Source organism: Dreissena polymorpha, chromosome 7, assembly GCF_020536995.1.
Source record: "Dreissena polymorpha isolate Duluth1 chromosome 7, UMN_Dpol_1.0, whole genome shotgun sequence".
Lineage (NCBI taxonomy): Eukaryota > Metazoa > Mollusca > Bivalvia > Myida > Dreissenidae > Dreissena > Dreissena polymorpha.
In genome coordinates, this window is record NC_068361.1 from 14,095,400 (window position 1) to 14,167,488 (window position 72,089).

A 72,089-nucleotide genomic window follows, 5' to 3' on the forward strand; every position below is an offset into this window, starting at 1 on the left:
CCACAATCCATACCACGTCAAGTCAAACTTAATGATTTAATGATATTTTCAATCGTGGCTTCATAAAATTTCACATATGGAAATTGCTGATTTAACCCAATATTAAACAGGGTTAAACATAAACATTCAAACAAAAGTGTCTGCTACGGCCCGTACTTTGAAATTCTACATGATCTGACCTAAAATTTACATCCCTAAGCATGAGATGCCCTATTTATTGCAAAATATTTAAAACATATAACATCAAACTTGTTTCTATTGAACTATCAAAACTATTATCTATAATTAAACAATTCAGTCTGACTCAAGGTTCTCTTAAGTGAACAGTGTACTTCAAGGTCTCTGTCTGCAAGGACACCAAAGATTGAGCATATTCAGGCCCGAAAGAGGTTACCATTCAGTAGTTTGGCAAGTTACCATCACATATGATTTAAATATCTTTATTATAACACACGCTCTAGCAGCTTGTCCAAGTGTTATATATTTCACACAACGGTGTTGCATTGACCACGGTCACTTATTGATGGCAATCAATTATTTTGCCTTCACAAAAAACAACAGATAAATGCATTTGTGTTTTATGAGTGACCTAACACAAATAATATTTGTAATTACATAACTAATACAGTGTCTATTTAAAATACAATGTATATTTTATTCATATTTCATAACAAGAACTTAACTTAAACATAGTCTTATGGTCTATACAAATGAAATTACATATGTTTTAGTCCATAGTTTAATAGTCTTCACAAAAAGTTTGAAATGGGACATTGAGCTTAAGATGCCTGTTTTACTGTTTATTCTAAATTTTGCCATTTTTCATCTTTATAGTGGCTTTTATAAAGCTAATCAGAGATGGAACACTTTTTACAAACAAATATATACAAATTTAACATTAAAGATTGTTTAATTACTTCAAAAGAAGACACATTAACACATACTTTAACTCAATATCTGAAACAGTTTTGACTTTGTATTATATTGCAAAACGTGTAATTTTCTACTTTTATATTTTAGGAAAATACTGAAAAACTCTAGCTTGAATAAAAATCTGTTAGCAGATTATACCTATTCAAGAAATGACACACACCATGTATAGAACTTTTATTTCGACAAATACATATACATATTTACACAGTTGAAATAGGCCGTTATGGTCCTTGATCAACATATATCATATCATTCATATATTCATAATACATGGTGTTGCATAAAAAACGTTATGGTTGAATAAACGATAATGTTCTGATACAGATACTAAATATCGCATCCACTCGAGATTCAAAATCAATTTTCTTAAGAGACATACAGTATTTACACAGCATATATTAATTTGAAATTTCGATATTTCTATTTGAAAAACATGGTATACAAAAAGTGTTAATAAAAAAAACAGTTTCAAAATCAATATATTTTTTTAACAAACTGTATGTTCTTCACATATAATAATGTAATATTCACATAACATGATGTAATATTCATATCATATTACGAAAACATAAGTACAATAATTCTAATGTGACGAGACTTGAATATTTATATCATATTACGAAAACATAAGTACAATAATTCTAATGTGACGAGACTTGCATAGACATATATTAATGTAATATTCACATAATATGATGTAATATTCATATTATATTACGAAAACATAAGTACAGTAATTCTAAGGTGATGAGACTTGAATAAACTATTTCATCAATGACCCCGTTATCATCTAAATATGGGGATTATTAGAAAAACGAGTGCAGAAAGGAAAGCTAACTCTTCCAATCATTCTCACAAGGAACAGAAAAGTTTTCTCCCTTTACCAAATGATATATTCAGTATATCTAAAACTGCTAGTCTTAGTTTATATGGTTTAAGATTCGAGATTCAAAATCAAATATTGAAAATCTTAATCACCGATTGTATCCTTTTGTTGCAATATACAATATACAATATACTTTACTAAAATAATTGATCTTGTTTCATGACTACATCCAATAAAAACGATTCTTATTTTATAAATCCATGTGTGCATAGTTTAAAATTTATATGTAGTCATGCAATACACGTATGACGCTTAGTACTTTGGCTTTATGATGTCTGATAAGTATTTCTGCATATATTTGCATTGCAGAGACCCCAGTTCCACCCACGACGATTGCAATTTTGATATATGGGCAAGTGATTCAGGACACTGATGGTGAATTATAGTTTATATTATACAATAAACGATATAAATATTACTGCATTGTATTATGTGCTTTTCTCAGTTCGAAGGCTTTGCTTACATATACAGCTAGGTTTCGTAATATTTCACACTTATTATTTGTAATCAGCTCGACAGTTTTAAACATATTTGGTCTATGACAATAATAATGCTTAAGATATTTTGCTCGTAAACAATAATATAACTTACACTCAAAAAGAAAATGAAATTCGTCCTCTAATTCATTACATTTGTTACATAGCCTTTGTTCCCTTGGCGTTCTATTCCATCTACCTGTTTCAATATTTAATCTATGTGATGACATTCGTAACTTTGTAAGAGCATTTCTATAGCATTTAACATTTACATGTTTAATATATGGTTGAAATTGGAAATTACAGAAAGTGTTATAGAATATCGCTCGAGATGAATTTTCCAATCTACTATGCCAGTCCTGTACAAATATGTCCTCAACACGTTGTTTAAAAGCACTAATAAACTGGTTATTATTTCCAACACTCTGTTGCAGCCATACATGATAGCAACCTAAGCTACACAATGTATCTTTAACAAGTGAAGCCCAGTTTTGCTTACGTGGATTATAATCAATATCATTTAACATAGTATTGCAAATACATGACACATATTTTCTATCACTACAGCCAGTGATCTTAAACCAATATTTAATAATACAAACAAGCCTCTGGGAATGTAAATCCATTCGGCCAAGATTACCATAAATAAAATCGTTTTGAGTGTTACATTTAACACCCAATACAGACTTGCAAAATTTTGTATGCACTCTTTCAATCGGCGTTGCTCGAGCAAATCCCCAAACCTCAGCACTATAAAACAGTATTGGTTTAACTATCTTTTCAAAGAGATCTAACATATGTTCGACAGTGATATTAACGTAACTGTACAAATATTTTCTGAGTTTAAATATCGCTTTAAGAGCCTGACCAGACAATGTCCCATGTGATTCCGTGAATGAACCTCCTGATGTAAATATTATACCGAGATAAGAATACTTATTCACAATTTCTATGTGGTTTACATCACAATAAAAGTTTAGATTATTTGGAAGTCTACCACCTTTTCTAAATATAAGTACTTTGGTTTTATCTCTATTAACAGTTAATTTCCATCTGTTACAATATGTCGATAAATAATCTAATTGTTTTTGCAGTTCTTCTGCTGAATTTGCGAAAATCACAATGTCGTCTGCATACATTAACAGAAAAATCTTAAGGGTACCAATATCAACACCTTCAGCACCTTTTAAGAAAAGTTCATCTTCTAGATCATTTAAATACATAGCAACAATAAAAGGACTTAAACAATCGCCTTGACGTACTCCTAAAATGCTTTCAAACATCTCTAAAGTTTCACAATTTAGTTTAACACATGAGCGTACTTGCTTATACATAGACTTGATAACATTAAAAAGCTTGCCTCTAATACCTAATTTGCATAATTTGTACCAAATGTTTGGTCTAACCAGATAATCGAACGTTTTAGAAAATTCAATGAAAACACAAAATAATTGTTTGTTTTGATTAATTATATGGGTTATTAAACCATGTAATACAAAGATATTGTCCCTAGTTCCCATATCAGCCCTAAAACCAGCTTGTGCTTCTACATAAATATAGTTTTCCTCTGCCCAATGTGTGAGTCTAGTGTTTATAAGTCTTGTAAATAATTTTCCAACAACACTTAGTAATGTTATTCCTCTAAAATTCGTAACATTTGACACACAGCCTTTCTTATGGATAGGTACAATGTAGCCTTCACTCCAACATGAAGGGAAATAATTACATTCTAAAATTTTATTGAACAGTTTCACAATGCTATCAACTAATACATTTTTTCCATACACTAAAAAATCATTAAAAATACAATCGGGCCATGCACTTCGCCCCAACTTTAGTTCTGAAATACCTTTCAATACGTCTGATTTTGTAAATGGCACGTCCAACTCATTAAACATAAGTTTTAATTCATCTTCGGCAATTCTATTTGTGAAATCAATTACATCTTCGTCTGCTTGAAAAAATATACTATCAGGGTTGTGTATAGCTCTAAAATATTCAGAAAAGGTGTCTAAAGATATACCTTTCGGACCATTAGGTACATTACATTATTTTAACATTCTCCAATATTCTTTGGCATTACTGAAGCGTGCAGACAATAACTTTTGGGTTTTAATGTTATCTTGTTCATAGTTAAATGATCTAACACTCTTTTTGTACACACTTCTAGCTCTGACCATTTCATTTATATTAACATCGCTATGGTTTTTTCTATAATGGTTTAGTTTTCTATAAAAATCGACTCTGTTAGCCTCACAAACATCATTACATAAATATGACGGTGTTGTAGAAGCTCCACTGACCTTAAGATTTTCGTTATTATTTTGCGATGTATAAGTTTTACCAAATAGTGGTTTACATACATTATCTATACACGATACAAAGCTATCAATACAGTTATCAACATCTTCATTTGAGCTAATTCAATCAATATAGCTATTCAAATCCTGAAACTTACATTTGAAACTATCACTGGATATTGATTCCTGAAAAAGATCTTTTTTATCTGCATTCCATCTATAATAAAAATCTAAATGTGTATGACTATTTGTATTTTTAGTTGTAACATTACAATCAATATCATCATGATTTATTTGATGCATTCACAGATGATATGCTTAAATTATAATTGGCTGTATAAATTAAATACAAAGATGTTGCTTGCTCTACAAATAAAAGAGCTTTTTCACAAACATGCATGTAACCCGCACTACAATGTCAACTATTGTCAAGGGCAATTACATTTAGAACATTTGGATCATAAAGCATGAAGTGTGCACATGTTCACCTCATGGTGATGCCATTTTCAATCAATTAAAGCGCATGAGTAATGCGAACGTAATTTGCTCCACTAACTTATGCTGACAAATTGCCCGACAGAGTAACCTCTGTATACCACCTCTGCTTCCTCATAGGTTATAAAAAAAGCTTACAGTCTAAGAAAACTGCCTTTATTAGCCATTGAAGCTATCATAGCTATCCCTCATCAGTGTGTGATATCTTCCGTAGTAGTAACTCATAGTAAAATCAATCAAATAAATAAAAAGACGATGTCCCAACATTTAACTGTTGTCTCAAATATCTATTCATGTAAAAAATATAACGAAACTACCCAGTGGTGCAAGTTTATATGTTGATAAATTTTTGTTGCGCTAAAAAGCAACCATAACTCCGAAGTTACCTTCAAATGCAGGGGACATGGGTGAAATCTGCCAAGTTGTTAAGGAGGAAATGTTATTTTTAACAAGGTGTTGTATGCAATATGATGATGCACATTAAAGGACACAGTAGAGACACAAAACAAACAAGTTATGTGTTTGTATAACACTATGTCCCCTTTTGAGCGATTTTGAACCATATATTTGACCTTTGACCTTGAAGGATGACCTTGACCTTTCATCACTCAAAATGTGCAGCACCATGAGATACACATGCGTGCCAAATATCAAGTTGCTATCTTCAATATTGCAAAAGTTATGGCAAAATGTTAAAGTTTGTGCAAACCAACAAATGGACAGGGAGGGAAAAAACAATATGTCCCTCAGTATAGACTGGGGGACATAAAAAGCTCAAAATGAGCATGTAATAAATAAGCAACTTAAACAAGAGCTTTGTCACAGACGTGACGAATACCCCCGCATGCGGCATTGACACAGAATATTTTGCATGTTAAAACGCACTAAGTGACCCCGTGACCTAATTTTTGACCTGGGATGACCCAAATTCGAACTCGATATCATGAAGATACTATTTCTGACCACGTTTGGTGAAAATTGGATGAAAACTTCTTGATTTAGAGAGCGGACAACATGCTGAATGCTAAGTGACCCGGTGACCAAGTTTTTGACCCGGCATGACCCATATTCAAACTTGACCTAAACATCATCTAGATACAACTTCTGACCAAGTTTGAGAGAGAGCGGACAACCAATATGAACTGACTGACAGAGAGACAGACCTACCGACAGACAATCTCACTCCTATATACCCCCCTAAACTTCGTTTGTGGGGGTAAAATAATTATAAAATTTGCACCTGTGACTGTCCAGGAAATGTTTTTTTCTGAAATCATTTTGTGCCATCCTTTTGTACTATTTTGGTAATAATTTGTAACGAGTTATTGCGTGCAACACATGATGCACATGAAAAGGCACAGAAGAGACACCCAAAATCCGCAAAACATGAAAATGCTGTCACATGGGTATCATTCTTTTGTTTGCCTTTCAGCAACCGTAGATGTCAATTTCTATTGATGCGCTTCCTTTTCAATGATACCGTTGTGGCAGCACCTTCCCGTTCTGCCGATTTATCAACAGCTGTTTTAAGATGCGAAACATCTTCACAAATTGCCAATGGCTCTGTATAAACTGAAAATGTTGGGTACATTCACAAATGGTATGGATGAACGCTCTAAATATCGACTCCACCATACTATCTGGGCATTTGACAACCTTCCAGAACCCTGCCATTTGTTCATGTCCTTGTTCATGGCCGTTACCTCAGAGGCCAATTTAGGATTGGGCTTGACAGAGTTAAACTCAGAGGGTATTTCTGGAATAACATCTGTTAAGTCCAACTGAGACTCAATTTGATCTTCCCTTGGCCAATTTTTTGTTCGCAAGATGATTTTGTTTGCTATGGAAGATATCACGAACTGATGAGGGCCAGAAATTCCGGTTAAGATGCCCCGGCATTCTTCGAGGGCAGCCTTATAATCATTTATACCAGTCAAATGGAACACTGCAGTTTGTGTATTTAAGGGTTCTTGAAGTCATTTCTGCAAATCTGGCAGTGTCACGGAATCAACTTGGCGCAAATGTGTGGCCACTGACGAAAATACCTGGTCGATATCTTCATGGGAATGACCCACCATCAAAAACCCCATCTTTACCTAAAAAAAAATAAATGTGTTATGTTTCAAACATTGCTTTTTTAACATTATGTAAGGACTTGATATGTAACGACACAATTTCTTGTTTGGCCGTCAACTTTTTTAGAAGCAGAGATAATCTCTTTTTCTTGAAAGACATATAAATAATCCTTTATTACAGTGTGTTTTGTAATAATTGTGAAATTCCGCAAAAAAAATGGCCCTAGACAGCCAATCTCTGTCATATTGTTTAAGAGATCAAAATCTTTAATTTCCCTTGAACTTATTTGTATGCTCTGACAGATTTTTTTTTTGAAAACTTTAATTGGGAATTGTTAGGTCCCAATTGGGAATAATATATACTTTTTTAAATTTGGAATATGACCAAATACCGGCCCCGAATTTAAACGAAAAAAAAAAACTGACAAAGGTATAAAAACTGAGTAATCATAATTTGAAGGAAATCATTGAAAAAGACTACGAAGAGATAGTTAACATTTTTGTTGCAAAAGAAAAAAAGGGTCATGAATTTGTCGAGCAACAGATAAGAATTTGCCAGAATTCAGTATTTCAAATAATTAAGTACCGATAATTGAGTCATGTCAAGTAAAATTGAAACAGCAAATTATTAAGATTATTTAAGACTTTCATTATTATTCCCTAAAAGCAGGCGTTTCGCGCGAATTTTTCCTTACAAAAAAAATGAAAGACCTTTTCCCCAAAATCAGATAACATGACTACAAATTTGATACAGTTGTTATCCTGCATGATCAGGTAATTCTAGAAAATAACTCTAAGACTGAATACTGCTTGAGCGCTGAATATGCAGTTACTAATAACGTTTTTTATTTAATAAAGGCTGTTCAACAATACAGAGCACACATTTCTTACAAGACGGTTTCATTTCAAAAGCAGCGTTTTTGGATCTATTAATGTTTCATGTAAAAACAAATAACAGGTGAACAAATAACGCTTACTATTTAGATCGAACCCTACATTCCTTCCCAATGAGAAGACATCGTAACTGGACCATTCATCGGGAAATTACTGACGAAATCCAATCAAAGTCATTATACAGAACAGGTTGTGCGATACAAAAGTATCGCTGAGGTACTAAGTTCATAACTTACATAGGATTGTTCACGAGATTTGTGTATAGATTCGTTAATTTTGGAAAACGTCATAATATGTATATACTTAAAAAATATTTACTGGGATAATCTGAAATAAGTATGTCTGCAAGAAAAAATAGTTAAATAACAAAATGTATTCACCTATATGTAATGGTCTTTAATAACAACATTCAGTTTATTAAATTTATCGTTGCTTAATACATCTGGTAATGCCTATGTATGTTTTCATACATATTGATTTCAAATTTAGCATCATTTGTTCACTGGGGGCAAGCATGTATGCATATAATGCATATATTCATGTTTTTATTATATCAGTTGTGTTGAAAAACTGTCATTTTGCAAATTGTGGAAAAGGTTCCATAAACCAGTGTCTATGATTTATTTGGTATATTTCATTGTTCAACAGTTTTTTTTCTTTCCAGCACGATGGTTTTGATGTTCGGGTGTTCCAATTCACGTCTTGGCCAGAGCAAGACAATGTGTGTAATACTTTAGACATGCTTAAATTCTTGATCGACGCCCAGGATTCAGCTGGTGATGGTAAAGTCCTTGTTCAATGCAGGTGAATCAAATTTATAATTGCCAAGTAATAAAGATGCTTAAATGTAATACCAATGAGTTAACTTCAACATCGTAGTGCATATTAGTTTTGTGTTTAAACACATATTAATTTGGTATAACTAATTCAATTACATTTAGATTTATCTGTACATTGTTGCTTTGTGGTTGAGTCATCACTTACTAAAATCATTGAATTATACGTTGAATTTTCAAATCTGTTTGTTGTTTTTTTCTCACATTAACTAAATGTATTGATATTTTAGTGACGGTTGCACGCGCAGTGGTCTCTTTGCGGTCATATGGTAATTGTTGAAAGAATTAAAAGCGATGGAGAAGAAGTTGTTGCAGATACGGTTAGACTAACCAAATATCGGTGCCACCGAGTAATTCCAAACGAGGTATGACAATAGCATAAGCTTGTTTTACTATGCATGTATATTACACTTGATAATAACGGTTAATTGTCCAAAACGGTCAACGACCAGTATATTTCAATTCGAAAGTCATGTTTGGACTGAAAACAACGGCTTACTGTCATTGTCGGCACGGGTACTTATTACATGTACCCCAGGTACTCTCAAGTATACTTACATGTACCCCGGGTACGGCAAATATACTCAAACGTATCGGGGAAATTTAATGCTAAATCGGTCGTTGTTAACTTAATAATTTTCACATTAATGTCAATTTTCTGTTAAATTGCCTCTATATTATCGCAACTTATACTCAAAAAGCATGTCGATGCAATTGTTTTAAAAGAGAAGTTTGTTAAAGATTAAAAATATCGTTTTATGGTTACCGGTATCGCGTTTTACAACATCGTATTTGGAGCGGGAATACAACTCGGATACATTCAAATCTCGACCGGGTACGTTTAAGTATATTTACCGTACCCGGGGTACATGCAAGTATACTTAAGAATACCCGGGGTACATGTCAGTAGTACCCGAGCCGACAATGACCAATCGAGCCCAACTGACCAACCATTTAAAATGTGGTGGTCCGAGAATAGCGGTCACTCGTTGACAACGGTCATGTTGGCCATTTCCACTGACTGACCGCTGTACTCAATTTTGACTGTAAATAATACATTTTATGCCGATATGTTTGATGAAAAGTTAACCTTTATTTAACATTTAAATGCTGTAAGTAACTGCGTTCTCAAATTAAACTATTCGCTGATGTTGTTGTTTTTTGTTGCAGAAGCAGTACAATTTTTGTCATGAGTCTGCAAATGAATATGTGAAAGGCTGAATGACATATGCAAATTCATAAATTGACCCTGTCCTATAATAAAGAATAAACCGTTCTGTTAAAAAGGATATGTTTTAAATGTTCGAAACTGCAATTTGAGTGTTTGTGTAAAATATGACATGAAGTAACATTAAATTAACATTTAACGAGCAAAATAACACGTGAAATAAACACATGTGTGTAAAATATTTTGACGTGTTTTAAGCGTGTTAACTGTTGTTTTTGTACATGCTTTTTGTCAAACGTATTCTGTTTACACCTTTTTTATTCTATTAATGTGCGCCTGATCTATAAGAACTTATGTTTTATTTCAAGCTATTGTTCATGCGCTTGTAGGTTTGAATCCATTTGAGTTTTTTTCCGATTTGAAAATTTATATTCTTAATATTTTGACTAATTGATCAGCAGAACTACTTTTAATTCAGAACATAAGTCAACGAAAGCATTTTTAAGGCTAGATATAATTATCATGATAAGGATCATACAAATGTATGAGTGTATGCTTTTGTACAATAAGCATTTACGTTGTTATTGTTTCCGTTTGTTTGATTTTGGTTTTTAACGCTTGTATGCATCTGATCAACAAAGGGATAAGATGTTTTGTTACCGAAAGAAACAAACAAAGCACCTTTTTACAATTGTTTTTTTTTTGTAAGGAGAACGTTAATAATTACGTCCTGTATTTTATTGTAAAAGAAAACTAATAAAAAATAAAAATAATACCGTCTAGAAAAGATGCATTTCAAACTTTCCGCCTCGAAACTTCATTGTTAATTTATTAAAATAAACGTGTACTGTTTTTTCGGGTCGTGTATAATGAAGTACATGTTACATTTGTTTCCTTACTATTTTACAAACAATTTTACATCTGAACACAATCATAAATCATCAAACAAAAAATGCTTGCTATACTTTTTTTTATGACACAGTCGAAACAATTCTTTTAAATATTATTACTGCAGTATAAAATGTTTGTTAAAGTATCTATTGTTATTGTTATATAATACCCTTAGTTATGTTCCTATTGTCTGCATTGTTATATTACACATATAAGTATATTTATTTGAACTTAAACCAGAACAAAAAGTCAGACCATTGATGAACAATATATACTTTAACTTTTGAAAGCCGATTAGGATGGTAATAATAATGACAATAAAAATCATCATTATTATTTTTCACTCGTGTGCAATCAATAGCCGTATCCATATTGTATATGTATTTGCTAGTATGTTTCATAATCAGCTGATTTCTCTTTTCAATTTTTTTTGCGGAGTTTGGTATAAATCAACATTAATTGATGGCATCCAGTTAGCAAAACAAGAGAACTATTGAATGATGATCATACAGATATTAGTTTTATGCTTCATATCGTTTAATTGGAACCTCTAACGTGATAATGTACATATCTATGTATGTTATGGATGTATTTTGCCAAAGTGTCCAAACTTTTTATGGATGTATGCGAGACATGAATCTGGTCGGTGGATCTTTTCTCGCACTAGCAGATTAAATATACAATCCATTATGAGCAGGTAGCTTAGTTTTGACCAGTATGGTATGATTTATCATCTTTCTGCGTTATTTGCTCGGATCATGTCTGTATTTTTCACTTGAAGTTCAACAGAGCATGTGCAAACATGACTTTTAAATACATATAATGGTTTACATAAAAAAGAGGTCTCAATATTGTGCAATATATCGTTCAGAAGAGTGTTGTGTCAAATCAACCCGTGTGTAAAGCAGTGTGTATGGTTAATAATTGTCGGATTTGCTAATGTAGAAACTAATTGGTGCTAGTTACTACGAGAGCGTTACTTGTTACTGAAATCATGCAAATTACTCATATAACATGCTTGCAAGCGTGTATTTATGTTCATATTAATTGTATTCATGCAACTAACAAGTCTCATACCACGCATATGTGTGGCAATACGTCGATACAATAAGATACTTCATATGCGTACTCGTTTATCTAAAAGAGTGGGATAACATTAATACATGATCAGAATTTATGATAATTTATTATTTATGATCGTTATTTTTTGTAACATGATTATTCAAATTAATAAATGGCTTTCAATTGCATGGCGTTGCTGTTTTCATTGACATTTTGTTATTGGCATTACAAATTTGCAACGATTATATTTGATTTATACAACGTGGAAGACAAAACTTTGATTGTAAAGATGTGAACTATGCAAATATGTCGCTTAACATGATTTTATTTTAATTATTATGTTTCTTGTCATATATATCAAGTGGTCAGATTAACATTTTTCCCCAAAGATCGAAATTTACATGTATCGGTTTCAAATGCGAAATAGTGTGCTTAACAGACTCGACATGCATATTTAACGGTAAATCTTGCAAACGCTATATGTTCCTATTTGTTGAAGATGTTAACGCACATGCACGATGTGTTAATTTACAATTAGTTTCACAATTATATGACACGACAGTATTAAGTTTTTGTTTAAGATCAACGACATGAAATAAGGAAAATATTTACTGAAGTTCATTTATTCAAACCAGTTTGATAAGGCGCGCGCTTTTTGCGTCTGGCCCTTGATCAGGTCAAGGCAAAATAAACCTGACGAGTGTGTTCTGAAGCCGAATCCTCAATACTTCTGCAAGCTGTATTGGATGCGCGGCAATCATCCGATATTGGTCGGCCAAGGCTAAATGGATTTTTCGTTGTATATGTAGATCAAACATGAGCAAAGCACGCCGTTCATACATGGTATACCGTTAGATCTTTCTTAGACAAATGTGACTGTCCGCATTTTCTGTTATATTGGCTCTTAAGTAGTATTATAGTTCTTTTAAAAAATACATAATTTGTGTGACTCTTTATCGTTATCGATCTGTTCTCTTAAGCAATTTATAGATGTACAATAGCAATACATTAAATAGCCTCACATATAAGCTAGTCGATTTTATGTAGTTTTATCAGTTCTTAATCATCCGCAAACAAATTTTAATACAATTATTTTCAAAAACTATCGTTGGCTACAAATAGTTTAGATTTAGTTTTTTTAAAGCCCATGCATCTTACTTATATTTAGAAAATAAAACAGATATTATAAAATATCGAATAAGTGAACATGACACAGCAGTTTTTGACATGTCATCAATCATAAAACTTAATGATCTTTTAAGTTTAAAAATAAATAACCTTCTACCAGGAAACTGTCCTTAGATAGAAACTAAAGTTATATCTACTCAGCGCCGCCCCAGCATGGCATGTAGAACGCGGAAGTGATATATTTAGATGTGATATTTGCTAATGAACACAAAAATGCTTGACAAAGTTTTGCAATCTTTTCAAGAAAGATAATAGCTATGTCTGCATTGTTGAATAATCATTATAGCGGTATATTATTAGGATCGCCGCGTGCAATCAAACTTCCTTCGCAAACCCTGCAAACTACGCAAATAAAATGCCTGCAACACTACACCGACAAGTATTAACTGATTGTTATATTTAGCATTTGTCCTTGGCCTATTTCGTTTTTAAGTGCACATGTTCATGGTTTAAACAAACTCTTCAGGATCAGTTTTGAAATATTGTATAAAGTATGTGTTTTGTATAAACAGATTTACATAATATGTAATAAATTGACTTTTGGCACACAATAGATGTATGAAAACAACAATAAGGAAGATAAAATATACAGGAGAAAAATAAAATACAATCTGTCATAAGTTCAAACATAGATATTAATAATCAACAAAACAAATTAAATATCTCTCCGGGCAGGATGTTTACTTACTTATACAGTTTTTTTAATGCAAAATGTGTTATGTCCAAATTTAAGACAAGATTTGAGCAGGTAGTAGTAAAGAAGACACTGCCGTAATACAATCAGCCTTACGGTGATACATTTACTGAAGTAAAATATAACAAATTGCATACCGTCTATAATGTAGTAACCTACATTGCAGAAGACGGAAGTTTCTTTGTTACATAAATGGCTGAATGATAAAAATGGAAAGCTATTTTTTGTATTGTAATAACACAAATGTGAATAGTATTTTATATGTGCCAATGTTTTCAATAACCGTTTGCTCGTTTCGTGCTATCCGGACTACATTGCATTTACACTCTATACTACTTCTTCCTGAGACTTTAATCTAAAATTTGTTCCTTATAAGTCTTGCTAACAAGAAGAGATTGAGATTACCCTTGTACTTATTTATTTAATTTTATCCTTAAAAAAACTTTAATTATGTTGCTTTGGTATATACAAACCATAAAATAATTAAATGGTTATTTAATCAAACTATGTTTCATCTTTTATTGCTTAAATTAGCAAATATCATTTTTTTATTTACATGTGTTTGTGTTAGCGTGTGAAAGACCCCTTCAACCGATGTAACCCCCGATTTGTTTACATCCACAGTTTCAAGTCAGGGACCACAGCTTTAATCGGTTTGTTCTATTTAATGTCGTATTGTACATAATGTCGCGTATCGTGAAGGTAATCGGCCATTCGCCTTACATAACAAATTATCGAACAAGAACTACACACCTGATAATATTTATGGAGCTTCGCTATTTCTATACATTTAAGAAAAAATAAGGGAAGTACTTTTTATCGATTTCAGCAAATTGCAAGCAGTGTGTACTGTTCAAAACGCACTCGTGTTTATATTATCAGCCGAAATGACAAAGTATGATTGAGCTGTCACTTGAGTATCGTCAGCCATTGTGTTTACCTTGTAGGCTATCGGGTTCGCGCGTGCCAACCTTGTGCTAGCATGTCACAAAACAAAGGCAGGTCATTTAGATAAAAAATCATGTGCACAAACACAACTGAAATATGGACTGAATAAGCATAGTAGTGATCACTTGATAATATCTAGGAATACCGCCCTCCTATCTATATTAAATTTAATATTGCTTTGATATATAAGATCACAGAAGTAAGTGATCTATTTAATATAATAAATATAAATTGAGAATTATTTCCTGTTTTAAGTGGTGTTTCTTGTAACCATTAGACACTTCAACAATTTTCTTAAGTATTCGACGACTCGTAGGCCAAACAAAAATTGCTTCGATAGTGATTTAAACATTTGCGGTTCAAACGAACACTAGCGCGTGTTTATGAATCATATGTTGCTGACGGTGGCTTATTCAAGTAGTTTGCAGTACAATTATACATGCACATTCTTAAGTATGTCACGAATATTGTTTGATTTTGCAATATATCAAAGAAAACATGGCCTTTTCGTTCGTATTTCAAATGTTTTATAAATCGACTCGAAATTCTTAAAGAATTAATTGCATTTCCTGTTTTGTTATAAGGAATGCTAGTTTTTAGGTATATAAAACTAAATATGTAATGCTAGCATTGTATTCTGTCACATAACCGATTTTAAATGAATAACCCCCTAAAAAATAACTGAATGATGAACCTGTTATTTGCACAGCGCCGCAACTACTGCTTAATGAATGCTTAGAGCGCTGAAAGCGGAAAAAATATTTAAATCTGTAGCGGCTGTCTTACAAGCTAAATGATTGAAAAGGTTTTCAAAAACAACAATAGCTGCATTATTTCACGTTGTTGAATGCATTCATTGCGGTAGTTGCAAATGAATAGGATCGCCGATTGCAATCAAGGACGTCCTTTACAAACCCTGCTAACTGCGTAATACTTGAAACCCTACACCAAAGTTGTTTGTATACGAACAGCTCATTTTCCGTGTGCTATATCTAGCTTAAATATATTGAAATATTGTCCTTGGCCGAGTGCAAATTATAGTGCTTATGATTATGGTTGTGTTAATCAAAATGTAGATAAGTGCGTTATTTTTTTATTAATCATATTTTATATGCATGTATACCCATATAATACCCATACAATAATACAATAACAATTAATGTGATCTTAAATATACGACATGTGTGTATAATTAATATGATAATTTCTAACTTGTTTGCATGTAAGGGGAAATAACCATATCGTACAGCATTATATTGAAGTATGCATTTTTGTGCTCCTGATCACAATAAGCTGTTACACTTTAAAGGGAGATGTTCATAAATTGACAACATTTCAATGGAGATTTATTAACTTATAAACAAATATTTAGTGAAAAAGCTCAACGTTAAGATATGATGTAATTCATGTACCGTTTTTGATTATATGAAATCATCAATTGAACGTGAATATTAAAAATAGATAAGTTTTTCAAATACAAATCTGGAGTTAAAGGCGTAGCTTTTTGCCCCCAGAATTTTCCGTTAATTTAAATATCATTTTATAAAATTCGAGCTACTTTTTTAACTGTTTTGTTTTTCTTAAGTTAAGGTTTATAACAATATAAAGTATATATGCATAGGTATCAATCAAATCACATTGATGCATTCAAGACACAGGGCGAGAAATAAGGCGAAAACGGGTCTTATGACATATGCACAGAGCGTTCCTTCAGAGCAGCCAGCTCTTTCGCGTAGTCTGGCCATGAGCTTTCATGTTATGTTTGATATCATGTCTTTCTAGCTTTTGTGGTCTCGTAATTTTCTCTCCTCATCCGAGTATACGGATACAAAGGCATTTCTAAAGCAAACCTCTCGGATATGTCATAAGGCTGATTTTCGCATGACGCGGCTTAAATGATACTTACTCGTTAGAGAAAGGACCTTGTTTACATAATACAACTTCCTGCTAGGTCACATATATCCAACATAACACGAGTTACTATTTTGCTAACAGTATCAGTATTATTATTTCTTCTAACTTATTCCGGTCTGTTTTAAATTTATATATATATATATATATATATATATATATATATATATATATATATATATATATATATATATATATATAAGGAGGTCAGAACATAAAAGATCGGTGATTGTTCTCCACATAGAATAATAAATCGGCCATCACATAATATATTGTCAAAAAATAAACAACTCATTCAAAAATAATTCTTTTTAATGTATATATGTTTGACTATTAATATGTTAAATTGCTATGAATTCGTAGAAACAAAAAAAACGACAGAATGTGAGAGCTCGTTAAATGCCATATTGCTCTCATAATTTCTTTATATGCGTAGCATGTTGTTCCTAGTTGTCTCGATATCAAACTGGAAGTACAAGACGGAATCGATTGGGTGATATCACAGATGATTAAATCATTAATAGAGAACATTTTATAGGAATCATGTCTGCGACGGCAGACCGCCCATCAACACAGATACTATACACTGTTTTACAATAGCTCAGCAAAAAAGGGAAACACTGTTATGTCTAGACGGCGTTGAATGGCTAATATCGTGGCGATTGTAACTATAAGTAATTAATTCAATTGCGGAATATTTGGTTGCTTAAATCTCGCAATTTAAGGAGTTATGTCCCGATCTGAAAAAACTTCCCTCTTATGACCTCATATGGCTAAATGTTTTCAATAAAAGCAATGAATTTATTTTGAAGTTTTCATTGAGAAAAAAGACATGCCTATTTTTCGTAAAAAAAACCCAGCTAATTTAAAATGTAGACCCGGCGCATTACAAATTTGGTGGCTTTTTTTTCTTTCAAGTTTTGCACAACAAATGAGAAGTGTTTTTTAAACCCATAAATGTACAGGATGTGTGCATTCAGTTAACAGGATAAAGTTATTCAACCTGATTACATGCTTTGAAAACATACCGTTACCAGGTCATTAGGGCATTCCCCTATGGATGTAGGGTTGGCCAGACGTTATTTCAGCATACAGTTAATTTTGGAGCAAACATTCCGCTGTTGGCATATAATTAATTGCGGTCATTTAAATATTTCTGCAAAGAGTTCAAAGTCATTACCATTGTTTCCTGTTTAATCCATATTTCATGGCACAACCGCACACATTATTTTGGGAGATTTAACCAGGTTTTTTTTATGTAGAGATGTTTTTTTATGAATGTGAATGCATTAAAAGATGATTTGAAATAAAACGTGATATTAATTTGCATTTTAACAATTCTTTGTATCTCTTTAAAAAGACTCTTATATTAGCATTTTATATGTTTACCAGGCGGAATGTTTAAGCTTATTAATAATCAACGGCACTGATCCCTGCGAAAATGTCTTCATGGGTCCTTGAATAGTTCATGGACTCTAAAAATGCTTCATGAACACTAGAAATTGTTTCTGAACTTCTTGTTCCAATTAACAGATTGTTCATAAATGTGTATTTCATGAACTTTATACCACTTTATGACCATGTTCATGAAATCATTAATGAATATATTCATGAACAATAGTGGCCATTTGGTATGCATGCACTTCTCAAAACCTTAGCACAACCTGTAACAGTATTTCAGTGGTATGACTGTGTTCAGTTTACCTACTCACACATCCTGTTATAAGGTCCCCGTGGTATAATGGATATGGTGTCCGCCTAGCGACCGGGAGGTCACTTGTTCGATACCACTGAGGGAGCGTTATTTATATCTAAATATCCAAGGACAACAAGTACTAGTTATAGGGAAACGAACTCACGAGAGCATTTCAATAAGCCTGAGGTTTTCGATGCAATCGAACTTAAAATAAACAGGTTAAACTAGATGGACATGCTAGAAACTGACAAATGATTTTCTGGAATAATAGGAAGCGAAGATATCATATCATGATCAATTCCTGTGATATTTAAACCCTTTACCACTTGGAAACGAATTTTTACGCATTTGTAGTCCCTCAGAAATTTATATTTAATTAAAGACCTTTCTTACTAAATTCAAGTTTTAAAGGCTTCATTTCCAACCCTTAGTTACTGATGAGCAGCAAACAGCATACAACCTGGACAGCTACAAGTTACTGGCAAGAATATGTTCGTCTTTTATTGCATTATCTTTTTTATTAAGAAGCACGATGCAAGCAACATATTTTATTTAAAAAAAAGCAAAATGTCAGACACTTATCATGAACTAATGTTGGATTTTATCTATTGTTGCTGAATCTCTTACTCAGCTCTCATACTTTATATACTATTTGAATTATATATAAGTCTTACTATAATCATCAAATGCAAGATAACGCAGATATTCAATTTAAATCTAAATTTGTTTGTGATAAATTGGATACCACGATCAATGATACGTGTTACTTAGTATTATTTACTGTCTGTCTGGCTGAATGTCAATTTCATCATTGAGTTTGTATCAAGCCATACGTTATGTATATTCTAGAATCTAATCTAAACAGTGCAGTGACTGTAATATGAAGTATGCAATGATAGTATAAAATATTTAATGCAACAAAAGCAACAACAACACATCACAAGTGTCTCCTAGTTCTCAATTGACATGACGCCTTATCAGTGATCGCTCAGCCCACTTAATCACGTGGCTCAGCGGGAAGAAAACCTAGACAAGCTAACACCAAAATGGCTTCTTTGCCTATAGACTGCATATACATTTACGCGATATTCCGGATTATTTTACGGACTTGTTTAACACCATATTACACGTGTAAAGGGGTTGATGCCATTTAGTTATTCTGCAAATGCAAAAAATATACGATTAAAGAGAACATCAGCTATTTATAACGGGTAAATCGATACATTAAACACGCTCTCAAACGCTTGCGCGCTTACCGAAATCGAACCCGTTATTACGTGTAATGGTGGTATTTGCAATAAATTAACACTTCACCGGTATTTACCCGTGTTATTAACAAAATTATAACCGAAACATTCCCCCCTACCCGTGTATTTGACACGAAATAGCGCTTTATAACTGGGAATTCGGTGAAGTTTTACGCGCTTTCTGACGCCGGGTGGGTACCTCAATCCCACATGTTATTGCGTATAAAAGTGATATTAATCATATTAAACATTGCTTATGGGACATTTATCAATCACTATAATTTAAAGCGCAAAAACAACACAGTAAGTTTGGACATTGTCTGATATAAATAAGCGTTGTACGAAATGGAATACGGTCAGCTCCTAGTGTGGATTAAAAGCGTTTATTGGTGACACCACATGACTGCAAATGTGTAGATACCGTTAATAAGAGAATATATCACATGTCACCTTCAAATAACATGTATGATGTCAATTAAGTGCATTACTATCAGAGTAATAAAACACAGCATGAATTAGGCTTCATGCTGGGTTTCAGTTCTCGTAAAGTAATGCAGATGAACATGTCTATGATACGGTTAAGCGATATACCCGATGATTTTGTTGAACATTTTTTGCCGTATAGATGCTCTCTACGTCAACGAATTAAAAGAAGAAAATTTGCTAATGAGTCGTACATTGACTCTGTTCGAATTTTTAGGGGAAATAACGATGAAATCGGCGTCAAATCCCGTATTTTCAGAGGTCAACGAAAGGGAGAGGATCCCCATACCGTGAATTTCTCGATTTCCAAAACTGCAATTACGATCGCACATTGTAGTTGCAAAGCAGGGTAAGCTCTTAAATAGTTTGAAGAAACATATTGATGTTCGTTATGATACTGTTATAACATATATCATCACTTCATATGAACGACACTTCGCGCATGTATCAATATGCATATGCTATGTAATTACACTTCTCAAGATCTTTTTTCGGCTTTGGAAACGAAATAAATTCAATGTCACCAACTAATCTGTCGATATCGATTGTCCGAGTTGCATAATCCCCATTGACACCGTTAACCATTTTAATCGTTTTTTTAAAGAGGAAAACAAAAGAAACTTGTTGGTATAAAAGTGAACCTAAATATGTAGCTTGTCTAGAAAATGGCGGACAGGTCGTTACTAACGAGTGCGCCCGATTAATCGATCGCTGATTGGTGGATCAATTCTAGTGGGCGGAGCGATCATAGATAAGGCGTCATGTCAATTGCCTTCAATCCAAATGACATAAAGTGATAATATATATTTTGATGTATTTAACTGTTTGCTCAGGGATTGAAACATCAATAAGCATATAGGATTGTAATGTTGCTTTATTTTTGTATATTCCCCGAAAATGTTCGGGAAGCATTTAGTTGCCAGATTGTCCTTTCTTCCTTACTTCCTTCCGTCACACTTTTGTTACAGTTTATCATAGCACCTTCAATACTTTACCGATCTCTTTCATATTTGGCATGTAGAAACTGAAAGAAACAATTTCAAGTAACGTACCAATTAATAAATACATTGAAAAGGTATGTTATTTCAAAATTAAATACAATGATATTCACTTCGATAAAACACACATAACTGAGTATGCAAAAATAAAATGTTAGGAACATATTTATTGGAATTTATTGGAATGATGGCATATATATAAACAAGTGGATTAATAGTCCAGAAAAGGTAAACTATGTTTGTGAGGAGTTGACTCCCTTAAGTATGAGTAGTCACGATAGACAGAAGCATGACTTTTTGGTTTGTCATTAGTTACCTTCCTGTAATTGATACTGATTTGAATTGAATTTCCTTACATGTGAAGGATAATTAAGCATCTTTACAATATATATATATATATCAGTATGTTGATCAACACAAATAAAAGCACAGGTATTTGCTTAAGAAACTTGTTTTTTATGGTAAAAACTAAATTACATGCAATGTAGTAGCAGCGTTTTGCCTCAATATAAAGTTTGTATCGTAAAACGGCAACATTCCCATACAAAAGATTTTCCCCAATTTCAAACTTAAAAAAAAATACAAAAATGTGTTTGGTATACAAATTTAATAATGCTCATTTGAGAATGCAACAAACATTTACAGTTTAAGGTAATTATTAAATAATAATTTGTGTAAACGCTTTGCATGTCGACATAAATGGTTTGACAATATTAAGCGTTAAATGCGCTATTTTCATGAGGATTACACCAGGTTGTCATCATCAGTCTCGTAAGTAACTGTGCAGGATTTTGTGTGTGGAGGAGTACACCATATACAGCACTCTGAGTAGTAAAAGGTACTTACCCAATTGAGGAAAAACTACAAAACCATCTGAAAAATTCCAAAAAAGAAGTAAAAGTGTGTATGTTTTTTTTCCAAAAGTGCATGATCTGCAAGTTAACAAATAAAATGTGCACTGAAACTGAACATTTCAAGCAAAAATGCATGTAAGTGAATATTTGAATTGATTTATACAATTTATACAAAGCTAAAAAAAAAAAAAAACATAATTTCCAATCTGAAGGGGGAATAAATTGCTGGTGACACTGGGTTATTAGCACATAACTGATTCACAATCGTTGGCATCTTCAGTGCCGTAAAACCATACTGTAATACTACTCGTTTAATAGTATGAAACATATTTCGGTTTAAAATATTAACAGCCAAACAAATTACCGACACTGATTGTCACTCTTACATTTATACAATTCTAACTTCTAAAATTGGGGATAATGTATAGAATATTTTGTGCAGTGCATAGTTGTCAGATGTTGATTATATAGCAAGGTTTCATGGACGGTCGAGTCCTGGTTTAGACAGTTGGTACTCTCAAGCACGGCTTCAGTTGAAAGAGTGTCAAGTTTAATTAACTGATTTTTAGTGTTAATACAAAACAGTTTTTAGTAGGAAATCACTCACCTCTTTTAGTTGTACAGGTTTTATAAAGTTTTCAGCATATCAATAAATTTCCCAATGAAGATGAAAACGCCGCTAATTTTCCCTCCAAAATGGTGAGAAAAAAAAGCTGAGTAGTAGGCAATTTCACACCTGCTTAAACTTGAAAGGAAAGTTTTAAAAAATGTTGATGTTTTTAAAGAATTCCTCCAATTTGTATGACTCTGAAAACGGCAGTACTGGCATTTTGAATCACTAATTGGCGGGAAAGTCTAATTTTCGAGCTTTAAGTCTATATTTGCTCAAATAAATATAAACTGCGAATATTTGTCAAGTTAAAAGTTTGTCACGTTACATGTTTCTCAATCCATTTTTACAGTTAATATATCTTAAAGCATCAATCTTTTTTTTCATTTTGTTTAAGTTAAAAACGTGTTATTTATCATTTTATTTCAAAAATACCATTTATATATTTATATATATATAGATAAAGAGATAGATAGATAGATAGATAGATAAATAGATAGATAGATAGATAGATAGATAGATAGATAGATAGATAGATAGAATAGATACTCGCTACTAGCTACGCTCGCTCCTCGCGCTAGCTCGCTCGCTTACTCGCTCGCTCGACTCGCTCGCTCCGCTCTAGCTCGATCGCATAGCTCGCTCGCTCGCTCGCTCGCTCTCGCTCGCTCGCTCGCTCGCTCGCTCGCTCGCTCGCTCGCTCGCTCGCTCGTCTCGCTCGCTCGCTCGCTCGCTCGCTTCGCTCGCTCGCTCGCTCGATCGCTCGCTCGCTCGCTCGCTCGCTCGCTAGCTCGCTTCGCTCGCTCGCTCGCTCGCTCGCTCGCTCGCTGTCGCTCGCTCGCTCGCTCGCATCCTCGCTCGCTCGCTCGCTCGCTCCTGCTCGCTCGCTCGCTCGCTCGCTCCGACTCGCTCGCTCTGCTCGCTAGACTCGCTCGCTCGCTTCGCTACGCTTCGCTCGCTAGCTCCGCTCGCTCGCTCGCTCGCTACGCTGCGCTCGCTCGCTCGCTCGCTATCGCTCGCTCGCTCGCTCGCTCGCTCGCTCGCTCTCTCGCTTCGCTCGCTCGCTCGCTCAGCTCGCTCGACTCCGCAATGCATCTCTGTCTCGCTCGCTCGCTACTAGCTCCTAGCTCGCTCCGCTCGCGCGCTCAGCTCGCAATAGCTCGCTCCTCCCTACTTGTCGTGGCTGTCTTCCGTTCCCCTGTCCTACGTCTAAACAATTTTGACATTTATATCTATATGTATATTTTCCAATTACATAAAAGCAAATACTGTTCACTATTTTATTGCACTTGTTTGTCCCAGTCTCATAGAAACCACAGGAAAAATGCTGACAAGTATCACTTCACAATTTTCTTATGGAAATAGTAATATTTTATAACAAACATAAATTGTACCTGACAATTAGAAGTGTTGACCCTCGTTTCAACATTTAACACATGAAAACAGAATGTGTGTGCCAGACGTGGCGCCTACATTTATGACAGTATTAAAAAACACCAAAAGTGAATATAGGACACTATGTGATAGAAATATGTGGTCTCTGTCTAATTATGAAATCCAGATAAGAAGCGGACCCCTGTCAAATTATACCCTAATTAAAAACCAACCCTTGTTATTTCATTGCAGTCATAAAGGGCCAGACCACCGGTGTTTTGCGAAATCTGACAAAACATTGTTAAATTATTGCATAGTCGGTTTGTTGTTTTAAAATTGACATTGTTTTTAAAGTATGATTTTGGAAAACCAGTGAGCCAAAATAATGCAAGGAAATGTATATGCTCGAGTCAATCATGAAACAATGCAATTGGCTTGCATCAAAAGGAATTTGCATCAATTGCAGCCCAGAAGAAATAATAATCTAATAGCATGTATTACATAGTACATGTATATCAGTCTTATCAAATTAATATAGTAAAGCTTACGTTGCACACAATATCTCATAACATTCTTATTATTTTAGCAAAAACAATAACTAAAGACCACAACTGATAAATATAAAATAAAGAATCTCATATACTTACGTAATATTTTACAACCTTGTCATTAATACATGTTTTAATGATGCTGTTGGCTTAAACAAATGGACTAAAGTATTGCAAATAAGAAACACAAATTGCTGTAAGGTGCGTGTTTTTCCAGAGATGTTGATTATAACCCGGATGTTGGCAGATTATATGGATAACGTATACAATGTGTATTATGTTTCAAAACAGTTCATGAAAGGTTTTTTCAACTTTTTTTCTTGCAATACAAATTAGAAAAGACTATTTAAAATATGAAAGATTTGTAAGCAACCATATCTAATGAAATTTCAAAAAATTCCAAAACCTTTTAATTCCCTTAACGAGAGCGCCGATGTCGTTGAAAGACTATTTGAAAGATACGGGAAAGAATTCCTTCTGATAATGTTTCTAAACCCTTGTAAGTGAATTTGTCTACGACCATTTTTAGAAAATCCAAAAGAAAACAAATATTGTTGGTAAACAATTATATTTCTTCTTTTGACAATCAGCCAAAATTGATAAGAGGGCGAAGTCACGCGACTAGCAGAATTCCAGAACGAGGCTGAACGTTTATTCATTTTATATAGTTCCGCGCAACTCATCTGATTTCAACCAGGGCTCGCGCTGTCGTTCGCCATTTGAGCCATTTGCGAAAATATCGAGAATTTGGCTCAAGAAAATTCTGATTTGCGGAAATGCTAAAATCTCAAAAAATTTCATTGAAAATATCCGCCATTTAAATCCAGACTGGTTTTCTATAGTCTCTCTTTGTTTCATTGAAAGTGTTCGCAAGTTTGACAATAAACAAAAAAACGGTCAGCACCAGAACATGAGACATCGCTTGACTTTATTGTTATTGAAGCGCACGTGGTAGCTTGCCAATCAACATTGAGTTCGCTAACACATACTATTGGGTCATTCATGCGCACAGTTACTATTGTCGTCTGCCAACAATATAGATATAGCGGCCGGATGCAAACGTCGTATTTAAAGATAAACTAGTGACAAGAAGCGCAACAATAAATATTTACAAATCTTATCCCTTTACACCTTTCTACCGACCATCGATCTGAATTCAAGGATGATCATTAAATAATTAGTTCTATGGTGATGATGTTACACATTTCTGCCGATTATCGATGATATCGTTTGAAATTAAAAGGTGATAATTATGTTGTTTTTTACCCACAAGCTATGCTATGAAATTCAACCATTCATATATTTCGAAGCTCAGCTGCCAGATAGCTTATCTTGCTTGTTAGGATATTTGTTTAGACATATTGTATTGTCATATTGACTGATTGCAAGTAAATCCATATGCTAGGTCAATTAATCAAGCAGTTATCCAACATATCAAATAGCAAACATATACTTTCTACTATGATTTGTAAGATCTTACCAGACTCGCTTCTTGTAAATATATGTCCAAATGTTGCCCTCAACTGTTATGTGCAATAAAGCCCACATCAACTGGTAATCCATCCACGAATAAATAAATCCACAAGCTCGGAAAATGAATATATACACTTTGGTGAAAACAAACATCCTTTTCTATTTTATTTTGAAAATGCAACCACACACATTTCATAAAAAATCACCCAATAAGATGCACTTTTCAATACCAATTTCACCTGAAGTTACTTGTAAACTCGTATTAAGAAAAAATAACACAATTAACACGATCACTCACTCCTAACTTGTGCCTAAATAGTAATCTACAATCTTTCGCCACACACTTAGTGCACATGTATTCTTTCAGCTTGCGGAAATCGTGCACATTGTACAAACACAGACTATCCCGTTGACACGCCGCAGTAGCATATAATTCAAGCTTTGTAAAAAGCTGTCATTTTTTTGGTTTGCCCAAGTTCTAAGCCCATGTTGCGTAGATCCTTGTACTATTATGTTACTACGCGATCATTCAATATAAGCTCCACTTTCTGTATCATTTATACAGCCCATAATATAAATTTATCAAATGAGGTTTTAACATCTCTTTATAACATCAACATGACCAAATTGTTTGTTTATTTTTGTTATTCTTCTCTTCTCATTACTCCTCCTTCCTTCTTTCACTTCTTGCGGGCCGGGCGCACGATAGTTTTTTCCTCATCCAATTATTTCTTGAACTCAGCATTACATGATGTACACTGACATAGGAGTGTACAGGATGAGGATATGTTTGTTTCACTCTCGTACTATGAAAAGTAAAGGGCTTCAACATATGAATATGTTCGAGTTAGTTTGCAGGCTGGCAATCCTTCTTCTTAGAGGAGGCGATGTCCATCCAAATCCTGGACCCGACAGCTCCCTTGATATGTCATCCTCTTCTTCGGGTACATCTTTCTCATCTTCAATAAATGATGCATTTGCACATAATCTAAAAATTGTTCATCACAACGTTCAGAGCTTCCTCGCCAAGAAAGATATTCTGTATGCCGATCTCAACAATTTTGATATTATAGTGTTTACTGAAACTTGGCTCAGCTCAACAGTTGACACTGACGACCTACTTTTTCCTTCTTATCATAAGCCGTTCAGACGGGATAGAAGAAACGATCCCCATGGAGGTATTCTAGTATACGTAAAATCCGATCTCTTTGCCATTGAGCGACCTGACCTACAAATTGATGATCTAGAATGTCTATGGGTCGAACTACGTATAAAGGGAAGGCGTCTTTAATCTGGCTCTTTCTACAGACCACCAAACTCTTCTCCTTATCTACTAGAATGCATAAACGATTCGATCTCACTAGCCGTTGACACCGGTATTGAGAACATTGTTATCACAGGTGATTTTCATCTTGACATGAATAAACCACAGTGCAGGATCAAAATGAAGACCCTTCTTTTACAGTATAATCTCACACAGATTATTAAAGAACCTACTCATTTTACTGAAACCTCGAATTCCGTTCTTGACCTTTTTATAGTAACACCTTCCTTGAAAGTGCTAAAAAGCGGCGTTGGAGAACCCTTTCTTAACCAGCAACTTCAATTTCATTGCCAAGTCTACTGCGTCATAAACTTCAATAGAATAGCTGGATCTAATTTTAAACGTAAAATTTGGCTATATAAATATAAGGGACTACACTAATCTAAGACAACTTGTGCAGAATTTCGATTGAAACAGTTGTTGTGATAATAATATAGACATATATACTTCAAATTTCACACGTCAACTTACCAGTCTCTGCGAAGCTACAATCCCGAACAAAATAGTTACAATAAGAACAGCCGATCCTCCATGTCTACATACTAATATTCGTAAGAAAATCAGACGCCGCAAACGAGCATACAAAAAAGCCAAGGCTACTATTTTAGACCGACACTGGCACATCTTTCGCCAACAACGTAATATTGTTAATAATCTTGTCAGATCAGCGAAAAAAAAGTGCACTTTGAAAATCTTGCTAAACTTATACGTGAAAATCAACACTCATCATCCGACTTCTGGAAAATAATAAAAAAATTCACAAATAAAAACACCACACAAAACGAGTTGCCTCCCTTAATTCATAATGGTACCATATATGAGTCACCCTTTGATAAAGCAAATATTCTTAATCCATTCTTCCAATCGCAATCTACTTTAACTACACCAAGTACGCATATGCACAACCTACATTCCCAAGAGCCAGATTACCCCGTCTTTGAAGATCTAATTATTTCCCGTCAAGATGTATTGGATTCCATTAAAGTGATGAAAACGGGAAAGGCATCAGGTCCAGACCAAATAAATAGTCAAGTTCTAAAGCAAATTGCATCCGAGATTTCAGGTCCACTACAAAATCTTTTTAATTGTTCTATTCGTAATGGTAGGGTCCCGCGGAGCTGGAAAGAAGCAACTGTTTGTGCACTTCACAAAAAGTCTGATCCTCAGGATGTTAAAAATTACAGACCGATCTCTCTTTTAAGTGTTTTAAGTAAATGTCTCGAGAGAATTCTCCACAAATATATTTTTAACCATTTAAGGGCTATTGAATTTATAACCCCATCTCAATCAGGCTTCATTCCAAAAGATTCCACTGTCAACCAATTAGTCTCTGTGTATCACTCCTTTTGTAAAGCCCTTGACGAAGGTAAAGAGGTTCGAGCCGTTTTTTGCGACATTTCTAAGGCCTTCGACAGAGTATGGCATGAAGGACTTATCCACAAGCTCCGACTTAGTGGTATCTCGGGCAATCTTCTATCTTGGTTAAAAGACTACCTACATGAGAGGACCCAGTGTGTTGTAATCTCTGGCTGCCAATCTGACCCATTAACCATAAACGCTGGTGTCCCTCAAGGGTCTATATTAGGGCCCCTCCTCTTTCTCATTTATATAAATGACATTGTACGAGATATTCACTGTCCAATTCGCCTATTTGCAGACGACACCACGCTCTATATCATCGTCGACAACGCTGTTGATGCGGCTAATCATCTTAACACTGATCTTGCAAAAATTCATTCCTGGGCTGATACGTGGTTGGTAAACTTCAATCCATCCAAAACCGAATCCTTGGTTGTATCTAGAAAAATCAACCGCCCAATCCATCCCCCTCTCTTTTTCAACGACTGCCAAATCACTGAGGTTTCGTCTCACAAGCATCTAGGCTTAACTTTTTCTGATACATGTTCCTGGCATGACCATATTGAATCAGTCAAGAAGAAAGCATGGCAAAGACTCAATGTAATGCGAACGTTCAAGTTTACGCTCGATAGAAAGTCCCTTCTATCGATAAACATATTAGACCAATTCTTGAATACGCTGATATAGTCTGGGATAACATTAATACACAAGATGAACTAGAACTTGAGAAGATTCAACAGGAAGCAGCAAGGATAATCAGCGGGGGGACACGTTTGGCACGTTGCAAAACCTATACAATGAAACTGCTCTCGAACCATTACAAAATAGGAGAACAAAACATAAACTAACCCACTTCTATAAAATGTATAATTCACTAGCACCCCCATACTTGTGCACACTTATCCCCTCTAGCGTGGGAGAAAGATCTGCTTATCCACTTCGTAACTCTAACAACATTCGCAGTATCCAATGCAAATAACAACTTTTTACACGATCTTTCCTACCATCAACTATAAACTTATGGAACAATTTACCGGAATCGGTGAGAACGGCTCCTTCTCTCTCTGCTTTCAAAGCAAATCTTAGTAAAGATAAGAAAATAATTCCCCAGCATTTCTACGATGGGGAGCGGACATCTAATATTCTACATGCGCGTTTACGAATGCATTGTAGCAGTTTAAATGAACATTTGTACTCAAAAAACATTGTACAAAGTCCATATTGTCAATGCGGTGCGATTGAAGACACATATCACTTTTTCTTCAATTGCCCCATTTATGCAGCAAAAAGAGTTATCCTTTTTAACAATCTGTCTAGATTCTTACCCATAACTTTGCAACTTCTTCTGTTCGGTGTTAAAGACGGCTCATATGAAGTAAATTCATTAATATTCAAACATGTTCAGTCTTACATCCGAGATAGCCATATATTCTAACCCATTTCTATCTCAGGAACAAACCATATTCTGCTAACGATGCCCCGTTCCCGCAACTGCTTCCTTTCTTATCGCAACTTCTCTAATTCTGAAACTCTTCTCTTCCACTGCTATCCCTTTCCTTCTCCATTTATTAGCTCTTATTCTATCTACATTACTCTGTTATAATTTTTGTATTATAGGTTATATTATATTTACATTTCTAACCAGTATGCAATAATCTATCACTGTAATATATTGTTCGTAATTGTCACATGTCTTGAAATAGTTTTTATACGTTTGGTTGTTTACACCATTACAGCAGCGCTTCTAACTGACAGTGTGCTGATTATTTTCTATCTTGTTGATCAAATATATCCTCATTACAATGCCATTTGTCACTATCAGACCTTGATTTGGTTACAATCAGTTTTTTCATATGCTGGGGTAGAGAAGGTTCAACTATAATCTTGCAATAAGACAGTGAAAGTCAAGCTTACTATGCGCTACATCCTAACAGCTGTTCAACTTTTTCTACACATATAACTTTTTCTCTACACATTCTATTTAATTATTGCAAACAAGTACTCATACAATATTAATTATAAAAATAATGTTTTTCAATCATACACACTAAAACGTCAACCGAAAACATGCAATGCATCCATCCAACACATTTCTTAAGTAATATATAATAGTAGTCAATTACAGACAAAGTTTAGAAGTTAATGAAGAATCTTGTAAAGTTTACAGTTACGTGTAGTTTTGTGTTGGAAAAACATCTACGAAATACCTAAAAAATATAAATCTTCTAGAGTGTATAGACAACAAAGGGCAAAGTAAAATGGGCATAGAGAAGCAATAGAAGGTGCATATAATTATATTTTATAACACGTAAGTCATTTGATTTTATTTGAGTAACGGTACGCTTAAGTACTTGTTACAAGAACTAAAACTACAAAAATCGTGTTCGAGCATCAAATAAAAATTCTTAATTTATGAAACAAAAGCATGAAACAAATTCCCATTCACTGTAAAATGATTCAAATTTATTTTTTGAAATTGATATTTTTTCCCACGTTATCATACTTTACATTTGTATAAGCATAGCTTAATAAACAAAAAAACATTATTGATGGCTATGGCAGACGCAATTGTATAATACGGGCTTTTCAAATAAAATGGTACCGCCATATTAACGACACGTTCTCGATAGAGGTGTGCAAAATTAAGCCTGCAGTGCTAATTTCGTCATTTAATCACACAAACATTTTGTCCAAATTAATCGTATTTTCTAATTTATCTATCAGATGAAAGTAGCATCTCATTGGAAAAAGAACCTCCAAACGAATCCCCAACTGATTATCATAATCCGATTAGCTTTATGATCTTGCCATTAAGATCGCTTAATAACTGTCGGCCCTTTACTTTTCAAAGGACAATCAGGGGTATCCGAGGGATCAAAGTCGCATTTTCGTCAATTAATAAAGCAGTAATACATGAACATTAAATTGTATTGGTTTAAGAAAATTAAGGTAACCATAATATAGATCGGTATATTATAAAGTTAATTATAATGTTCCTTTATTCGGTTTTTGTTAAATATTCATGCTATATTCTATAATAATGATATTTAGGACAAAATACATATGTATAATCTTTACAATATATAATTCAAAATGTATGCAGATTCCGAAGAAATCAAGTTAATGGGAACAAAAATATTATGGTGAAATGGAATGCCCTATGGGTCTTCTTAAAAAGTAATTCAAGGGACTTGTTCACATACTTTTGCAGTTTTGAAAAATGGGATAATATGTGTTTACTTACAAATATATAATGTTTTCAATAGTCTTAACTTACTTTAATAGCAAGGAACAAAGTTGAATAAAAATCGCCTTCTCCGGTTTTCGAACCGAGGACTTATGGTAGCAAAAGCGAACGCATTACCACTGCGCAACGCCGCCTTTCAGTAGTGGTGTAAACTTCTGGTGAACAATAATCGCTTTAATACAACTCTATGATTTTTCATATTACCGAGATAGGGCGTTTCAAACGCTTTATTAGTTTACAGATTTCGAAATATCATTCTCCGTTAATGAATACATATTTAAAAAGTGTTCTTTGTCAAGATTGTCATTTCGCTTGTTGAAACATGATTCGTACATTCTTTTTTGAATCTATGACACTTTGTTTTCGAAAATCGTCATTTTACAAAAAAATGTGAACAAGTCATAATACAAGCGATGATAAATTCGTTGTTTTATTAAATATTACAACTTAATACGCTTTTAATTAAATCGTATTTGCACACGTTATATTTCAACAGTTAAAATGCAGACACAAAGCTGAATTTAACTGAGTGTGGTTTGTAGTGTAAAACTCAATTAATTTAATCCATGATGGACACGCGGTACATTTCTAAAATATGTATAGCGATCGAGTGTTAAATCTCTATTAAAAGTAATTCAATAGGCGAGTGTTATGGCAAGGCTATACCACAGTCGCTTCCAATCATGAAAATCTTCGGTTTTCATCAAAAATTCATCATTTTGGACAAGACTGGCTCAATTTGCTGGGGAGACGCTCTTCTAATTAGCGCTGCATGACTAGACATCGCTATAGTACATACAGTTAGATACAATATACTTATAATAAAACAGGGTACAACATGAAAACTTCCCGTGCGTGACCCACCGTTGTGTTATCAATTTTGTTCTAAATTTATAAAGACAACTTTGTAAATTTTGTGTTTAAAGCTTAAACTAACATTTAACACTATCAACATCAATATACCGGTACACATTTTCTTACTGCATTGGACAGGAATTGTGTTCCGTTGAATTTGTCATTTAAATAATAAAAATTATTTATTATTATTTATTTTTTTAAATCACGACGCTAAAATTACTAAAGATTTGTCATGCATTTTAGAAATGGAATGCCGTATTGTGTATAACTTTGTATGTTTTTCGGTTAAGTTCGATTCATAACTCATTGTTGTTATATCACACTATTGGTTGTGTGTGCGTGTGTGTGTGAGGGTGTGTGTGTGTGTTTGTGTGTGTGTGTGTGTGTGATTGTGTGCGTGCGTGTGTTTGTGCGTGCGTTTGTGCGTGTGTTTTTGCGTGCGTGCGTGCGTGCGTGCGTGCGTGCGTGCGTGCGTGCGTGCGTGCGTGCGTGTGTGTGTGTGTGTGTGTGTGTGTGTGTGTGTGTGTGTGTGTGTGTGTGTGTGTGTGTGTGTGTGTGTGTGTGTGTGTGTGTGTGTGTGTGTGTGTGTGTGTGTGTGTGTGTGTGTGCGTGCGTGCGTGCGTGCGTGCGTGCGTGCGTGCGTGCGTGCGTGCGTGTGTGTGTGTGTGTGTGTGTGTGTTTGTGTGTGTGTGTGTGTGTGTGTTTGTGTGTGTGTGTGTGTGTGTTTGAATTATGGAAGACATAATTATGATGATAACATAATCTACGCATAAAAAACAGGTTCAACGTTGTACCAACCGGCATAATATACGGTTTATTGTGTCACTGGAGCACAAATAAGGTAAATAAGCTTATCAAATAGTCCAATCCCAAACGTGTTAAAGCACAGACACAAATCACGAATTAAATGTGCCCACGGTCAAGTATATAACAAAAAATTGAACACAATAGAGCAAAATATAACGCTATTCGAAGAAAAGCAAAATATAGACATAGGATGAATGAAAGCACGCGTTTATGTAACATTGCATAATCACAACCAACACCGTTTTAAAAAACACTTAAATAATGCCATTAAGCTTTACAAAAAAAATACAGATCAAGCAACAAATAAACAAAATATTCAATCATTTTAATGACTTTATCGACAACGATTCATGTGATAAAATAAATGAGCATAAGTAAATATACCACAAATCAAAATTGAACAGCTTGATTCATCAATTTCAGATTTGGAAATATATCAAGCAATTTTCAAACACACTAATGGCAAATCTAGTTAACCAGCTGAAATCATTAAAACAGCATATAATTCTATTAAACCGTACCTAACAACTATTTTCAATTACATTTTTGAAATTGCACAATATCCTGACAGCTCGGGAATGGGTTACATCACACCAATATTTAAATGTGTAGACCAGAGCGATGCCAAAAAATATCGCGGAATAACATTACAAACTATTTTATCAAAGATATAGTCTCGAGTTCTTTTATACAGACTGATGAAATGGTGTGTTGAAAACAAAGTTATATCTTACTTGCACATTGGTTACCAAAAAGGAAAGAGCACAGTCGACTGTATCTTTATATTGAACAGTATAATCAACAAAGTCTCAAACTCTGGTAAAAAATTATATTGGATATAATTTTATTGAGTATGCTAACTGTTATGACAATATAACTAGCTCATTACAATGGAAAAGTTAATTATCGAACAAATAAGCTCTTAATGGTCTCCGCACTCAATGCCATGTGTTCATCAATGAAATCCGCCGTCAGATTTAACAAACACTTATCCGAATACATCAATTAATACACTGCTGTTACACAAGGCGACCCGTTCTCAAGTATCCTGTTCATGATGTTCGTTAATGCCATTGAAGTATAAGTTATAATATTGAAGCAATTATATCGATCAACGATATAAAAGTATTATTATTATTATCTTATGCCGATGATCAAGTCGTAGTTTCATCTTTGCCCACATCAGCCCATCTAATGTTAAATGACAACTAGTGTAATAGGTATACATTGAAAATCAATATTAGTAAAACAAAAGTTGTTTTGTCGACAAATATTATAGTTATATTACAGTTATTAACAGCTATTTTCCGACAAACAAGTTTTAACTTTACTCTATGTGGTGAACCATTTTAAATCGTCACATCATTACATACTTGGGTGTAACTGTATTTAAAGACGGAAACTGGTATAAAAAAATCAAATCGATATCAAAACACGGTAACAGAGAGCTTCATTAATTTTAACCTGTTGTAGACCAATATGAGTTCTCAACTATAGAAAAATTAAATCTTTTTGATAAATAAGTAACCCCCATTCTTCAATATTCTGCTGAAATCTTCGGAGACATGATTCAGGAAAATGATTAGAGATTATTGATTCAAATTGTTTAAGACAAATTATATGTGTCAACAAATCAACAAATCTATCAGCACTGTATGGCGAAATAGGGAGATAACTCTTATCTGTAATACGAAAACTACACATATTTAAATATTGGTTTAAAATATTATGTAAAAATGTTCAATGACGCAAATCAAAATATAACGAACAACAAAAAAATTGGGCTAACACAGTCAATACAAGAGCAGCTATGTATAACTTAAGCTTGGACTAAACAAGAAACCCTGACAGAAAAATCTGAACAAACATACACTAATAATCTAATCAAACAACGTTTATTTGATCATTACAAACAACTCTAGTACAGTGAACTCAATAATTCGTCAAGACAAAATACATATTGCATCAAAATTACGTTTAATACAGAACAATATCTGGATATCATTACAACGAAACAATTTTAAATAGTACTTACTAAATTGCGCTTATCATCACACAGATTAGAAATAGAACGGGGTCGATACTATAATATTGCTCGGAACAACAGAAAAAAGGTAATTTTTGTAATCTTAATGTCGTAGAAAATGAATATCATTTATTATTATTATGCATAATTTACAAAGAAATTAGAAAAACGAACCATATTTAAAGTCATATTAACAAGCATGGGTAATATTAAATCAGTTTGATATGTTAATGAGAAAATAACATTAAAAATTAATAATAATTCTTTCGCGATATATATATATATATATATATATATATATATATATATATATATATATATACAATGCGAATTGTTTCACGAACATTTTAGAAACAGATTATTCATATGAGTATACTATTTTCTCAGAATTTCATGTAGAACAATGTATTCTTTATTTCATTATTTTATTAACAACTTCCATTATTGATGTTAAAGGAACATATCACATTTAATTAATGTTATGTTTTTTCTTGCGTAAAAACTCACCTAGAATGATGGAATTGAAATTAAATTGGAATACCATGTATATCGCGTTTTACAACACTTTGTGACTTTTCTAACGCAACACTATTAAGACGTACATATCTTAGTAATGAGTAAATATTTTTATTTAAAATTGCACATGTGATAATTTGACTACATTTTGTGTACGCTATCGATAAATTCATTCATCTGTGACGATCGGACGCGTTAGCAAGTGGGGAAGGTAGCCTGCAAAATGCAAAGTGGTGGTAGTGGTGGTGGTGGTGGTTGTGGTGGTGGTAATGGAAGTGGTAGTGGTATAAGTAGTGGTAGTGGTAGTGGTAGTGGTAGTAGTAGTAGTAGTAGAAGTAGTAGTAGTAGTAGTAGTAGTAATAATAAAGTAGTAGTAGTAGTAGCAGTAGTAGTAGTAGTAGTAGAAGTAAAACATATATGGGTACCAACAAGGCAGGACATCAATAGGTAATGGCCATTATCTTAGTACTATGATGATCTTGTAAACATTACTGGTTTAGCGACATTGATATGAAATGAAAATCATGAGGTTCGTTGTACAACTTTAATTATAGTCGCCTATATGTGTTACAAATAAAAAATCCATGTACATTATGATAAAGACATATGTCGTCGCATTATTCACGGTGCACCACAAATCAAAGCGATTAAACAAGGACTACTGAGTGAACAATGAAACAATGACATGTTCACAGTTTGGAATATAACCATTTCTAAAAAAATGTTTATAAATTCAAGGAATAATGTTTGCTTTATATGCAAACATGCAAACTATAACTCCAGTTAAAAAAAACTGTTGAATATATATGTTCGTAAATCGATAATTATTAAACGCAATTATTAAAATCATAAAACGTTTGTAGTTGTTGCGTTTGATCGATAATTAATTTAAGACATTTATATAAATAATACGTTTTAACTACAAAATTAATTCAAAATAGTGCGTGTTGTAGTGGTAACGAGTTAGCTTTTGCTTCTAACGTTCCCGGATTCGCTCCACAAGACAAGCTCAATTTTTATGTTATTTTCCTTCCTTGTTACAATTACTATTTACAAAAGACCAACTGTTACAGTTGTGTAAGTAAATTAATTTTAAATATTTGTTTTCAGAAAATTCAAATATCCGTGAACAAGTCCCTTTAAGATAACATTCCAATTATAATACGTTTTATGTTGTATAAAAAAAATGGAATATATTTTACAAGAAAGAACTCACCCTTTAATTTGATTTAGTAAGTAAAAAACATCAATAACGAAAACACACATTTTAACATGTGCCGATCATCCAAGTCTTACGTCAGCAAACCGCCTAGGCACTATAATGTATTTGAGTACAAAACTAGTAACTTTTTTTTTGCAAAATGTATTTCAGGGTGCAGAAACACGTGACTTTTTTGGGTTCCACTTTTTAACTTTTATGGATTTAAACGATGGTAAGTGGTGCTTTATTTCAAATATTTCTTAAAACAAGTGTTCTTAAGAATTTTAACTAGTGCATAACATAATATATTTTCATGTTGCTTATAACAATGTGAACCAAATCAGAAAAAATGGCGCGGCAGAGGCCGACGCGTATCCCCACGCCGCATGTTTGACCCAGGGGCGCCCCAGGGTTGGTAATGGGGGGCCATCCATAGTTGAGATTGATCGGAGTGTCATAAGAGATGTTCAGTATATTTTGAAGTAATTCGTTGTAGAAATGAAGAAGTACATGTAAAATAACCTTAAAAAATGAGTGAAAATCCAAATAGTGCCCTGTCGCACATATGCTCATAGCTACCATGTGTGTTAATTTCAAGGTTCTGGTGCTATTAGTGTAGGAGGAGATAGTGGCCAGGACGGACAGACGGCTGAGATAACAACATAATAGATTTCAAAATATAAACGCTGACCTCAAAATCAAGGTCAAGGTCACAGGGGTCAAAAATTGTATGCGCATGGAAAGGTGTTATCTTGATACAAATGCGTACCAAATATGAAAGCAATATCTGAAGGGACACAGTAGGTATGTGCCTTTTTCGAATCGCGGCCGCAGATTTAGAAACCTGAACGCTGACCTCAAGTTCAAAGTCAAGGTCACAAGGATCAAAGATTGTATGCGCGTGGAAAGGTGTTGTCCAGATACACATGCATACCAAATATGAAAGCAATATCTGAAGGGACACAGTAGGTATGAGACTGTTTCGAATCGCGGTCGCATGGAAATCTCTGACCCGGCCCCACCCCATCCACCATAACTTTTGATCCAGGGGTCAGCTAAACATTCCGTCGCAGTCACCGTCTCACATATGCTCATAGCTACCATGTGTGTTTGTTACAAGGTTCTAGATCTAAATGTGTACGAGAACATAGTGGCAAGGACGGACTGACGTCCAGACGGCGTAGATAACCGCATTATCCCCATTTTTTCTCAGAAAAGCGTGGGAATTAATTAATTTATTTAATAAGCAAGTGTTCTTGTTAAAACATTCCATTTTTACTGCATGCATCGTACAAGAGTATGTGTCGTGAAACGTGAAATTGTGTCACCTATTTCAGACGTATTCAATGATTTATTCTTATAACTTATGATATCGACAGGAGAAGCAAGAAAACCTGTATTTCATGCATATGGATTTTGTAAAATGTATTTCAATAACTTGAGATATTTTCAAAAATAAAGTTCTTAACGGCGTGATTACATTCCATCCAGCCCTTGTGTAAACCACTGAAAACCCGGTTGAATCTGCATCTTGCATTTGGATATCGTAAGGTAGATCTAGGGCACCATACACTTGATATTTATTCCAGTTCATGAATTAGTACATATGTTAAGCCTTATTTGTTTTCAAAATAAATACTTGAAACATTTTATTTCAATTACGACATACATAATAATTTGGTCGATATATTTAGAACTGTCCATAGGCATACGGTAATGAAGTTGTTAATATAAGACTATAGGTAAAGTCTTAATAACATTCGATTTCAAGATTAAACCACTGAATTAGATATGTACACTATCATAGTAAAAATTAATCACAATCACAAATGCTATTATCTTCAATAAACACTTATATCTATTTGTGTTATGCGCACTGTGTTATATGTTCCCCTCTTTTAGATTTTCTATTGGCATCAGGCAATAGGTAGTGTGTGATTAAAAGTCTTACTTTCGATTTAGCAAACATTGTTATTTAATTGAATCAGAAATACACAATAACCGTAAAATACTCACCATCTCAGCTATTACTATATCCAATAAACACAATATATATTAAGATTATGATGAGTTTCCCTTCTTTTAGATTTTCAGAAAATTGCATTAGAATATGTCAGATGATTGAGTGCAGACCAATATGAACTCGTACGGAAATATTAGAATACAGGCCAGTATGGCCCATTATGACACCAGGCTAAACTAACTAGCACATCTTCCTGGTTCTAGGTGTGGCAATCCAGGATTGTATGTTGTTAAAAACTGGAAGAATATACAGTATTTAATTCAAACATCAAAGTTAAAACGTGTGCGTTGTAAGAACTTAAAAAATGACGATTAACAAAAACAGATTACTGTGCATGTGTATACATGTGCTAAATAAAACACATACGACCATTTGAGTGTAAAGTATCGCTACAATGGTACAAAATCAATATCAATAGTTGTTGTTTTCTCGCATAAAGTATTTACAATTATAATGAACACGACATATTTTTAGAAACTTAGACAAAATCGGACATACTAAGCTCAGTAGTTCTTTTAATCGATAGACTGGTACCCGGCCATACGTTCCAAAGTAGTACACATGTCAGGAACGAGGAGTAATGGAGATGCCCACGGTTTGCCATAACGTTGCAATTGTGTTATCAGTTTAAATTAGCTATTATAATACTTTAGAAATGTATGTTTATATTAACAAAAAATACTAAAATATGTTAGGGTGTGAACCTTTTACATGATTCTAATAGTTAAGTCCATTTCACTGAGACAGGTACACATAATATTTGAAGATGATTTATATAAAATGTGTGATTCGAAGACCTTTTTTTATTCGAAGCCTTTGTTTGTTCGTTTTGGTACAATTACCTTTTTCAGACAGATTTCCATTTCGTTTTCGAAAAATGCTTGTGTTTTATTTTGTGTGTGTCAATATATTCAATGTAAATTTACCGCGATGATATCTGAACGCTGACAAGCAAACGCGAGATTGGCTTTGCGAAGCGACGGAAGCATGACTACTCATTATGCAATAATTAACGGAGCTAAAACGAGGACGTCCTGCTCTTGGCGATTCAGCATGAAAAAAAAGAAAAGAGTGCGTGCAAAAAAGAAAATGTGTGTGTGGGGGAGGGGGCGGGGCAAGAAATAACTGAATGAAACATCGTCATGATTGTGATATTTCCCGTTATCGAATATAATAGCGCGCGGACCTAAGCACACGAAAGCACAAGCAAGTGCGCCCCTAATTATCCAAATTAACGCAAACCGAACAAATTCGATCCTAACTCGAGATTATCCTTGAAAACGAAAAGAGGATCAATTTTTTATCCTGAAAAGTTGCAGAATGTTTGTATTTTAACGTTTTCACACAAAAGTTACTTGTTTAGGGCCTTCCTTTTGTAATTAACCATCGTATGGCAATTATTGCTGTTGAAGTTTTTATAAAGCATTATACTTTTTGGCATTGTTTATGGAGATATACGTTTCAGATAAATAAATAACGTTTATTCGGCTTTTCCTTTACGTTGGTAAATTATCTACTTAGATAATGATTTTCGTTAATGTTTGAAAAAAATGTGACATAATATTACTTTATAAGTTATAAGTTAAAGAATAATTTTGTGTTGTTCTTTAGGACGGTTTTCTCGTTACATGATTTTTGGGAAGTTCATCTCGTGCTCGGCGTTTCTTCCGTTAACAATCGGCGACTGTTGCAACTCTTCGGCATCTTTCAATACATGAACAACATAACGCCCGAGTGTGTTCCTGAGAAATAGAGAATACTATGTTAGTGTGATTGTGTACTTAAATTTATCCCACGAGTGAAGAAAAGTGTACATGGCGTGGCTTGCCGAGCCTTGTAAGCCTTTCTGACACGAGTGGGATAAATTTAAGTACACAATCACACTTGCATAGTATTATATTTATCCTACAATATTGTTTCATTTAATAAATTCCTAAAATAAAAGCAAAAACACATTAAATTAACTGAATCTAACATTGCGTAGTAATATTTATTCCTGTTTACGGAAATCGAAATAGTCGTTAAGAATTCCACGCAAAAGAAAAGTAACGAGACAAAATATCGCTATACGCCTCCATTCAAATTTAATCAGCGTTCCAAATGTAACACACTCAAGTAGAACACAGACGGTTGTGTTCAAACTACAATTCTTGTTTCACCACTGTAAAAAACCAAAAAACAAACATGGCTCCCGCCATTTTGAAATTAACAAAATGTGTAGACACATACCGTGGCTATGTGAAACTTGAATCAGCATTTATTCCCGCCGATATTGTTAATTTTAGTCTTTAAACAACTCTTTTTTTACACACTTTATACTTACTTACATAAAATTATTGTTCTACTCACCAAAGTTGTATAATACCCACGTCCATGTTTATTTTCGTAATGTTTAATTTGCTTCCATGACGAGTTAAAATTCTAGACAAATTTCTTTATCGAAATCCATCTTTTCCATTTTAAAGCACTGGATGTAAGCATACAATTCTTTGTGGATAGACATTCTTTGATCGACTGACAAAGGAACGACTAAACCATCAAAGAAATTACTATTTTAATTCGACATCGATTTCCTTCGAAAAGTTAAAGAAGAATTCACTGACACTTTTCTTAAATTTAATCTATCAATTGTTCAACAAAACATCGCGTTATTCGAGTACATTCGACATTTTAACTAAATCGAAAATGCAGTCTCACCAGTTTCATTCCAGTTTTATATCCAAACATTGTGTTTTTCACATTCATAATAGTATAGTAATCCATCGTAAACACACACACACACTCGTAAACTCGTTAAACGACTGCGTACCCAATGACCTAAATGACGCAATCAGGGGTGAAAGGCCAAAAAAACTAGTCCCTACGTAATGTTCTAAAAATAACTGCTATAAACCGGATCTAAAAATGGCAATAAAGAAAACCTTATCTTTTCTTTATGAGTCGTATTTGTTCTATAAAATCATTTAGCTGGAGGATAAAGAACTCTTCAACACTTCCTCTTCGTTAAACTCTTTGCTTTCATTCCGCTTCCTACACGATAATTTCGCAAAAATTGACAAATGGTTAAGCACATTTGCAAAACTATAAAGTGTGCTAGTACTATGAATGAGAATTTTTCAATGTAATATTTTATTTTTGTATTTTACAATATCAGTCATCAATATCAGCAAGTATTGCTCACTTTATGAACTACTTTAAAGCATTTCTTTCTGAAATTTGCTTCATCAATTAGAAGCTTAAGCGTCGATAACGCTATAACGCAAATGATCGGTTCAGAAAAAGGTAACGATTTGCATTTGCTTGCTTCTAAAATGTTGTTTGCCTTTAAAATCCCAGGGAAGCATATTTTCTAAAATTGTTAATTTTAAGGTATTTCTTTCAACACTGTATTGTTTAGTTTTTGTTGACTTTCTTTAAAAAGAAAACGGGTTTTGAATTTTTTTATAATTAATTAACTTACTTGGAAATAAATTTAAATTATTTGCCCAAACTGAGAACTTCAAATGATTTTAAATTCCTATAATGTTTTAATATTATTCTCAAAGTATTTCGCATGATACGCTAAGTCGAGGTGAAGGGTAATATAGATACTTTAAAACGAATACTTAAAGATGTACGATGCATTTGTACTTCTTATTAGGCGCACCATTTCACTTAGTCACAAGTGTAATGTGTGAAGTGCCCTGGTCGTGTTGCCATACATACGAATGGATACTACGAGGGAGTGGTAGAGCCTGTACTTGGTGTGTCCTGGTCATGTTGCCGTAGATACGAATGGATACTACGAGGGACTGGTAGAGACTGTCCTCGGTGGGTAAGCTGATGGAGCTGCTTGTCCAAAACCTTTATAGCCTGGCCATCGCTGCGGTTGCCATGGTTATTCTTATTCGGACTTATGCTGTAATGGTATCATCCTTGGGCAGGGAAGTACTTGAAGCTGGCCACTTTCAGCTTCATGCCGTTCACGGTGATGTCTGCATTAACACGGCGAATACGGAAACAATACGGCGTTTAAACGACGTAATTGGCATGTCTCATACGACGTTAAATGCGACCGTTTACACAACGGATGCGTTAAGACCATACAGCGTCTGCAATACCAGCATACAGATATGTATTGTCTTGAAGAAAGTATAATAAATCTTTTCACTTCGAGGCGTGAAGAACTCAATTAAGTTTAATTAAAGGTACCTTTTCACGTTGAGGTAAATTGACTAAATTGGAAAAAATGCTTAAGATTGGCAAATGTTCGTTGTTGTTTTGATATTTGCCAGGAAACAGTTATACTACACGCTATGCTCAAAAAATATCCATTATATGCATCTTATGACAACTTGAATATTATAAAGCGTTACAAACGCAAACCGATACAATAATTTGAACAGCTATGTTGTTATCGTTTAATTTTGTGACACTACTACTTCTACTACTACTACTACTACTACTACTACTACTACTACTACTACTACTACTACTACTACTACTACAACTACTACTACTACTACTATTACTACTACTACTACTACTACTACTACTACTACTACATCTTCTACTACTACTACTACTACTACTACTACTTCTACTACTCCTACTACTACTACTACTACTACTACTATTACTACCACTACTACTACTACTACTACTACTACTAGTACTACGACTAGAAATCATTTTTGTGTTAATAATTTATGTACTTTAGGTTTTGACCGACCACGTGGTTAAAAAGCATGACATTGTTCATCAGCGCATTGTGTTTAGTCCATAATGGGCCACAACTGGCTTGATCTGTTTGCCATTATTGGCTTCCATATTATGAATTATAAGAGGTAACTTAATTGGGTTTCATGTGTATTGTTTATAGCCTCCTCACACATAGGCGAAAGTCCCCCGACGTCAACTTGCGTGTACTGGCGAATACGACTGAAGCAAAATGCGTTCTCATTAGTATATGTACGTTGCACATCGTTGGTGGTGTTCGTATGGATGCGTATGTGAGCTTTTGCGTCCGTTGCGATTAGTTCTGTTCGTCGGTCAATTTTAATCATGTTGAAAAATTGTTGGCGAATTAAAGTTTCGTCTATCGTTCGTTAAAATTCATTTTTCAATACGTTAGCTGATCGGAAAGTCTTCGCATAGCGTTCGTCAACTAACGTTACAGGTCGCAGCTCTCAGCTTATTCGCATATCGTGATTACTTGATTTGCATATCAAGCGATAGAGGACGATCCGAAAACGAATCATTGCGATAGCTTGTGAACTTTTGCGAACTATAGTGATGCTTTGCGTATTGTATTGAATCCGACTCATTAAGCAATTGTTAACGATACAATAACGTTCAGAAAACAAACGGTATACGCTCGTTTATAAATCAGTCCGAAGGGTAACTACGATAAGCGAATCTATGCGAATCCATGCGAATAATAGCGCTCCTATTTGATTTAGTAGTTTGTGCAGACGTATGCATATATTTCATATATATATATGAGCACGTAATATATGGAGAAGACCATGGCCGCATCTCGGGAGACGGCGCCAATTTGGCATCTATGATCAGCTCATGGTTGAGCTCAGAAGAGAAGATCCTGGAACATTTAAGAAATTCATCCGCATGCCAACTGAAATGTACGATGAAATTTTGGGAAGGTTTCGTCATCGCTTCGTGAAGCAACACACCCGGTACAGGGAGCCATTGGTTCCAGGGCAAACGTTTGTTGCCACACTACGTCACCTGGTTTCTGGTGTCAAGTACTCAGACATGCAGTTTTCCTGGCGGGTCGCTGAGAATACCCTCTTTGTAGTGGTCAGAGACGTGTGTCATGCTATGTGTGAAGAATATGTTGGTGAGGTTATGACAGCCCCCTCCACACCTGAAGAAGGGAGACAACTTACGGATGGTTTCCTCAAAAATTGGAAGTTTCCAAATTGAGTTGCTACTATAGATGGCAAGCAGATAGCTATCAGAAAGCTTACCAGCTCTGAATCCTTATATTATGATTATAAGGGATTCTTCCGCATCATCTTAATGGCCATTGTCGACTCGGACTACAAGTTCGTATGGTGTGATCTGGGTGGTGAGTATTAGTCGACATAAATTTAACTGCATTATTTTGTAATCACATAAATTATATACATTTAGTGCTGTTTTCAATCTGCAGTTGTATACTGACAATTTCTAATCCTTTTGTATTTTCATGATACGGTTCAAGTGGAGATGCCAAGATTTATAATGAATCAGCATTCCTGGAGATGGTGCAGGATGGTTCCATTGTATTTCCAGACCCACAGCCCTTTCCAAATGACATCGTCGACATGCCCTACTATGACACTTTCAGCCTTAGCGAAAACATGCAGAAAACCTATGGGCATACAGTCCTGACAAGAGCCGAAAGAATCCTGAACAACCGGTTATCCGGGGATAGGAGAGTATCAGAAAAAGTTGGGATTTGGGCCAACCGATTCCAGCTACAGTTAAGTTTCGCTATTAAGACCAGGCGAAATAGTAGTCTCAATAGTAAGTCGTCTTACTATCGGACCATTTTCCTTCTTAAATTAACTGTTTGGGACTTGAATATTTTCAAAACCCGCATACTTGTTTTAAATCTTCGAAGTGGTTTTAATGGCGGAACTTTACTGCAATACATTTTTTCAAAACACATTTTCATTTATAAAAGAAATGTTCATAACAATACTGGCCAACTGTAATTTCAGATACTTCTCACAAAGATGAACCACAGCCCATCCACAGTAAGGCTGAGTGTAAAGACATGCTGCATTCTCCACAACTTGATGAGGATCAGGTACCCAACCATGCAGAATGCACTGGTTGATCATGATGATAGAAGAGGCGATCTGGTTCATGGGGAATGGAGAAGAGGTCGCAACTTGGAGGATACCGGGAATGTCATTATCAGGGGCCACAACACAGCAACCAAAAAATGCAAGATTGTGAGAAACACGCTGAAGCACTGGATCAACTCTCCAGCGGGATGTGTGTCATGGCAAGACAGGATGGTGCCAAATTAGAGATTGAAATAAAGTGTAACATATTAGTGGAATAAATTAATAAAGAATATTGTTGTGTTTGTATTGGCCTTATGAAGGGAAGTAATAGTAATAGTAAGACACGACAGGACCGGATGCAGAAACACCATTTCGGAAATATTCGGCGGTATGCGCAAGTTTGCGCAAGGTTGCGCTTACATTCGTATCTCTACGCTCTTAAAAGCTCCTAATTGCTTACCGAAAGAACGAATATTATTTGCGCGACCCAACACTTTCTAGCGAATTGCAGTAAATGTTCGTCACACTTCGTAAATCATTCTCACCAAATAGTTCCTCAACGTTCACCTTTCGTTATAATATTACACAATGAAACAAATTTTCAAACAATTTCGACAATAATTCGCTAGAATTCATAAATTTACCCTGTTCGCCAGCCTTCGTCATATTGATTCGTCTATGTGTGAGGAAGCTTTTAGGCACTACGACTACTAGCCCTATCAATAGGCACTACGACTTCTATCCCTACCAATAGGCATTACGACTGCAAGCCCTACCTATAGGCACTACGACTAATAGCCCTACCAATAGGCACTAGCCCTACCAAAAGGCACTTCGACTACTATCTATACCAATAGTCTATAGGACTACTAGCCCTACCAATAGGCACTACAACTACTAACTCTACCAATAGGCGCTACGACTACAAGCCATACCAATAGGCACTACGACTACTATAACTACCAATAGGCATTACGACTACTATCCCTGCCAATAGACACTACGATTATTAGAACAACTAATAAGAACTGCGACTACTGACCCTACCGATAGGCACTACGACTACTAGCCCTCAACATTAGCTTTACGACCACTATCGCTACCAATAGGCACTTCGTCTACTAGCCCTACCAATAGGCTCTACGATTACTAGAACAACCAATAAGAACTGCGACTACTAGCCCTACCAATAGGCACTACGCCTACTAGCCCTACCAATAGGCACTTCGACTACTATCCCTACTATAATGCACTACGACAACAAACCCTACCAATAAGCACTACGGCTAATATCTATACAAATAGGCAATACGACTACTGGTCCTAACAATCGGCACTATTACTAATGGCACTATCAAAAAGCTATAAGACTACTAGCCCTACCAAAAGTTTATAATACTTCTAGCCTTACCAATACGCTATAAGACAAATAACCCTAACAATAGGCTATAAGACCACTGGACCTAGCAAAAGGCACTACCACTACTGGCCCTAACAATTGGCTATAATACTACTAGAACTACCAATAGGCACTACGACAACTTGCCCTACCAGTAGGCACTACGACTAGTAGCTCTACTTATAGACACTTCGATTTCTAGACCTTCCAGTAGGCACTACAACGACTAGCCCTTCCAATAGGCGATGCGACAACTAGCCCTACCAATAGGAGCTACGGCTATTAGCCCTAACAATAAGAACTTTCACTACTAGCCCTGCAAATAGGCAATTGCAGTACTAGCCCTACCACTACGACCACTCGTCCTTCCAATATGCATTACTACTGGAACTTCCAATATGCAGTACGACTAGTATCCCTACCAATAGGCACTACGACTACTATCCCTACCAATAGGCCCTACAACTTCTAGCCCTACCAATAGGCACTACGACTAATAGCTCTACATATAGGCATATCGACTACTAGACCTTCCAATAGGCACTACGACTAGTATCCCTACCAATAGGCACTACGACCACTAGCCCTACTTAAAGACACTTCGACTTCTAGACCTTCCAGTAGGCAATACGACGACTATCACTTCCAATAGGCAATACGCGACGACTAGCTCTATCAATAGACTTTACGACTTCAAGGTCTACTTATAGGCACTTCGACTTCTAGACCTACCAGTAGGCACTACGACGACTATTCCTTCCTATAGGCGATGCGACGACTAGCCCTACCAATAGAAACTACGACTACTAACCCTAAGAATAGGCACTATAATTACTAGCCCTACCAATAGACAATGATAGTACTCGCCCTATTAATAAGCTCTACGACTTCTAGCCCTACCAATAGGCACTCCGACTACTAGCTCTACTTATAGACACTTCGACGTTAAGACCTACCAGTAGGCACTACGACGACTAGCCCTTCAAATAGGCGATGCGACGACTAGCCCTACCAAAAGACACTACGACAACTAGCTTTACAAAAAGGCACTTCGACTTCTAGACCTACCAGTAGGCACAACGACGACTTGCTCTACAAATAGACACTACGACTATTAGCTCTACTTATAGACACTTCGACTTCTAGACCTACCAGTAGGCACTACGACGACTAGCTCTTCCTATAGGCGATGCGACGACTTGCCCTACCAATAAGCACTACGACTACTAGATCTACTTATTGGTACTTCGACTTCTAGATCTACCAGTAGGCACTACGAAGAGTAGCCCTTCCAATAGGCGATGCGTTAACTAGCCCTGATAATAGGCGCTACTAGTCATACTAGTAGTATGCCATACCAATAGGCAATGATAGTACTAGCCCTACCAATTTTCATTTCGACCCTAACAATAAGCACCATCACTACTAGCCCTCCCAATAGGCAGTGATAGTACTAGCCTGCCAATAGGCACTAAGACTACTAGCCATACCAATAGGCACTACGACTACTAGCCCTACCAAAAGATACTACGACAACTAGCCCTATGAATAGATTCTATGAAGTCTAGCCCAACCAATAGATACTATGAATTCTAGCCCTACCAATTGGCACTGCGACTAATATTCCTACAAAAAGGCACTACGACCACTGGCCCTACCAATAGCCTAACGACCAATGGCCCTATCAATAGGCCTACGCAAAAAAGTTGTACAAACAGGCTAATTAAGGATAAACTTTACGCTAATGCACACTGCCCATTTTTCCGAGAGCGAGGGAAGTAAAATGTGTATATTCCGACACATTTTGAAATAGACGTACATGTATAAACATGGTTCAAACAATTGATAAACTTTCAGAACATTAAATATCACCTTGAACACTGATTGAAATCAGAAGAGCATCTTGGAATTTTACTGGCGAGTGAAGATTAATTGTACGCCAATATCATACGTTGTTGTAGATATAATCGGATAACAAAAATGTCTCGTTTGTATTACATCACACATGTTTGTCATTTAGTATAGCCAATGCATAACAATAAAACGCGTAACAATTAACTTAATATTTATTGTTAAAAGATAAATCCTGTTTTATTTACGAAATATGTTTGATGACACTATTCACCAGTCTTATGTTGTGCACGAATAATCTTATTGTATAAGCCTCGCTCTGGAATATCTGGGTATAATTCATATGCGTGCCATTAAGGTACGACACTTTCCGCTTTTTTTTGTTTAAGGAAGTCTCATCTAAGCGAAAATCCAGTTGAACTAAAAGCGTCTCCCCAGGTCAGCCTGTGCGGTTTATTCATTCGCTAAAATCCGAAGATGAGATGTGAGTGTCAACTCAGCTCAGTATTGAGAATAATGGTCAGCTCACGAACACGCCCCTTTCACAGCTATAAAAATATGCACATATTCCTGCTCAAAAATCATCGTTTAGTATGGCTCAAAACTCAAAAAAGCTTTTGAACAAAATTGGGCACGATGGTCAAACACATCTAAGGTATTTTCTTGATACTAAGCCATAACATATGTATTAGCTTTAATGGATTAAAATCGCTTCCAGTACTAAAAATAATGACTTCCGTGTAATGGTATTTTGCTATATTTAAAATGGCAAGTGCTATGTTCATATAAGCTTGCAAACACATCTGATGTTTGTGCGAAAATAACTTTTTGGCGTTCATTTTTTAAGTGCGGTATGAAACCTAGATTATCCCAGTTCATGTAATGGACGCAGACATGTGTAAGTGATGTAAATAAATTGACGTATTTATTACGACCAACCAAAACAGTCGCCTTCTATTGCTAGGCATGGAACATATCAACCTTACATCTAGCAGTATAGTGTTTCGGGGCGTAATTGATCGTGATTCAAGGAAACCAAAGCCCCCCCCCCCACACAAGGACTCTAAAAAAAGATCGCTTTATATGAATAACGTTCCAAATGTAGGTAAAATTGTTAATGTATATTTCCGTCAGAAACCACAAAAGGTGATCCAAAATGATATTCTTTGGCATGTGTTTTACTATTTTTGGGGTGATAATCACTAAGAGTACTGTGTCTCGGCGGTTTTGGAGGAACAACAAACAGTGAGGCATTGGGGCCCTTTAAATCTACAGATTCGCTGTTGAAACCAATGAGAGCGTTACCTATAACAACGCATTGTAAACCTTGTGTCACGGCCCTTTTTATTGGTATAGTTTAAGCGAGTGGTGTCCGATTTTGCTCCATTAGGTCGCGGGTTTGAATACCGGGGTACGATCTTTTTTTGGTCAATTTGTGTTCGTGCTAAAATAATATTTCCTGTTTCGTTTTAAATAGAAGTATTAATGACATTATCAAAAATACGAAAATACTTTCGAAAGTCACTATAACATCTTTAAAATTATAAAACAAAGATTCCTGATTAAATTTGGTATAGATCGGCTTCGTTGATAGGCTTTCGGCGATTGTATTTACTGAACGATTCATGACGAAAACATTTCATGTCCACAAGGAATATATGCATACGGTTTTATTTCTTCATCGCCTCGGCGCATTCCGGCGTGCTTCTTCCGGTTCCTTATACGTGCAGACGTAGTGATAAACATTTATGCAATTTCTAGTTGTTTTACTTATTGTTCACACACCATAATAAAATAAGAAAGTGATTTAACTTGAATTTACACTTATCTACTCATAGAGTATGCGAAATAATACAATACAATTATTTTAATATGAGCTTTTATAAAAATATTTCAGATTTAAGTTCAATGCGTTGTACTATTGTATAAGTCTCAATAAACTGTCAGTCTGTCAAACGCATTCTCAGCAACCATTTATGGTTGTAATGTCATAACATTTATTCTGGATAATCTGTCCCTAACAATACGTGGATGGGTCAGGCACATACCAGATATATATCGATGGAGTAATGAAATGTATTTAACAGTATTATTGAGTATTGTATTTCTTATAACAAAAGCTGCTTTGATATATTTACATACATTTGAAATTACGTTTTTGTCTCCTAAAACTAATAACTTGTTGCGTTTATATACAGAGGATTAATATAAAATATACTACTAATATATTGTTTAACTTCGTGTAACAACGACATAAACATACATATTGGTAATCGTCTTCTAAACCGACCTCAGAATAAACAATAACGTTCGTGTCGATAAATGAGCATATATGCCAGTTTTGACTATAAATTGGTGCGCAGAGATTCTAAATCACACTAGTATTAAGCGCAGACGCCTACAAAATGAGTGTACATTTTCGTAACATTCCAAGAAGTTAAAAAAAATGTATACATATATAATAAAAAACTGTGTATTTTTACAAAATCATGCTTGTTTAAAATCTACACGTCTTCACAACAACAAAAGTCTACATTTGAAAACACTAACAAAGCTATTTATTGGGACATCGTTTTGATAAAAAAATAATATTCAAACCCATAATTATTTACTATGTTCTTGATATTCGAGACCAAATTTGCAAAACATGCATTACAATCGCTCAAAGTTTGTTTGTTAACAATGTGCCTTATAATATGATAATTCTTTAGAATATTAAACCTTTTTTGAAATTGTAACAAATATGTTTACATACAATCGATATCTACCTAACGCTCCACAAATAGCAACATTAATTATTTTAAACCTTGAGTAAACGTTTGCACAATTGTGAATATGTGCGTTCAATATCATCTGACTGTGTTAAACCCCATACTTCTAAAGCAGTAACTATAATCTAAAAAAGAGTCAACCATCTTACAACTGTTTTTTTATATCAAAGTCATTGCATTTACTTAATAATGTATTGGCCTTGAGGGTTTTTTCCAAACAAATATACTTGATTTGGTTTACAACTTCTGGTAACTCAAATACCATTATTATCGGATGTGCAGTGTTAACAATTGTATCCCAATAATTGCATTATAAATGTAATATATCTAAAATTAATCGAACTTTAGCAGGTTACTTACTAAAATAGCCATACCATCAGCAACAAAATATGAACATCAATACAATATCATCAAAACTTGAACCAGAGTTAATGTTATCTTGTAGGTAACGTTTAAGGTCTTCGAACATACTGAAAACAAAATCGACGATATTATCTCCCTTTGTCTTAGTTCAACCGCATAACTCAAATTGTCTGAATAAGCTTAAAATTATTAAACACGTTATTTAACATTTCACATACATATCCTTAACTATTCTAAGCAATTTGTATACAGAACTAGAACATTTTAAACCATAATTCATTGCGGAATATACAATCAAACATTTTAACATATCGACATGTATAAACTACGCACGTTTAATTCTTAAATTATATATATACTATCAACATCAATATATTAATAGCATCAAAAATTGGATAACCTTTAATAAATTTCGAAATGTGCATCTGAAATAGGTCTGATTTTACTGCAAAAAGTGTCCATGACGTAATTTAAAATCGTGTCACAGCATTATTACATTATATTCATAAATATTGTTTTATAAGTGTGTCTTACCTGGCGCGTCAATAGATAACCGATTTCTTTTTAAATCGATTAATGGGTGTTTAAACAGGTTTTCCAAGCATAAAACTACACATATACAAACATTTTTTTTCTACAAGTGATACAAACTATTGGTGTAACTCTTTCATCAAGAGGTAACAAACATAGGTTAAATAAAGTTTCATGGCTCAGAAATTCAATGTTGATTTGCATTCACAAGCGGCAATTATTTCGTGTGTCTATATACCTGTATACTGAAATAAATAACCGTTTTGGTTGACAATTTATGATGATTAAATTTATAATTGAATATGTTCACTTAATTTATTTTAAATTATTTTCCCCGTCCTTCTGAAATGCACTCCTTTAAATTTGCGTATTTAATAAATCAAGCCTTAAATATAAAGCAAAACAGCGTATGTTTGGTAACAAGATCAATAATACGGAGGCTCAAGGAATTTCTGATCCTTAGTTTTTCATCCACGACATATGCTGATTTTGGTGGTAGACACTTGATACGTTCAAGTCAATATTGCGATTTCAGCAGTCTCATTAGGAAAACGTTTCCACGAAGCCATAGCCAGTCAAACAATACAGACTTCAATACTATGTAGGTTTTGAAAATGTTACACAAATAGATCTCACAACTCGTATTGTAAAATATTTGCTAATGATGTGCTAAACAACATAGATTCTTATGTCTCCTACGAACAATCTGTGTATCTATATGTAAGAATATCCACAATGTGTTGATCGAACAATTACCAATTAAAAACTCTTGTCCCAATTAAACGGAGGATTAAACTATTTGAATTTGAATATACCCCGAGGTCAGATATACGGCTATATTTCTTATTTTGTTCAACTGCAACAGTTTGTATGAACAATAAAAATATCAATGGGCGTTCAGCAAAACAAAAACTATGAATTTAGCATTCATTTAATAAATACAGTGCCTGATCGAAGATCAAAATTATGATACCGAATAAACCGCATATGTGCCCCTTTAAGACAAAATGCAATTTGATGCGAATATGTTACCATCAGTATAGCCATGATACACTGGTACTTGAAATGCTTTTATTGTATAATTCTGACATACAAATCCTTTGATAAACTGCTGCCCTCCTGGTACATTCGTAGTGCCACGTCTATCAAAATGTCATTCCGACGTCTCTTTATCGCATTCAGGATGTAATCCGAGTCCCTTCGCAATTTCTCATTATCACATTGTTTCATTCTAATTAACGACTCAAGCTGCAAAAAGTCCAGCCACATCCTTGTCTCGCTGAACCGCAGCATCTGCTGTGGGGACGCGATAATGGCCCTTCGTATCTTAACAAGTCTCAATATTACCCTGGGACCCTCCTCCAGCATGTCCGTGATATCTGCTACCCATTTTCTCTGCTGCGCAACATCCAAACCACAGTTGGCCATAAGATTTCTCTCCGGAATCATGTAATAGCGGAGTGATTTTTTCTCAATAACAGTTCTAAGCTCTCTCAGTCCGTCATGCAGCCAGTGACATAAGTTGCGTGCATGAACGTTTGTCTGTGGAGTGTTTTCAGCCTGCCATAATACAATGTTTTTCAACACGTATGATGCTATTTCTTTATTAGTAGGTTTAATCATTTCTTTAAGGATCATTTTAAGCAAAACATACACTTTCACTTGTGTGTCATTCAGGTTGTTAACAAGTTCTGCCTCACCGGTATTAAAACAAATCCTCCATTCCACGTAATTTAATTCACTTCCCTTAACCCCTACCGGTGTTGCATAGGCTCCTAACGACACGACTTTCTGAACAACGACTGGTTGTGGCCAACAACGGGGTCTAGCTGCCCATTCTTTTAGAATACTGGGACAACGACAGTGTAATCCAAATACTTTGTCCACATGCAAAATCCCTATATGCGTATCCGGTATTGACGGCCCCGTGATTTGTTGCTGCACCGATTTTGGCGAATACGAAAATGCTTGTGCCACATTGTCTTTCCATAAAACACTACTTAATAGAATATCCCCATGCGCATTACAACAAAGCGAACGGGTGATTATATCCAAACAGTTCTGACTTGGTCTCTCTTGTAACAGTATGCAGTGTCCAGGATGTATACGTGTATCCATCCTAAACAGATGAAAGTTATCTGGTATGGTCTGAAGATCGATGTCAGCTTCAACACAGAGGACATCGTTCATCACATATAAAAAATCCACATCATTTTCCAAAAAGCAGGTCAGCCCCTCTCCCTTGCTGCCAACTGTTGTCTGAGTAAAATAACCCCTTGCTATTGGAGTGCAAACACTATCATACTCTCTGTACTTCTCAACGCGTCCCCGTCTGATCTCCTCTCCGTATCCCAGCCATGTCATTATAGTACAAATCTCCAATGACAGATTTTCGACAAGATTCTGTAAACAAAATAACACGATATGTAAGTCAGCAAAGGCGCGCATATTAAGCTTATTTAAAATATAGAAGCTTGAACAAATCTGTAATTCTGCATTAGGTTGAACTATCGTTTCATTTAAATTGTATCGTTCCGGATGCTTCATTTGGAAGTTCGTCTCTTGGGTTGTTATAAAAACCTCTTTTAAATATTTACAGACTATACAATCTGTCTTGCATTATTTTGGTACAATTGTGCGTAGAAAACGTTAGATTATTTCCTTTTTTGTCTTTCCATGTACTAAAATGTCACCAATATGTCTATCACATCTGCATTAGACACAACAATTAAACTGGAAGATAGTAAAATAGAAACTGATTTATGCTCACAACCGACCAAAAAACATAAATCTGTCCAATATACCATCCAACAAATGGCAAGAAGGCGATTCCCTATGGCCTTGGGGTACGTCTTAAATAATACTTACTGACGAAAACAAATACCAAAGTCGCAAAAAATAATAAACACAATCTTATGAGAAGAGGAAATCCAAATAAATAGTAAAAACATTAAATATCCCGATTTGATAGTTTAAACAGAAAAGACTAAGCTCAACATAAAGAAAAAAATCAAACAGCTAACAACAGAGTACCACACGCTATAACTTATTCCAACGGCCGTCCAAATATCTACTGAATACTTCGAAGACATACACACAAACTTTATAAATCAGTCCAAATGAAAAATGTATTCCCAGATGTACCAATATTTGCAAACAGACGTGATAGAAATATCGGTGAAATTTTCGTACATGGAAAAACAAACAAAGAAATAAACAAACGTTTTCAACAAATACCAACGTCATTAAAGCTTTTCTGTATTGTTTGTGAAATGTTAAATAAGAGGTTTTATAACAACACATGAAGCAAAAGTCCAAATGAAGCTATAAAACAGAACTGTAACATTTACAACTTAGGTAAATGTAGTGTTTTTTTTTTTATAAATGGAGCCTCATGTTGTTTAATACACGATTTAATTGCATGTTAAATACCAGAATACTTCCATATATATTACGTTTACAAATAAAACCACCATGCTTGTATTATTGGAAGATAAATGTGTGCGGTGACGTACATATATTATCACAAACCTTCATGAAGTTGTCGATAGACACACAGACACATAATTTAATTGTGGATAATAATAATCTTCATATATTGATATTGTATACTTGTATATATTGTCAGTTATATAAAATAAATACAAGTAATAAATTTGTTGATATTTTATAATATTTCGGATGCATCTTTGTGATATAAAATCGTTATCGTTTTAGTTAATATTATAATAAAAGTTATATTTTTTTTAAATAGTGTAAGCTTTTACACCGAGTCATATTGGATATATGACTATAACACATGTATATGACGTCGTTCTCTCCTTACTATTAATACGGGTGTTGTTTCATTCAGAAATATACGTATTACTCTCAATCTGACTTCGAACAATTATATTAAGGAAATTTCAATAATCAACTTAAACTAGTTATGCCACAGACGCAAGGGCCGAAATACCATAAACTGCCTCTTTTTGAGTACATTGAAGCAGATATTAACGACCAATCATGGTCGTATCATTGTATTACTGAAACTGATATTAGCAAACATTACCTTGAAATTCCCTTGAAAATATTTGCTCTAATGCAGATTTCTATTTTCTAGAAAAAATATATAATTGTATTTTTATATGGTCTTAAGTTGAAGTAAAATATAACAGGTGTTGAGATTAATTGTCGAATGGAGATCGAGCCTCTTACACCCTTGCTTGTTTGCCATAATAATAATTCCACAATGTTCATCATTTACAGCTAATGAGATGTTTATAAGATGGTTAAAGTATTAAAGTTTATTTAAGTTTCATCCACAATTCATCATAACAATTATTACAATCAAAGATGCATAACATTTATGAATGTGGCCATTCTTATCGAATTATAAGTGACAGTATATAGCAATCTCATAAAAATTGACATAAAATACAACACAACATATTACACTTATCAGACTAAAATTTATCTATGTAAAGCTGAATAATTTTTATGTTCAGTGTAAAAGCTATAACAAATTATTTACATATTAAAAACTTTATAAATTTTTGCTAATCAAGACATTTATGTATTTGTATTAGATGTTCATAAAGTATAATTAGGCTTTACATGTTTTTGCGAACGATACAATTAAAACTTTTATTTTTTATTTCAGTTTGTGGCTGAAATGAATGAATTAGTTTATATTCATTCCATGAATATAACTATCTGCATTTGAAGTCCAGTAACATCCTTCCTGCTACAATATGTGAAAACATACTAGACCACACATAGCAAAACCTTATATAACAAAAATAGCACCACAAATACTATTGAATTATATCATGTTAACATACAAACACATTCAAAATGCTTCAGTATTTTTTTCTCTCTATACACCAACCCGTCATTATCACCAACATGCTACGACGACCACCGTTTGTCCGTCTCCAATTCTCCCTTCTATATTCCAATGGTCGTTACACTAATCCGCTAACGGCTATTACGACCGTTTTAATGAGTAACAAACAACATTGCTCTAAATTGACACTCGCCAACGCCCAGTAAAGTTCACACCTTACTTGATTGGGGTTGTGGTTCGATATGGTTTGTGTACGAAGCAATTGTGACCCATAAACCTAAACGGTATTTGCATAAGCTGCGAGGTGTTGGCTTTTCGGCTATTTTTTTCTTTTAAACCCTTGATTCTTGATTGATAATTACCTAATATGATCGAGTATTGGACGGATAAATTGATAAATGGTTGGTACACACTTTAAAGTTTCAAGACGGCAAATAATTTAACAATAAGGATAATTGAGTAACCTCGTTGTGTTCGTGATGGATATACACACCGACCTGTATGTCTTATCGTTATTTAAAACGGAAAAGCAAACAAGGAAAGAGTTGTGTTTAATTGAAAATATTGATTAAATCAACGCGAGTAATGGAAAATCGCAAATGCAGTTGGCCGATATATTCGGCATTAGAAAGGCGCAGGTGTGTTAATATTGTTTTCCGTTCCTTCTAAGCGTAGTTTGCTCGGCTCCCCTCTGTTATTTGATAGTTTGACATGTACCGGCTTTATTAGATGTTTATGCAACTGATAATATGATGAAAATCGGGAGAAAGAACTTATGGACACTGTGTGACTCAAACCCGGACAGATCCAGAAGAAGATGAAGAAGAAAGACAAAAAGCCGCAACACTTAGAACTGGAAACGAATGCTCATCAAGACGCTCTTCGTTGTTTATACTAGCTCAGACTCATCTGTTTTAACAAAGAGATGGATTCTATATCATTTAAATATGTCATATTACAAGAAAGAACTGAAACCCAGGTGAATTATAAAACTCTGCTAAACAAACACTAAAAGACTGTGCCTTTGAGTGGAGAATCTTATCTGAGGCTCACCACAGAGACTACTTCTTTGCAAAAAAGTATGAGATTAACTAAATAGCAGTACCATGATTAAACATATGTTTCAGTTCTTGTTTAAATCTATTAAATACTATCTTTGTACAATGTATTGATTGATCACTGTTATATTTCATGCACACAAGATTTAAGTTAATTTTAGTTTTACCTTTTGTATTATCCGTCCATCAAAATTCATGAGAACCCATCATTAAGACCACCTCTTTATTAAGACCACTTTTTTAAAGTCTCAGAAGTGGTCTTAATAGCGAGGTTTCACTGTATACTGATTTATAAATAAAAATCCATCATATTAAAATAAGAATGATGTATAAGTTCAGCTTAATGATAAAAATGTTTATCAGGTAAGGCTGTTTCTTAAACAAACTTTAAAACAATAAATGTACAAATAGACCAACCATTTTGATTAGCTTATGGAATCAACCAATGATTTTTAAACATACCTGGTAACAACTTGAGATGAAACGGGATTATAAATTTGAAATTTAAACTATAATTCAAATTTCGAATGAAGCATAGAATTTGTATATTAAGTGAGAACAAAACTCGGGATCATAAAATATGTTGAAAAAAATGCATTTGGATTAACGGCGCCGTTGTGAAGGGAACTACAGCGGAGATGTGCACATTGCAACCATTCCATGCTCACCTCATAACCTAAACATATATATTTTTAACAGAAAACTTATATTCCACAATATAAAGCTATTCCCCGTAATAAATAAAAGATTCTTGATATAATTCTGCACGTTACATAATGATATCCGTTTCCGTATCCAACGGCTCTGAAAGCGGACTACTCTCGTACATATTCGTAATAGCCCGAGCAAATTTTGGTGAAAACCGTAATATTTGTATACGTTATTCGAAGTTTTTATGCGCATCTTTTCACAGCATGCGATGTATTGTTCTTTTAGTGTTAGATTTTATCGTAAGGAGTAAGTTAATAACTGGCCTATTACAATATTACGGTGTTCCGTTGCGTTGTCTCTCATTTGTTGACAATACAAGTGTATACCACACAGATAAATTTGATGGATTTATACAGATTATAAAACAGGATTTTTTGCCGAAAACAAATGGTGGAGATTATGCGGTGCTAAGGTGATGTCGAAACACTTAACTTAACCCGTGGGTCACCATCGCATTTCATACAAATATTTCTGCTGACTTGCCTGAGAGTGACGACTGTATAGGCTGCTGTGTATGAGATTTGTGTCTGACTCTGACTCTGTTTTCCCGATGCTTCCTTCCGCCATTTTCTGAAAGTAAAATGTGATTTTATAGATACTGTAAAAAGGATAATATACGTTCCTATTTCATTGTATATGAATATCTTTTTTCAGTTCTCAGGTTCTCAGTTCGGACAACATAACATAAAATGTCACCAACATTTTTGACACAAAATAACATTGACTGTGTCGAAAACCATATCACAACGAAGTCTAGTATACATAAATGTACTAACAATATTTGTTTTAAAGCCATAGTCACCTATCCCAAAAGGTCAATAATGGGCCTATGTACTTATGGAAAACTAAAATAAAATGATGTTTCTTCATTTAACGCGTATATTGTCAAGACCATAACGTTCTAGCAGTATCAATTCATCTGTTGGTAGGCATATTGTAGTTTGAGTAAGACATATTACAACTTATTTAACAGGGAATAATGTTACCCCTATTTAATGTGCTCCAATTAGACTATTTTTAAAAACGCATGTTTGAACTTAAATAAACATGGTTATAGACAACAATCAACCATTCATCGAAACTCTGTAGAGAACATTAAGTAAAATACTAAAGATAGTATATCCATCGAATCAATCACATTGTTTTAAAAATCGCAAGCAAAAACAAATCTTTGAAGGGGACGAATTTTTTCACAATGTGAAAATGACTGAAACTTTCGATTTTCACATAGATTCGAATATATTGTGTGGGTTAAATTGTCGATGTGTTAACAAAGAACGCATGTAATTTGCAGCTTACATGTAAAATTACCGTTTGTAACGTGATCGTAAACATTTTCGTAGTATTTTTGCTGGTAAAAGGACATATGCATCGCACGCGTTTTGCCGTGCTTTAGTACCAGTTTACATTTTCCGGGTCCGTGTACGCTCAATTTTAAAAATCGCACGCCGTCTTTGGACACATTGACCGCGATTATCGTTCGGGGTCGCGTGTCTTCCGTGTCGAGACACTTGCAGCACGATCACCACATGACCTAACTAAGATCCGACAGTGTTCGTTTCTACCCTAAATAATTTGTCACTACCCTACATAAATCGACATTACAAATTAAAAGCCAACAAAGGGTAGTTCACGTGTAAGTGTGTAAGATCACGTTTGAAAATCGCACATCTTTTATGAGTTTAAAGGGGCGCTTATAAAACATGCAGGGTAAATTATATTAAATACGGATTCCGGATAGTGCCAAGTTTTATTGTCGCGTGACGACCTTCGAGGTCGACGTACGACATTCAAGCGACATTCTCTCGACGCACGATACGACGCGCGACAATCATGCGACAATCAAGATTTGAGTGTCGCATATCGCGCTGGGTTTTAGAAAAAAAACATTTCAGAAAATCTTGACTGTCGACTGAATTGTCGCGCGTCGTATCGTGCATCGAGAGAATGTCGCTTGAATGTCGTGTGTCGACCTTCGAGCGCGACACTCGACATTCTCTCGACGCACGATACGAGGCGCGACATTCGGCATGATATATCGCGAAAATGTCGCATGTCAACCTAAAAATCCGTATGTCGACACACGACATTCTCTCGACGCACGATACGACGCGCGATTTTCTCTCGACGCACGATATGACACTCAACACTATATCGAGCAAATATCGCGCAAGTGTGTCGCATGTAGAAATAACAATCCCTAGGTCGACACACGACATTCTCAAGACGCACGATACGACGCGCGACATTCTCTCGACGCACGATATGACACTCGCGCGATATATCGAGCAAATATCGCGCAAGTGTCGCATGTCGAACGGAGAGGGAGTAATTTATTCATCAGCAAGCAAGCTGTAATAGTAACATTGTCAGCTAAAGTAAAAATAGCGGCATCTAGTAGCAGCAATAACAGCAGCAACAGTAGCAGCAGCATCAGTAGCAGCAGCAACAGTAGTAGCCGCAGCAGCAGTAGCAGCAGTAGCAGCAGAAGCAGCAGTAGCAACAGCAGCAGTAGCAGGAGCTGCAGCAGTAGCAGCAGCTGCAGCAGTAGCAGCAGCTGCAGCAGTAGCAGCAGTAGCAGGAGTAGCAAGAGTAGCATTTGTAGGAGGAGTAGCAGAAGTAGAAGCAGTAATAGTAGTACTTGTAGCAGTAGTAGTAATAGCAGTAGTAGAAGTTGTTGTAGTAGTAGAAGTAGTAGTAGTTGTAGTAGTAGCAGAATCAGGAGTAGTAATAGTAGCAGTAGCAGTGAAGTAACAGTAGCAACAGAAAAAGCAGTAGAAGCAGTAGAAGAAGTAGCAGCAGTAGCAGAAGTAGCATAAGGAGCAGCTGTAGCAGCAGTTGAAGCAGTAGCTGCAGCAGCACTAGCAGCAGTAGAAGCAGGAGCAGTAGAAGTAGCAGCATTAGCAGCAGTAGCAGTAGCAGCAGCTGCAGCAATAGCAGAAGTGGCAGCATAAGCAGCATAAAAAGCAGTAAAAGCAGTAGCAGCATTAGAAGCAATAGCAGAAGCAGCAGTAGAAGCAGAACTAGCAGTAGTAGAAGTAGTAGTAGTAGTAGCAGTAGTAGCAGTAGTAGTAGTAGTAGTAGTAGTAGTAGAAGAAGTAGTAGTAGTAGTAGTAGTAGTAGTAGTAGTAGTAGTAGTAGTAGTAGTAGTAGTAGTAGTAGTAGTAATAGTAGTAGTAGTAGTAGTAGTAGTAGTAGAAGTAGAAGTAGTAGTAGTAGTAGCAGTAGCAGCAGTAGAAACAATAGTTGTAGTAGCATCAATAGTAGTAGTAAAAGTAGTAGTAGTAGTAGCAATAGCAGTAGTAGCAGCATTAGCAGGAGTAGCAATAGTAGCAGTAGTAGCAGGAGTAGCATTAGTAGAAGTAGTTGTAGTAGTAGAAGAAGTAGTAGTAGTAGCAGTAGTTGTAGAAGAAGTAGTAGCAGTAGTAGTAGAAGTAGTAGTAGTATTAGTAGTAGTAGCAGCAGTATCAGCAGTAGCAGCAGCAGCAGTAGCAGCTGTAGCAGCAGCATTATCAGCTGTAGCAGTAGTAGCAATAGTAGCAGCAGTAGCAGGAGTAGCAGTAGCAGTAGCAGTAGTAGAAGTAGTAGTAGTAGTAGTAGCAGTATTCGTTGAAGAAGTAGTAGTAGTAGTAATAGTAGTAGTATTAGTGGTACAAGTAGTTGTAGTATTAGTAGTAGAAGTAGTAATAGTAGTAGTAGCAGCAGTATCAGCAGTAGAAGCAGCAGCTGCAGCAGTAGAAGTAGTTGCTGCAATAATAGCAGTAGTAGCTGCAGTAGCAGCAGAAGCAGCAGTAGCAGCAGTAGCACCAGCAGCAGCAACTGTAGCAGGAGTAGTAGTTTTTGTAGTAATAGTAGTGGCTGTAGTAGAGGCAGTAGCAGCAGCAGCAGCAGCAGCAGTAGAAGCTGTAGCAGCAGTAGAAGCAGTAGAAGCACCAACAGTAGCAGCAGTGGCAGCAGTAGCAACAGTAGCAGCAGTAGCAAAAGCAGTATTATAAGCAGTAGAAGCAGTTGCAGCAGTAGCAGCAGTAACAATTGCAGCAGCAGTAGAAGCAGTAGAAGCAGTAACAGCATTAGTAGCAGCAGTAGCAGCAGCAGAAGCAGCAAAAGCAGCAGAAGCAGTAGCAACAGTAGAAGCAGTCAGTAGAAGTAGTAGTAGTAATAGCTGCAATAACAGCAGAAGCATCAGTAGCAGCAGTAGCATCAGTAGAAGTGTAGCAGTAGTAGTAGTAGTAGTAGTAGTAGTAGTAGTAGTAGTAGTAGTAGTAGTAGTAGTAGTAGTAGTAGTAGTAGTAGTAGTAGTAGTAGTAGTAGTTGTGATAGGAGTAGCGGTAGTGGTACTGAGACTGGTAGTAGTGGTCGTGGTAGTGGGACTGGTAGTAGTGATATTAGTATGTGAAGTAGTAGTAGTAGTAGAAGAAGTAATAGTAGCAGTAGCAGTGCAGTAGCAGCAAGCTATTTTACATCCACGTGTTGGTCTTCACGTCACATTTAGATGTTTATTCGGCTGAGATTCCATGCAATCAACAAACATGTTTATTTCTGGTTCTAAGCTCAGGATGGAAGCCCATATTTTTGTTATTTTTTTCATTTTTTATATGCTTTTATCTTTAATAGAGACAAGGAGTTCAACTTCGTTTGCCGTAAAACTACACCAGCTTTACTGTGAACTAGGGTCGACTTCGATCGCGCACTTTAGTCTGGAAACCGAAGTTGTAATACGCATGTTTGGTACGGTAAGTGATGGAATGCGCTTTAGTTTGGATGGGTTACATGTATTTAAGAATACAGTATACTATCTTTTTTGAGTATACTCTCTCAAAACAAGAACATCATACAGTACCAAATTACATGGGAATACCAGAAAATATCGACGATTTTCGTGCACACTATCGAGTAACAAGACATGTATTCGATATATTGCTTAAAATGACAGTGCTGTTTAGTTAAACTTGGAACTTCATGTACATTTCCTGAACAAATGCACTTCAAATTCAACTAATTGTCCTGGCCTACTATCAAATAAACATGTTTTACTGAGAGTTTTCTGAATGTTTCCTAAAGAAATAATGTAAGAAGACTTATTTAATTATTTAATAAATACTTGAGGCTCGCTCTGTAAAAAGAGGTTTTACTGCTTGTGCATAGTGTTGACCCAGATTAGGCTGTGTGGAATACAGGCTTATCAGGTGCGATTCTTTTTGCAATAACTTGATTTTCGCTCATAGCAAAATACGACAAAATCGGAAATTTTCTCCATTATTAATGTAGACTGAACAGGCAATCTGGTAAAACAATTTACGCACATGCATTAATTAGATTATAGCCGTCTAAATGCTCTTTTTTTATTCATAACACGTTACATGTAATAATTTATAATTTGTCCATTTCAAATGATGCATATTTTATTGTACTGGGTTGAACGAAACTTTTATTTAATAATGTGTCCACTCAACATTCTAGCAGTTATGTTTTGCTGTGTTATACAATTATATAATAATACAAAGAATTTTAACAACTAGCTTCTCTTTTCTTTATGTGATTTATTTATATATTTAAAACCTGAAGAACACCACAATCCATAAAAGAATGACCGCAAAACATAATACTCTATATTCACGGAACAAAACTATGTTTGACAACATTCTGAATCAAGGTTACCAATTTTCAAAATTTTTCCAGATCAAATTATTTCCTAGTTCTATCAAATATTTATCTATGAATAAACAACACATGTATCATCTATATGCAAGGCTATTACAATAAATGGTTGTAAAAAGACTGATAAACAATGGAAAAGTCACATAATATACAGATTATAGAGCATTGTGCCTTGATTTCATTGTTTATGGAATAAGAACCAATATCATAATTATGATGTGCAGCTCGAACTCAACATTGACATAGGCAGATAATACCGAGAAGAGTCAAAATTCCAGTTCATGTTATTGACTCTTGATGAAAAATCTGGAAAATGCCTATCCCAATGTTTATGCAGATATTTGCTACTGCTGCTACTACTACTTCTACTACTACTTCTACTACTACTGCTGCTACTACTACCACTTCTACTGTTGCTACTTCTGCTACTACTGCAACTACTGCAACTACTGCTACTACTGCTATAACTGCTACTGCAGCTACTCCTGCTACTGCTGCTACTACTGCTACTTCTGCTGCTATTCCTGCTACTGCTGTTACTGCTGCTATAACTGCTCCTGCTGCTTCTGTGGCTACTGCTGCTACTGCTGCTACTGGTTCTACTGCTGCTGCTTCTACTGATGCTACTGCTTCTACTGCTGCTACTGGTTCTACTGCTGCTACTGCTTCTTCTGCTGCAACTGCTGATGCTGCAACTCTCTCTACTGCAGCTACTACTACTACTGCAACAACAACTACTACTGCTACTGCTGCTACTGTTGCTACTGATGATACTGCTGCTGTTGCTGCTACTGCTGCTGCTGCTACTGCAGCTACTTCTTCTTCTACAACAACAAATACTACTGCTACTGATTCTACTGCTGCAACTGCTTCTACTGCTGCAACTGCTTCTACTGCTGCTACTGCTCTTGCTGCTACTGCTGCTGCTGCTACTGCTGCTGCTACTACTGCTGCTGCAGCTACTGCTTCTACTTAATCCACTACTGCAACAACAACATCTACTGCTACTGCTACTGCTGCTGCTGCTGCTATTGCTGCTGCTGCTGATTCTACTGCAGCTTCTACTACGACTAAAACAACAACTACTACTGCTACTGCTGGTGGTGCTGGTACTGCTACTACACTGCTACTACACTGCTACTGCTACTATTACTACTCGTGATTCTGCAACTACTACAACTAGTACTACCACTACCACCATTCCCACTACCACTACCACTACTACCAGTCTCACTACCACTACCGCTATAACTACTACTACTACTACTACTACTACTACTACCACTACTACTACTACTACTACTACTACTACAACTACAACTACTACTACTACTACTACTACTACTACTACTACTACAACTACTACTTCTACTACTACTACTGCTGCTATTACTTATACTACTGCTCCTACTGCTACTGCTGCTGCTGCTACTGCTGCTACTGCTGCTACTGCTGCTACTGCTGTTACTGCTGTTACTGCTGCTGCTGCTGCTACTGCTGCTGCTACTGCTGCTGCTTCTTCTACTGCTATTGATGCTGCTGCTGCTACTGCTGCTGCTATTATTGCTGCTACTAGATGCCGCTATTTTATTTGAGCCGAAAAAGTTACTTTAACACCCTGCTTGCAGATGAAACAATTACTCCCACAGCGGTCGACATCAATCTCTTGCACGACGGTTACATTACATTCACCTCTGTGATGGGCTCAGAAAGGACCATTTTTATGAAAGCGTCTCATTCATGTCATGATCATTCCAAGCGTTCATCATGGAGGTTACAGTATACTAAACAATTTCTTGCACGGCGGTTACATTACATTCACTGCGTTAAAAAAAACATCTCATACCATACTATCTTATATCAGTCTTAATTCATTATTATAAAATTGATATGTTTTTCGATGTTAACTAACCTACATACATACATGCATACGTCGAAGCAATGCCTAACGTCACTCAATAAAAATTATGTTCAATTATTTACATTTGTGAAGTGCGTGGAATGATTCCATCTGCATAAATGGGCTAAAAAATAGTTCCAAAGAGTTGCATTAAAACTCGCAAGTTTTTGCACGATGTATCGTAAATTTAAAATTCCTATCTCATTAGTTTACGTCTCTGTTAAATAAAAAAATCAAAATGAAATATACTTTGAATGCGTTTGTTCGGTTTTACCCAGTTTCTGGGCAATATGGCATGCTAAGCCTTTCGCAGAGGTGTATGTGCAAGGAACTCTGCGTGGGGATTGCGGTCGACATGCGACACTTGCGCAATATTTGCTCGATATATACCGCGCGAGTGTCATATTGTGCGTCGAGAGAATCTTGCGCGTCGTATCGTGCGTCGAGAGAATGTCGTGTGTGTACCTAGAGATTTTTAAGTCGACATGCGACACTTGCGCGATATTTGCTCTATATAGTGTCGATTGTCATATCGTTCGTCGAGAGAATATCGCGCGTCGTATCGTGCGTCGAGAGAATGTCGCATGTCGACCTAGGGATTTTAAGGTCGACGGGCGACATTTTCGCGATATATCATATCGAATGTCGCGCGTCGTATCGTGCGTTGACAGAATGTCGAGTGTCACACTCGAAGGTCGACACACGACATTTAAGCGGCATTCAAGCGACATTCTCTCGACGCACGATACGACGCGCGACAATTCAGTCGACAGTCAATATTTTCTGCAATATGTTTTTTTCTAAAACCTAGCGCGATATGCGACACTCAAATCTTAATTGTCGCATGATTGTCGCGCGTCGTATCGTGCGTCGATAAAATGTCGCTTGAGTGTCGTGCGTCGACCTCGAAGGTCGACACGCGACATTCAACTTGGAACTATCCGGATTCCGTAATTAAACGTTCATACCTCAGCACATATAGGGCTAATGTGTTGTTTTAGATAAATAAAATACTACAGGGGGTTTAACATTAATTATTTAATGATAATATCCCAGTGTTTATAATTCCTTCAGGCAATATAAGAGACATATCGACGGATGGTAAAGTATTATATTTTCAAAAATAAGATAATCTTTTAAAATTATTTATTAAATTGTTGCTTGAAACACACTTCTCATTTGTATAAACGCTACTATAATATTACTTATTATAATTATAAAATGCCCTTGTGTTATATGTTAGCGGACATAGGAAAATAAATAATAGTAGTTTTACAGCTACACAATAATAATGTATGCACAAAGTTCCGCTATAGACACACGTACTATCGATAACGGAACTTAAATTCACAATGAATAAGCATATTAGCACAGTAGTATCACAAACACAAACACACAACAGCTCTTGATCGCATATGGAATCGAAAATGTAATTAAATTAAAGACAATTCCGTTTAAATTTAAACTTTAATTCATTATAAGGTAGATTGATTTGGGTATTTCGCTGTGTCTGCGGTGTGTGGTTTAATATGACGTACCATGAGGATCTAAAGCCACGAATTCTTCCTTATATTGGAACAATTAAATCTTTCTAAGGAATATATAAATCTTCCTAAGGAAGATATAAATCTTACATAGGAAGATTTTAATCTTCCTAAGGAAAAATTTGTGACTTATGACCCTTTTAGCCGCGTTATCTTAATTCTCCCTGTGAATTTCGAATTCTTCCTTAGGAAGATTAAATTGTTCCTAAAAATATTATAGCCAATCAGGGTTCTGCTAAAAATAACAACAAATCAAAACACGCGTTACATTTCACGCGCGCTATTATATCTTCCTATGAATTTGGAACTCTACCTAAGGAAGATTTATGTGTTCCTGCGAATATTATAGCCAATCAGGAGTCTTACAGAAATAACAACCATTCAAAATCTTTTGATTCCATGCGCGTTATTTAATATTTAATATTTTCAATATTAAAGATAGCAACTTGATAAAATAATGAATTTATAAATGTTGACATTAATTCATTGCTTTACCTTTTGAAGTCACTCTCGTTTATTGTTTTCAGGGCCGAACACGTCACATCAAAGGAATTTTGAAAAGAGTCTTTTCCAAACTCCTGGTCAAGGAAAACTTTGAGTACAGTTGTGAGAAACTCATTCGATCCCAATTATTATCGAGAGAGAGCATTAGTGCGATGATTCGCTTAACTGTTTATATTCGTTGTAAATTTTCTGTATGCTTAACGGACTTTCAATTGGGCTGGAAAACTATACGACGGTTAATACTATATTTGCAAGTAAAATATTTATAGTTAGCAACTTAGTGGGAAAAGCTTACTTATTGTAATTTTTACGTGTGATGTTTAAATATATAGTTTTTTTTTTAAAGATATGCCTGTTTTCAGCGCGTGCATTCTAAACAACAATCATAAATACCAGCTATGAAACATATCTTTGTACTTACATAGTACGATGGTCAGGATATATAATTTAATTCGCTTGAATGTATATAACAACTCTTAAACACTCAGGCAAAAGTTACTACCCGCCACACAACAAACTTTTTCTGTACTTGTTCTGTGAGACCAAGTAGACGAAATTACGGTAGCTGTTAATCGGCATTATTTTCAATCTTAAAGGGACCGTCAACCACGAATAGCGAACAAAGAAAAGTTCTAAAATACTGTATTTTGTAACAATTATTAGTTTATATTGATTAAAATATCACGACTGGTTCATTACATTACTTGAAAAAAGTTCATGTTTTCAGTATATTCGGTAATAAAATTTCGCGATGTGAAATTGAAAGTACATCTCGAAAATAAGTGACATAACGATACACACACTATAAATAACGCAAGTAGATTGATCATTTTATATATTAAATATATACAATTCACTACGGATGCACAATTTGCATTCCTGGGTTTACCACGTGCCGATGATGATGAATATACTTGCGTTATTTATAGTTAACTGGTAGAAACCTGGATCACATACCCAGTAAAATATTATTACCGAATATATGAACATATGAAAACTTAACAACTCAAGTAATGTATTATACCAGTCGTAATATTTTAACTTATAATTGTAAAAACATTTTGTATTTTAGAACTTTTATTTTTTCGTAATTCGTGGTTGACGGTCCCTTTTACATGGTTTAGTGTTCCGATTTTTTTTCGGCCTAGCTGTCTGACCCAGCTTTTAACCTTAGCTGACCTTTGTAAGCGTCAAATCAATTTGAATATTAAATTTCTCACAGGTAGGCCTGCCACTTTTCGAAATAGAATACGTGCATCTAGTTTTTACATTTACATGTATATGTTATTCATTTGACTTTCTATTTTTGGGAAGTATTGGGTATGACAAGGGATACAACTGTGCGTTCTGCAACGATATTAACTGCGTGTTCAGCATCAAACAGTTTTATCTCTCATTATAAGGCTTGATAGATAAAACAGTTTCACACTCAACGCTCGATATCAATTCAGTTTGTGTGTGCCCCTTTATAACAAGAAGATTTCTTAGCGCCAGAGCGTTTGTCCTTAAAGGCTGTGTTCTCATATTTAGTAAGTACCACAATCTTGTATTGTGTACACTCGTGTATTTGAGATCATATAATAAGTGTTGTTCAATAACCTAATACACGCTTTGACAAAAATATATTTAACTGCTTTCGAAATTGAACGTTAAACATGTAAATGTATAACGCTTTAAACAAAAGCAATCGTTCTAGCAGTGGAATCGTTACCTCACTTAAGTGCACTGCATTCCGACCCGCAATGTATCAAGGTCAGTTCGCGGTCAGTAACATAATTGTTATATAAACGCTATCAAGGTAACTAGGTGAACTTGAAGTTTGTTTTGACCAGTAAGATATTATTAGGCGATATCATTATGATATGTCAATCATAGATACTTAATATTTTCAATAATGACATGATAAGTAAAAGTTTTGATTAATTTAATTAAAAATATTCGACCATATGGACCAATTTACTAAGCATACGTAATATGATACACGATAAAATAAAAAATCGAATCAAATAATAATGTCCGGTAAACCACTAACACAGGTCTGTTCGAAGGACGCTCGTATAAATATTTCAAATATGTAGGGATGATTCGTGTGATGCTGGCTGACCTAAACAGTTTGCTTTCATTTATTTTCAGTCTTCTTGTGTTGTTCAATTATGTAACTATATACATATGATCAAAAATATCTAATAACGGGAAACAAGCTACGAAATCTGGCATAACACACCGTATTTGATTTTCGTATGATGCAGCTAAGAACTGCGCAAAAAAAGGGATTCGCTATATTTGATCTCATAGATATAACTTTTGATCGTTCATGAACACCGACCAATATCAACGCCGTATATCTTTTTTTTTTAAAGATATTTCTTGTTTCAATTACTTTGGTCGTTGCATTACACATCTGAATACCAGTAAGTCGGATTTCAAATAATTCTTTGACATTTCGCAAAAAGATTAAACACAAGTTTACTGCTATTAACTAAGCAGGCAATACATAGCAAGGTCATGCACATAAAATTGCAATATTGAAAAGGAAAATGTAATCAAAACGGGCCTCAAGTGGAAAATGCAAAACATCTTGAAATGTGTGCATAAGAGAAGTAGTTTTGAAAATTTGTTTAAAGACTGGCATAGTACACATATAATTTTTAATGAGAATAATTTCTTATAAAATTACACCTGCTTGAAACCGACTAAATACGTTTTGTGATGGTAATTGTTTATGTGTTCGATACCAGTTGGTATCTTTAGAGGAAATCGGCTTTAATGGATATTCCGTTCGTAGCAAGCG

At 35.0% G+C, this 72,089-nt stretch overlaps 1 protein-coding gene and 1 long non-coding RNA gene across 2 annotated transcripts; one reads left to right on the top strand and one right to left on the bottom strand.

Moving 5' to 3' along the window:
- Window positions 1–2,073: 2,073 nt before the first annotated feature.
- Window positions 2,074–12,187, top strand: LOC127839254 (uncharacterized). The gene is made up of 5 exons (XR_008030251.1): window positions 2,074–2,194; window positions 8,150–8,275; window positions 8,724–8,863; window positions 9,126–9,260; window positions 10,066–12,187. It is a non-coding gene; the product is annotated as an uncharacterized LOC127839254 (long non-coding RNA).
- Window positions 12,188–54,166: 41,979 nt separating this feature from the next.
- LOC127838301 (uncharacterized) lies at window positions 54,167–55,459 on the bottom strand. Its single transcript, XM_052365950.1, has one exon. It carries the CDS (start codon window positions 55,457–55,459, stop codon window positions 54,167–54,169), a length of 1,293 nt encoding a protein of 430 aa, XP_052221910.1.
- Between the last annotated feature and the right edge of the window lie 16,630 nt (window positions 55,460–72,089).

Excerpts from the sequence above, each read along its gene's own strand:
- LOC127838301 (XM_052365950.1), bottom strand. The coding sequence starts at position 55,459 with ATGACATGGCTGGGATACGGAGAGGAGATCAGACGGGGACGCGTTGAG.